Source organism: Lissotriton helveticus, chromosome 4_1 (assembly GCF_964261635.1).
Source record: "Lissotriton helveticus chromosome 4_1, aLisHel1.1, whole genome shotgun sequence".
In the NCBI taxonomy this organism is placed as follows: domain Eukaryota; kingdom Metazoa; phylum Chordata; class Amphibia; order Caudata; family Salamandridae; genus Lissotriton; species Lissotriton helveticus.
Window position 1 is genome coordinate 698012990 of NC_136063.1, and position 72089 is coordinate 698085078.

Sequence of the window (72089 nt, forward strand, 5' to 3'; positions counted from 1 at the left end):
TCTGAAACTGGGATGGTGCAATGAGCTAAAAAACGGTGTTGGATCTAGCCCTGATCTCTTGACTGGGTGAGAGTACTCTGCTTAATTCAGAGACTCTGTCCATCACCACCCCTTGTTGTAAATTATTTTGTCCACCCTAAGCGTGGAAGGGTATACTCAGATGTGAGTCCCTTGCTCATTGCACCATCAGGATTCAAGCAAGCCGGGCCGAAGACGCCTGAAATGGCAGAAACCGGTCCCCGGAAGCTTGTTTCCTTCCCAGTGTAAGAATTGGCTTTTGTAGTCTGGTCTGCCCTGTTCCCATGATGCACTGGGCCAGGGACAGACTAATTTGCATACAGCCAGGTTCTGAAACTGGGATGGTGCAATGAGCTAAAAAACGGTGTTGGATCTAGCCCTGATCTCTTGACTGGGTGAGAGTACTCTGCTTAATTCAGAGACTCTGTCCATCACCACCCCTTGTTGTAAATAATTTTGTCCACCCTAAGCGTGGAAGGGTATACTCAGATGTGAGTCCCTTGCTCATTGCACCATCAGGATTCAAGCAAGCCGGGCCGAAGACGCCTGAAATGGCAGAAACCGGTCCCCGGAAGCTTGTTTCCTTCCCAGTGTAAGAATTGGCTTTTGTAGTCTGGTCTGCCCTGTTCCCATGATGCACTGGGCCAGGGACAGACTCATTTGCATACAGCCAGGTTCTGAAACTGGGATGGTGCAATGAGCTAAAAAACGGTGTTGGATCTAGCCCTGATCTCTTGACTGGGTGAGAGTACTCTGCTTAATTCAGAGACTCTGTCCATCACCACCCCTTGTTGTAAATTATTTTGTCCACCCTAAGCGTGGAAGGGTATACTCAGATGTGAGTCCCTTGCTCATTGCACCATCAGGATTCAAGCAAGCCGGGCCGAAGACACCTGAAATGGCAGAAACCGGTCCCCGGAAGCTTGTTTCCTTCCCAGTGTAAGAATTGGCTTTTGTAGTCTGGTCTGCCCTGTTCCCATGATGCACTGGGCCAGGGACAGACTAATTTGCATACAGCCAGGTTCTGAAACTGGGATGGTGCAATGAGCTAAAAAACGGTGTTGGATCTAGCCCTGATCTCTTGACTGGGTGAGAGTACTCTGCTTAATTCAGAGACTCTGTCCATCACCACCCCTTGTTGTAAATTATTTTGTCCACCCTAAGCGTGGAAGGGTATACTCAGATGTGAGTCCCTTGCTCATTGCACCATCAGGATTCAAGCAAGCCGGGCCGAAGACGCCTGAAATGGCAGAAACCGGTCCCCGGAAGCTTGTTTCCTTCCCAGTGTAAGAATTGGCTTTTGTAGTCTGGTCTGCCCTGTTCCCATGATGCACTGGGCCAGGGACAGACTAATTTGCATACAGCCAGGTTCTGAAACTGGGATGGTGCAATGAGCTAAAAAACGGTGTTGGATCTAGCCCTGATCTCTTGACTGGGTGAGAGTACTCTGCTTAATTCAGAGACTCTGTCCATCACCACCCCTTGTTGTAAATTATTTTGTCCACCCTAAGCGTGGAAGGGTATACTCAGATGTGAGTCCCTTGCTCATTGCACCATCAGGATTCAAGCAAGCCGGGCCGAAGACGCCTGAAATGGCAGAAACCGGTCCCCGGAAGCTTGTTTCCTTCCCAGTGTAAGAATTGGCTTTTGTAGTCTGGTCTGCCCTGTTCCCATGATGCACTGGGCCAGGGACAGACTAATTTGCATACAGCCAGGTTCTGAAACTGGAATGGTGCAATGAGCTAAAAAACGGTGTTGGATCTAGCCCTGATCTCTTGACTGGGTGAGAGTACTCTGCTTAATTCAGAGACTCTGTCCATCACCACCCCTTGTTGTAAATTATTTTGTCCACCCTAAGCGTGGAAGGGTATACTCAGATGTGAGTCCCTTGCTCATTGCACCATCAGGATTCAAGCAAGCCGGGCCGAAGACGCCTGAAATGGCAGAAACCGGTCCCCGGAAGCTTGTTTCCTTCCCAGTGTAAGAATTGGCTTTTGTAGTCTGGTCTGCCCTGTTCCCATGATGCACTGGGCCAGGGACAGACTAATTTGCATACAGCCAGGTTCTGAAACTGGGATGGTGCAATGAGCTAAAAAACGGTGTTGGATCTAGCCCTGATCTCTTGACTGGGTGAGAGTACTCTGCTTAATTCAGAGACTCTGTCCATCACCACCCCTTGTTGTAAATTATTTTGTCCACCCTAAGCGTGGAAGGGTATACTCAGATGTGAGTCCCTTGCTCATTGCACCATCAGGATTCAAGCAAGCCGGGCCGAAGACGCCTGAAATGGCAGAAACCGGTCCCCGGAAGCTTGTTTCCTTCCCAGTGTAAGAATTGGCTTTTGTAGTCTGGTCTGCCCTGTTCCCATGATGCACTGGGCCAGGGACAGACTAATTTGCATACAGCCAGGTTCTGAAACTGGGATGGTGCAATGAGCTAAAAAACGGTGTTGGATCTAGCCCTGATCTCTTGACTGGGTGAGAGTACTCTGCTTAATTCAGAGACTCTGTCCATCACCACCCCTTGTTGTAAATTATTTTGTCCACCCTAAGCGTGGAAGGGTATACTCAGATGTGAGTCCCTTGCTCATTGCACCATCAGGATTCAAGCAAGCCGGGCCGAAGACGCCTGAAATGGCAGAAACCGGTCCCCGGAAGCTTGTTTCCTTCCCAGTGTAAGAATTGGCTTTTGTAGTCTGGTCTGCCCTGTTCCCATGATGCACTGGGCCAGGGACAGACTAATTTGCATACAGCCAGGTTCTGAAACTGGGATGGTGCAATGAGCTAAAAAACGGTGTTGGATCTAGCCCTGATCTCTTGACTGGGTGAGAGTACTCTGCTTAATTCAGAGACTCTGTCCATCACCACCCCTTGTTGTAAATTATTTTGTCCACCCTAAGCGTGGAAGGGTATACTCAGATGTGAGTCCCTTGCTCATTGCACCATCAGGATTCAAGCACGCCGGGCCGAAGACGCCTGAAATGGCAGAAACCGGTCCCCGGAAGCTTGTTTCCTTCCCAGTGTAAGAATTGGCTTTTGTAGTCTGGTCTGCCCTGTTCCCATGATGCACTGGGCCAGGGACAGACTAATTTGCATACAGCCAGGTTCTGAAACTGGGATGGTGCAATGAGCTAAAAAAACGGTGTTGGATCTAGCCCTGATCTCTTGACTGGGTGAGAGTACTCTGCTTAATTCAGAGACTCTGTCCATCACCACCCCTTGTTGTAAATTATTTTGTCCACCCTAAGCGTGGAAGGGTATACTCAGATGTGAGTCCCTTGCTCATTGCACCATCAGGATTCAAGCAAGCCGGGCCGAAGACGCCTGAAATGGCAGAAACCGGTCCCCGGAAGCTTGTTTCCTTCCCAGTGTAAGAATTGGCTTTTGTAGTCTGGTCTGCCCTGTTCCCATGATGCACTGGGCCAGGGACAGACTAATTTGCATACAGCCAGGTTCTGAAACTGGGATGGTGCAATGAGCTAAAAAACGGTGTTGGATCTAGCCCTGATCTCTTGACTGGGTGAGAGTACTCTGCTTAATTCAGAGACTCTGTCCATCACCACCCCTTGTTGTAAATTATTTTGTCCACCCTAAGCGTGGAAGGGTATACTCAGATGTGAGTCCCTTGCTCATTGCACCATCAGGATTCAAGCAAGCCGGGCTGAAGACGCCTGAAATGGCAGAAACCGGTCCCCGGAAGCTTGTTTCCTTCCCAGTGTAAGAATTGGCTTTTGTAGTCTGGTCTGCCCTGTTCCCATGATGCACTGGGCCAGGGACAGACTAATTTGCATACAGCCAGGTTCTGAAACTGGGATGGTGCAATGAGCTAAAAAACGGTGTTGGATCTAGCCCTGATCTCTTGACTGGGTGAGAGTACTCTGCTTAATTCAGAGACTCTGTCCATCACCACCCCTTGTTGTAAATTATTTTGTCCACCCTAAGCGTGGAAGGGTATACTCAGATGTGAGTCCCTTGCTCATTGCACCATCAGGATTCAAGCAAGCCGGGCCGAAGACGCCTGAAATGGCAGAAACCGGTCCCCGGAAGCTTGTTTCCTTCCCAGTGTAAGAATTGGCTTTTGTAGTCTGGTCTGCCCTGTTCCCATGATGCACTGGGCCAGGGACAGACTAATTTGCATACAGCCAGGTTCTGAAACTGGGATGGTGCAATGAGCTAAAAAACGGTGTTGGATCTAGCCCTGATCTCTTGACTGGGTGAGAGTACTCTGCTTAATTCAGAGACTCTGTCCATCACCACCCCTTGTTGTAAATTATTGCATTGTAAATGCAGCGCACCATGGGTGGCGGAGCTGTGGCGCACTGTGGCGCACATTAACTGGCGCATCCCTGGGGATGCGCCAGTTAACATAAATCTGCCCCATAGAATTTTGACTCAACATCAGGTATGGCACTGAGGGGATAGTTTGACTTTAGCACCTTCTTGTTGATTGGATCTAAATACAAATCCCACTACTACTTGGGAACAGCGCGATTAAGGAAGCTTTCATTAAATAGGGCATTTAAGTGTTGTGTCAAATAGACAGAATCACACTTGAATATAGCTGTGGGAAACCCACCCGGCAATGGAGCTTCATTAGCCCAACTGACTTTAATTTCGGTAGCAACCCTTCCGATCCTTATCCAAAATGGCCCGACCTTCTCTATTGGCAATGCATGATCTCTTAAAGCAGTGCTACTGGTAGCGTTGGTGGGAAAATCACTAGCCACAGCTGATTCATTGTAGGTTACATAAAAGTTGGAAACATGGGTGACCCTTTGTAAGTTGCTACTTTATTTCCCTCATTTTACTCAAGCTGATAACATCAAGCCTGTCAATATGTTCCCAGAAGTTTCTTGCATTCTGAGCATCACAGGCCTCACACAACTGCACCCATTGCCTTTCTGTCAGTGGCATATTCTCATAATGAAGCATAGAGTGTAGTGGTTTTTAATGCTTATTTCGTTAAACTTAGAACCTAAAAGGGCCTTACAAAGAGACCTCGAATTCATACAAAAGGGTAGTAAATGCTTGCACAACAAAGCAACAATAAACCTTATGTGAACCACGTTCATCAGAATGCAAAAGGTCAGTGAAGAAAAATGATAGTGGGTGAAGGGTAAATCTCTAAATGATGTATTAAACTTGTACCTATCCTATAGAAATAGGCTGCACAAAATCCAGTCACAATGGAGCAAAAGAGTGGAGGAAAAAAGCTGCATGATAGTTTATAGCTGTCTTTCACAGCACGAAAAAGATGTTGTCTGAAAGGTCCCCATCGAGTGCTGCCTTGGCACGTTACCAGAAACAGAGCAACTGCTAAGTCTTAACTTGAACAAGCATTAACAAAGCCAATAGGTCTGGTATTAGCAGTCAGCATTTTGGTTTTACCAATGCTTGTTTTCTTTTGTCACTTTTTTCCAAAAGTTTATTGTTAAGGAAATTGCTGGCCCTGGTCAATCTATACAAATTTGGCTAAAAGCAAAGATATGTTTTTGGTCACAAAAAGAGTACTTTGCCCTAGTAATCACTGGTAGTTAAGGAAACTACTTTGCATGTAGAAGTGGTAATCAATCACAGTGAAGTTAGCCAATGGCTGAAGGGGGTTGGCAATCTGCCTATTGCTGTATTAGGCCGAAGAAAAATGTGAATGACATAACAGACCAATGGATGAAGAAGGCTGGATGAAAGCCACTATAAGGAAGTATATTATACATATTGTTTCAGTAACATTAAAAGGTCTTGGCTAACACTAGATCTAAAAGGAAAACTGGCATTACAATGCGGCTGTTACCCCCATGCCATTACAATGGAAGCGTTACCATGCATGTGGTGTAACAACGCGTAGGCTTTACTACTAATTTTTTTTACAACGCATGTGCTTTTACCTTTTAATAATTTGTAAAAAAATAAAGGCAATCCCTGTCGTCGTTGTAAGGAAACAGAGACTCTTCCGCTTCCTCACAACGACGTGCACCACTCCTCAGACGACCACAGGAACCAGGTCCACAAGAAGAGAGAGAAACCACGAGGAGAGAGAGGTAAGGAGGAACGGGCCTGGAGTAGGGGATGCTATTTTAGGGTTAAAGGGGGTCGGGTCGTGTAGGGGTAGTGGTTTAGACCAGGGAAAGGATTGGGGGTTGGGGGGTCATGCAGAGGTAGTGTTTTAGGGTTTGGGGTAGGGAGAGGACTGTGGGTTGGGGGATCGTGCAGGTGCAGTGTTTTACGGTAGGGAGAGGATTGGGGGTCGGGGAGGTCATGCAGGATAGTGTTTTATGGTAGGGAGAGGACTGGGGGTTGGGGCAGGGTCGTGCAGGGGTAGGGGTTTAGGGTTTTGGGTAGGGAGAGGACTGGGGTCCTGCAGGGGTAGTGTTCTAGGGTTTAGAGTAGGGAAAGGATTGGTGATCGGGGGGTCGTGCAGGGGTAGTGATTTAGGGTTTAGGGTAGGGAAAGGATTGGGGGACAGGGTGTAATTCAGGGGTAGTGATTTAGGGTTTAGGGAAGTGCAAGGGCTGGGGACCAAGGGGTCGGGCAGGGGTAGGGGTTTAGAAAGGGCAGGGGCTGGGGATCAGGGTTTGGAAGCGTCGTGCAGGGGTAGTGATTTAGGGTTTAGGGTAGGGAGAGGACTGTGGGTCTTGGGGTCGTCCAGGTGCAGTGGTTTACAGTAGGGAGAGGATTGGGGTCAGGGAGGTCATGCAGGATAGTGTTTTATGGTAGGGAGAGGACTGGGGGTTGGGGGAGGGTCATGCAGGGGTAGCGGTTTAGGGTTTTGGGTAGGGTCGGGGTCGTGCAGGGGTAGTGTTTTAGGGTTTAGGGTAGGGAGAGTACTGGGGTCGTGCAGGGGTAGTGTTCTAGGGTTTAGAGCAGGGAAAGATTTGGTGATCAGGGGGTCGTGCATGGGTAGTGATTTAGGGTTTAGGGAAGTCCAAGGGCTGGGGGCCAAGGGGTCGTGCAGAGGTAGGGGTTTAGAAAGGGCAGGGGTTGGGGGCGTTGTGCAGGGGTTTTGATTTAGGGTTTAGGGTAGGGAAGGGCAGTGTTACTTACCTTACACACTTTTGCCACGTGTATGCCTTTACCATGCATGCCTTTCCATTGTCATTGCATGGGTGGCAAAGGCATATGCGTGGTATAAGAATGCGTTGTAATAGTAGGTCATTGTAAGCGTACTAGTGGAGTAATACCCGCATTGTAATGGCACGAGTGGTATTAGTATGCTTAGTAACGTCATACATTCAGCCTAAAAACATTAAATACAGATTCTAACAGGCTCTTCAACAAGACTGGCAAATAAATGTTTACAGAATGGAACAAAAATTACCTTTGAGTTTTGTTTTGTTTTTTGTTTTTTTATCTTTAGTGAAAAGGCCAACCTTGAGACAGTGAGTATGTACACTTTCATCAGGGAGGCCATGGTATCAGCGATTAGCGAGGACAGTGTCTCTCAGGAGTCCTTGACTGGGAGGAAAACAGTCTGATCAGGGATTTGTTTAAGAAAACCTGTGGGCCACATTTACTGGAACTGAACATCTTTGCCTTGCAGATTTGCACGTTCCAGCGAGACAGGCAATAAACAGTGCAGCAGGTGCGATGAGACCTGGGCCCGCGGGAGGGGTTCTTCTAAATGTCCTGCTTGCAATAGGCCCACGCAGCCTTTGCTGCGCCATTGGTCGTTTATTTTGGCGCTTTTCATTAATTTTAGTGGGGACATTTGATGTTCTGCGAATTTAAGCAGATAGTTATACAGAGAAGTAATAATAGGCAATCCAAAAATTAAATACATTATGGCAATTAAAAGGGGGGCAAATCACTGTTCCAATTCCTAAAGTCGCCTATATTTACACAGAAGGACTCTAAAATGTAAAAGTATCTCTGGAGTGAATGGAAACTGTAGTTCCTCCCTCATTGACTAGGAGTGATCAACCGCGGGGTGTTCCACAGAAGGAGAGAAAGTTACAGGCACAAAGTCGTGGATTGGTTAGACGGCTCTTCCCTTCTTGTGTTGGTCTACTACACGAAGACAGACCTGAAAGGTCCTTCTTTCAAATTAAATATTTGAAATAAAGTATGTAGAACAATACCAGTGACAGCCCTGAATGCTAACGAATAAGGTCATGCCATGTATTTAGTCAGAATCAGCAGTCGTTTGTGTGAGTAGCTCAGTCAGTCTAGGCAACTTTCTATGCATCAAAGAACTTGTAGTTAATGCCCTCTCATTATATAAAATCTCATTATAAGAATCCCGGCTACAAGCCCCAAAACGTAAATGAAAAGCCTTGATTGGAGTTACTCACAAGTTTACATTATAAACTTGTGAGCTCCATACTATACTATCTAGAGGAGCTTATGTCACTTACCAGACATTTCAAAATGTCCATGTCACGTTTGTACCACACTTTGTAGTCAAACCTGCTGTACAAATCTGTAGAACATAACCAACAACTGCTCGTGCAAAAACACGTGTGCTTTCACTACCATCCTTTTAAAGAGTGTATTCACTGTCACCATCCCTGAATGTATAAGACAAATAAGTAGGGTGTCCAGATGAGTCCATGTCTTGTGGACACAAGGTTTCCAGTTCTATATTTTTATTTAACATATCTGTGCATTCTGGGGCTTGTAGTCTTGGTTCATTTTAATTGAGCCGCTGGACCCATACGCCTAATAACAATGATAAGTACAGGCAAAGTACAGGAATAGAAAAGAGGTCCCCTGGTGACATCTGGTCATTTGGACATCCTACAAATAAGCATAATGGATGTTTACCAGCACTTTCACGTTTTCCAGTTCCATGAGTATGTAGCTGATCCAGTTCTGGTAATTTCCTCTGGATTGGGTAATTTGTGGTTATGATCATCCCACTATAAACTCAGAGCCACTAGAGTGCAAAGTAAAATCCTGGACTGAATAAGCTACTCACGCATGTGCATGGGGAACATGAGGGTTCTGGCAAAGTTCTGAAAAGTGCAGCAAAGTGGCCTTCATCTATACTTAAAAATCACAATTTTAAACGTGTCAGCCTCTGCTCTGCCCCTTCACAACAAAAACATCCAGAAAACAATCCAAAAACATCTCACTTCATTCGCGTACCTCGGGGAGAATGACCACAGAATTGTAAGGAAGCAAAAAGAGTGATCTGTACCCAGTCTCAGAGCCCCATTCTGGGCCGGCCGTTCAACAAGCTGCAGCTCTTAGTAGAGTCAATCTCAGATTATGAGATCTTCCAAATGTCCCTTTTGGAAGACCACATAGGGCATCTCTTCCTGGTTCCATGTATGAAGAGCTGCAGACCTGCCACACATATGATGCCGACATGTGCCACACGATATCTCTCTTCAAGTGAGGATTTGATATCACAAGGTAAATCAAAAGATGGGCTGAAAACCTCCCACGACATTGGAGGCAGGCTTGTGTTTTTTTGGGGGCGGGGAGGGTAGAGGTGCCTCGCCGCCGGTGAGCCACCCCCCTCCACTCACGTGGTGAAAAATGCCTGGAAGATGGCAGGTCTGGGGATGATCAGGTCTTTTCTTGGCATGTTAGTACTTGCAGTCCTGCTCATTCCATAATAAATTTAGGGGCAGATTTACAAGCCCCTGGTGTCATTTTTGCGCCGCCATTGCATCACTTTTTGTAATGCAGCGGCCACGTACAAAATGCGACCCACTTACAACATGATGCATCTAGGGAGATGCGTCATGTTGTAAAGCCCTGCGTCACATAGAATGTCAGGTAGAATGTATGCAGGGTGGGCGTTCCCATGTAAAAAAAGCCCTGTAGAACGGACGCAGTGAAATCTATAAGATTTCACTGCGCCACTTGTAGGACGCCACTGCATCAAAATCTTACGCCTGCTTTGAGCAGGCGTAAGGAGTGATGCAGCACAATGAGGATAGGCCTCAAAATGCATTGCTGGAGTTGCGTCGTGTTTGTGACAGGACTCCAGCAATACGTGACGCGCCGTATTGTAAATACGGCGCATCCATGGTGGGTCAAGGGTTTCTCAGGGTGGCGCAGGAAAAGTGACGTATCTCTACAGATTTGTCACTTTCTTGTAATTCTGCCCCTTATATTCCATTTTAAATTCGGCAGTGCAAGCATGAAAGATTCAAATGATCAGCCTATTGGGAAACCTGAGAAGTATTGCAAAGCCCCATGTTCCCGCTTGCTAGAAACACTATGCGAATCATCCCATCTGCAAACACTGCATTTAGTAATAATGTTTTTTGTATTATTCAGCCGAAACGCTTGCAAGACACTAAATAAAAGGATCGAACTTCCTTTGCCAGTACTGTTTAATCCCTCTCAATAACATGCAATCATCAGCTATAGAAACACTTTGCACCATAGGAAGCTGCGCAAAGGAGCTCGCGAGCGTTTAACCAGCTGCACAGCTGGAATCCTTGAGGAAGCGCGAGCAGGTGGTTCGAATTCTACTGACAGGTGTTATCTACTTCCTGTGTCAAGGACGGCCTCTCTGCAGCAGCAGCAGCCCGTCTCTCTCACACAAGCACTCGAACCAAAATATTTCTTTTTAAGGCAACTTCCCAGAGCCAAACAGATTTGTTTCTGTCATAATTGGTCACAGAATTCCCCGATGGGATGTTCGCCACGGCCTTAAGATCATTACACAATGTAGTCAGAAAGTGCTCGCACTTGCCCCGCACATTGTGCTGTGTTGAGTAACCAGGATTTGTTTTGGCTGCAGTAATCGGCCTTGCTTGCTCAATATCCTGAATCTTGGCAGTGGGGAGACACTCTGCATCCAAGTACACGAGAGTTGAGAGTTTAGGACGCAGAGACACTATTAAAAAGTTGCTATTTTCATCATTATTATCCACTTTAGCAAAACGATGGGTTTTACAGAAAGAAGTCAAAAACAGCACGGTTTGCTAACTGTTAAGCAACACCGTTCAAGTTGGAGCAATTATGGTCAAAATGTTAGTTCACCAGTTACAAACGGTTCTTAGTAGATTCGTGCAGGTCATGCGGGGTTTCCAGTGCTTAATTTGTAAATAAAAGAAGTGCAGGTGCTGAAACTTTTGCCAAGGCGGCCACAGCTCACTTCTTCCTCCGGTGAGCCCCACCTTCAACACTCTCACTGCCTCAGTCTCTATCTTCTAACCTTGATCTGTTGTCTGCCCCCTAAGTCTTTGCTCTAAGAGTCTATTTTCTAACCTCTCTAATTGTTTTCTATCATCTTTGTCTCACCTGGTGTGTTGCCTTATTCCCTGGGTTTCTGATTTGCCCTCTATTCATTCTAGCTCTGCCCTTTTTACTCTTCCCTTGTATCCATGCTCTGCTCTCTCTTCCCTCGATCTTGGCTCTTTACAATCACTCTTCTAGCAGTGATTAGCTGTGTCTCTGTTTTATCATTTGTCTGTGTTCCTCTGTCCTGTCCTCTACATCCTTTCATTCTATCTTCTTTCTTCTTATCTTCTTAATGCTCTCTTCTTCACATCATGGCTGCTTTCTCTTTGAATCTGATTTGATCTCCTTTTCTTCTACTTAGCTCCATCTTATCTCTCTCCTCTCCTGTTGTTTCTTTCTCCTCTTAACTCCTGCTCTCTCTCTCATCTATAACACTGCTGCTGCCTGTGACCCCTGTCTTCAGCCTGTACATGTCCCTGCTATTTTGAACTCTGCGTTTTCCTGTAGTCTTTCCTAAAGAAGGGGAAGATGACATGTGTTTTACTTTCTTACATACACCAAGTGCAAAAACAAAATGTACACCAAATGAAAATTCTTTTTTTGCATATATTAATCAGTGCAGTATAACTGGGTTATTTGCAGAACAGGTAGCTGCTCGAGCACAGCAGGTGATGTCACTACTAGTGCTGCCTGTAATTAGAAGGTTCAGGGAAGGCGACGGCATCCACTGCTCAGCTTGCTGTGACCCTACCTGCTACTGCACAGGCATTGTCCCGAGCCTTAATGCTGCCAATGCCGGTAAGTATGGCTGTTGTGCCTACTGGACTCACGCACGCTCAGCAATTACCATACAGGGGTGCAGCTCACAGATTCTACAGGTGACGCCATGGCGCACAAAAGTTGTGTTGGGCCACAGCCGCATCGAGCACGTTGAGGATAGCAGCAATGCAGGGCTGCAGGATATGCTACTCTGGCTACACAGCAAGTGGAAAGTCCACACTTACTTTCGTTTATTCTTCCTCAAGAGACCTCACTCCCAAGTTCCAAATGCGCTCTTGCAGCTCCCTTGCCTCAACTCCGTCTTGAGCCAGCCCCCACCTACAATTATCCAATGTGAGGCTTAGGCTCAGGCAGTGGCATGGTGCAGCAGACTCTGGGAATAGAATGCAAGGCATAGTTTGTCGATGACTTCTTGGATTTGTGACCGGCGAGATGACATCATCACTAACTTGGTGATACACAATCATGCCTGCCTGGACAGGCATATGCTGGCCTGTCTATGAACATTTACCAGCCAGAAACCATGCAATGTATGTTATTCTTCTTATTTTGAATTTGAACAATTAATATTGAGACCACCACCTGCAGGGTCAGAAATTGTAGCCCCGGCCCTGTGAAAGAAGTGCAGGTGCTGAGCACCTGAAAGCTCCTGCTCAAATTAGGCACTGGGGGTTTCAGACATCTTCAGAGATGCAATAGAGAAAGTACGATTTTGTTCCAGTTACCTTTGATTGTCTTCTATTGGCATCTATTTTTTATGTTGGTTGGACTCTTCATTTTTTAAAATAAAAAGTAGAATGTATTTATGTATTTAATGTCCAAAACCCTCCCCATATCCAGAACCACGACCCAGTGCATGCAATATGTAATTGACCTAATGGAATTATCAGAATGAGATTGAGGGTATGAATTACTTTAGTATGCACAAAAAATCCTCGTGTTTGTCTTCAGTGTTGACATAAAGATAGTTGTGAAGAAATGTAGATATGTATTTATGTGCTGTGATTTATTGCTGTGGCCTAACGTTCACACTAGTGTGGAATAAGGAATCTATACCCTTCCTAGACCTAACTATTTACCACTCAGACGGCAAGCTTCTCACAAGATTGTTCAGAAAACCTACCGAGAGAAACACCCTCTTAAGTTATAAAAGTAACCACCCTAGGGCCCTGAGGGATGCGTTACCCTATTCGCAATTTTTGAGGATCAGGAGAAACTGCTCCTGCAAAGAAGACTATTTTAGGGAATCCTCAATCCTCTCAAACAAATTAAAAGACAGAGGCTACCCAAAAAGGATAATAAAACAATCCTTGAAACGGGCTTGGTACTGCCCGAGGGAAGTCTTACTATCTCCAAAAGACAAGACCCAAAAAGAGATAATTGCATGTGTAACAACTTTCTCAACGATCTCTAATAAAGTCAGGAAGTCAGTCCTCAAACACTGGTCAACGCTAAATGTAGGCATCCTGAATATCCAAAAGCCATTATTTGCTTTCAAAAAGAGTAAAAATCTAAAAGATCACCTTGTACGAGCGGCAATACCACCCCCTATTCAGAATCCTACCATTGAATCACTGTGGGGCTTGCCCCCAATCACAGGTCATGCCAAGTGTGGTTGTTGTAACGTCTGCGACTTCACGGTGGAGGGCATAGATTTCACACACGATAGTATCACGTATGTGAGACGCTCATTTTCAAATTGTAACACACATAATGTGATTTACGCCATCAAATGCCCTTGTCCAAAACTGTATATAGGGCAGACCACGCAGAAAGCGAAGACCCGCATCTGCCAACATCGAAGCAGAATCAGGTGCCGAACAATCAATGCCCCATTGGTGGACCACTACAATGAAGCAGGCCACAATGAAAATGACATCAAGTGGACAATTTTGAAAGTTGTCAAGCCGCCACTGAGAGGCGGAAACCTTGCGCAAATGCTGAACAGAGAAGAGCTGAAAATCATGATCCATTTCAACACTATTCGTGATGGTCTAAACCGAGCTGAGGATTGGACCACACTATTATAAAAGGATCAGTCTGAAAGAATTTGAACATTTTAAAATGGAACTAAAAATTGTGCAAATAACACTGAGAGACTGGACCGTTTCCGCTTTTTTCCTTGAACATGCATATGTAAATTAACATTTTGTATATAATTGTAATTGTTCTACGTATGGTTTTAATGACAGTCACAGTCACACTAGCACTGCGCCGCTACTGTATTGTATTTTTTCACTGCGCCGCTGCACTTTATCACAGCACATCACCGTTGCGCCGTGACACTCAAACTACTCTTTATATTACCCTGGAAGAATTCTGTGGCAATGAACAAATACTAAAACCCCACTCCAAGATGGCGCCCATGCGCGCTTAGTCCTTTCTCCCTTTCCCATGGGTCACGCTTATCTGGCGTTTCCTCCCGTGCTCCACAGTGACTGTGATTCGGCAGAGCACCCAGGGTTACCGGACACCGAGGAGGAATCTTCCTCCCAAGGTAAGCCAAACAGCCCACAGAACCATGACGTTCCACTCGCCCTTGCACAATAGTAGACTAAAACGAAGTATCTTTTACAGACTCGTTTTCGAGCCATCATTGGACCACACGCGCCAACTATTCCCTCAAGGTAAGCCCGACGATCTGTAGCCAATACTTTAGAGCCACTTTACCCAACCCGTTATTGAACCCAGTCTTCTACCCTGCAGCCAAATCTTACCAATTGAAAACGAGGCGGACCGCACACGTTAACCTGTATTTACCAGGTAATAGCTGAAACCACGAACCACTTGCAATTAGTATAATTGAAATCCCTATTTACTGGTCAATCGTTATTTATTGGTCTCTCCTCTTTACCTTAGGTTATACCCTAAAGCAGTGTCCACTTTAATAACCTTATCCCTGAACCACTCCGACCCCTATGGGTAAGCGCCCTCCTGGCTAGGCACTGAATGAATGCGCACGAACGTGCATGGTACAAGAGGAGATACGAATGCCCGTGATTGCAGAACACACGCGTACTATGCATTTAAATCACTAGATATACTAAAAGCCTTTTGAGTATCTGCAGGTTGATAATTATTTAATTTTCCGAAGTCTCTTAAAGTAAAGCAATGAAAGAAGAGTGTTACTATTTTACGATTTTACTATTGTTTCAATACATATGTCACCCACCTCACTGTCCGCGTGAGTCAAGGCTATAGACATCACTTGCACGAAATTATCAGGCACGTTAAGTCGGTTCCGAATATAGTGCAGTGTCAGTTATATTAAGAGTCAAACACAGTGGGTAACCCCCCTCTCTCTCTTTTTTATCTTTTATTTTTTATTTTTATTTTTTATTTTTCATTATTCCTTATGTTTTCTCCCTAACAGGCGGTTGTGTGTTAAAATGTATATACCAGGCAAGCAAATGTATGGATTGTTAGTCCTGATGATGATCCCGTAATATTGAGCATAAGGGATCGAAACGTCGACTTGTTTAAAGTGTTTTCACAGCCTAACTATTCTGTTTGATTTATGCTGTGTCTAACACTCGTTTGGCACTACTTAAAAACCCTACTGAATTACAAGTGGCCAACTATGCTCTCTCTTGCCTAAAAACCCTTTCTGTTTGTTCACAAAAACGGTACAGGATTGTGCCTTTCCTATCCCACCATATATCTCATTGAAAAATAAAAAATACCCTGTCCGGCTGGACAGTGGCCAATATAGCTCCTATTGTGGACTATGTTTTATCTGTTAATCTGTATCTACATATTCTTCGGGACCACTGTTGTTTATAAAGTGATTTATTTAGAGCAAACCTATCTTTAAAACAAGGTAGTGCTTCACATGAAGGGATGAATACTACTTAAGAGGGAGAAAGAAAGCTCCTCAGAGTTTAAGTAGAAGGCGTAGAGAAGTACTTTAAAGAGGAGGAGGTAGGGAAGTAAGAAAGTATGGGGCAAAAGGCATGACCGTGGGGAGGGTGGTTAGCAGAACTCTCAAATTACCCAAAAGTAATTAGCAAAGGGAGTAGCTCACCCATTTTAGCTTTTTGCTTTCATTGTGTGACTTGGAGTCCCACATGGACTTTGGAAACTCCGGAATCCGGCATCTGTACAACTGAAGTGACCAGTCTTTCAGGCCTCAAAGAGACACCATGTTGCCTGGAGGATACGTCACGGAACAAGGACGAGGTGGTGCATTTTCATGTGAAATGCCCTTGTGCTCCCTTCAAAGGGCCTTCCTGTCTACATTTGATCACATTATACCATCACTTTCACAATGTGCTCATTTGTGCATTAACAGTGCTCCCAAGCTTCCCTTGCCCGCCAGTGATTAGCATATGCAAGCAAGTTTCTTGCTGTGGATTCCAAGACCTGTAGTCCTCATTTTTATAATGGGATAAACTAGAATGTAGGTCCCAGAATGCAAAGCAAAAAGTAGGCCTGGTGAGGTACTCATGCATATACTTAGTAAACTTGGGAGCTCTGCATTTATTCATTCATACACTCAAATGCTCATACAATCACCTGAAATGTTTTAAATGGTGTGAGAAAGTGCCATCTTTCTTGCCTTGGTATGCCCCCACTTTTTTCTGAACTGCTGATGTACTTTGACTGAGTGTGCCCTGGGTCCCTGCCAATTAAAGAAAAGCTATGCTGAAACAAAATACCCAATTGGCATCTCTGGCCCCTGTCAGCCCCTAGTAAATGGTACCCTAGGTACCCAGGGCATGGTGACCAGAGAAGACCCCTGAGGGCTGCAGCACTTATTGTGCCACCCTCAGGGGACCTGCACCATGGCTCCTGCACACTGCCTTTGCAGGCTGAGTGCCTAAGTTCAAAACTAAAGCAAGAGTCGACGTGGCACACATCCCTGTGTGCCATGACCACAGAACCCACTGCCCTGGCATACTTCAGTCACCCCTCTAGCTGGGTGCCCTATGCCAGAGGTGAGGGCCCAAGTACATGAGCCCTGTGCCCCTACAGTACCCAGGGCCATTCCTGGGCACTGTAAGTGCAGTGTTGCCATTTAAGAGTATATGGTGCTGGGAGGTTGTCATTCAAGAACTCCACAGCACCATAATGGCTTCACTGAAGACAGACAAGTTTGGTACCAAACTTCTCAGCACATTAAACCCGCACTGATGCCAGTGTGGGATTTAATGTAAAATGCACAAGAGGGCATCTTAGAGATACCCTCCAAAAACCCGAACCTACAATCCACGTCTGGGCTGAATGGCTGCAGAGGCTGCCACACAGCAGACATGTTGCTGGACCCCGGGGTGGAGAGCCCCTCGCTCTCCTGGGTCTGCAACAAAGCACATCCTGGGTGAAGTGCTATGTCTCCTCCCCCAGGTTGGACAGGGGGAAGCTTCAAAGGCATACCACCTCTGAGAGCTTCTCCAGACCATTTGCTGTACCCAGCAACCAGCCCCCCACCAGTCCTACCCCCACTCTGGCGGGAAGACTGGCGGGAAAAACTACGTCAGGAAGGGGGTGTGCCAACCTGTGCCAACTCCACCCCTTAGGTGGAGGAGGCGAGGTGAAGCACGACCCCGGGCTCTGGCCATCTTGTAGATGGGGAGCCCTGCCCAATCCCAGCTAGGCTCCAGCCCCCCTCCCACAGGAGAGGAGCAGGCTAGGGGGTGTACTCACCCCAGGACAGGGACCCATTGGTCCCTGCCCTTGCCCTACCTGTAACGCCCCTAAATTTAGTATTTAGGGGCTCCCTGAACCTTCCTTCCTCAGATCCCGATATCAAAAAGAAGAAAGAAGATCAAGAAGAAGAAGACCCGCCATGCAGCTGCTAACAACAGGACAGCAACAACTGACTTGGCCCCAGCCCTACCGGCCTGTTGATCCCGGAACCTGCTCGGCCTTAACCTGGCGACCTCTGCGGACAGTAACCTTGGGACAACCAGAGGACATGCCTGCCTTGACCCTCTCAATGATTGGGACTCCCATCAGCAGAGGCTCTGCTGCAACAACCCACCTGGTGCCCACCAGGAAGCTCCAGACCGGCCCACTCTGCACCAGCCGAACCCTGGCCGGGCCAACACGATCCAAGACCCCGAGGATGTCCCCCCGGTGACCTTGACCTGAAGTCCAGTGCCCAAATACCCTCCTCGACGAACCAGCCGGCACCTGCAGACTCAGAACCAGTGGCCCCCCCAACCGCGACCAGCCGAGGGTAAGCTTTTCCGACCCCCAAAGACATCCCTGCACCCGGCGCCCCACGGCCCCTGTGCCACTCTTTGGAGTACCTACCTGTGCTCCAACATCCTAACTTACCTCTCGAAGTGCTGGTCACCCCTGGAGAGTCACCGTCCGGAGCCTGCAGCCTTTGTTCCTTTTTCAAGATCCTCATTGGATAACATTGAGCGCCCGACTGCTCAAAAGCACCCTGCACCCAGCCCCCGAGTGCCGCTGGCTGTGACCTCTTTGCCCTATCCTACTTCCCCTCTTGCCCTGAGCAAGTGACCAGGAGCCCAGCTCCCAGAGCCGCATGGCCTGCTCTCCAGCAGGCACCAACCGAAGGCCCCCTTTCCCTCATTGGATAACATTGGGCCTTCCTACCTCTGCACCCGGCCGCCCCTGCGCCGCTGGGACTGAACTAACTGTACTCACCTGACCCTGGGGGACCCCTGAGTCTATGCCCAGAACCCTAACTTCACCAACCAAGTACTCACCTGGAAACCGGTAATTCACTTACCTGCCATTGGATAACATTGACCCATTTTTGACACGAAAATTTTCTAAGTGTGAAGTTTTGGAAACTGAAAATATTCCTATAAAATCAGCCAAAGTCCGAATCCGAAAATACTCACCTGTGATCAGGAGAGAAGCCAGTACTTACCTTTCAGCCCAGTACTGAACCACAAAAGTAATCCCTAGCGGGTTTACTAGTAACCTGTATTTTCTCCATAGGAACCCATGGTCTGCTTTTCTATGAAATTTCTTCTACGTGTCTACTTTTGAAAACTGCAAATATTCTTTAAAAATCATACGAAATACTGAAACGCAATTACCTACCTGTCTTGAGTTAAGCCCCCAGTGCTGGCCCTAGGAGACTAGTGCTGGGTAACAAAAGTAACGCAATCGTACTTTACCTGTAACCTGAATTTCCTCCCATTGAATAACATTGTGAGAATCACCTCGAAAAGTTTTTTTAAGTGTGAACTTTTAAAACAGCTTTATATTCAGGAAAAATCATCACTGTAACTAAAACGTTTTTGCTAATCTGGTTTCAGCGTAGACCCCAGGACTGAATCCAAGATCTACTCCTGGAACTACCAAAGTAATCCATAAAGTAATCAGCTGTACTTTCCTATGAAAACCGATTGAGCTCAATGCTAGAGTGTGCTTCAGAACTGTATTGCTTATTAGCTAACCTGTAATTATTGTATGTGCAAACTTATTGCTCCTCTGCAAAGTATTTACATGAGTGTACTCGTAACTTGAAAAGTATATTTTTATACATGTTGGTTCTAAAAATAAAACAACCATATCTTTGGATATACAAACAATTGGCCTGGAGTTCAGTCCTTGAGTGTGTGAAACCTTTTGCTGGCTGAGTGTGTACATCAAATGCTTTACACTGTCCTCTGGTACTGCCTTACTGCTCGACCAAGCTACCACTTTGGAGAGTAAGGTCAGCTCTGAATTTAACCTCTGTCATACCTCTGGGGTTGGTGGACTCTATACACACTGTACTTCCTTCTAGTCCAGTATATATAGAGCCACTTTCTCACAAATGGGTTTTGTGCCCCACTCTGCAGTAGCTCGTTGGATAGTGTCCTCCTCCTAAAGACCCACTACACTGAACTCTACTTCACAACCTCTACAGACCACTCACTCTTCTCTAACAGTCCAGGATAATGATATCCCAGGCCAGAATTGGCAGGGGTCTGAGCCATGCATCATTCTGTGAGCCCAGAATGCACCCAAATATGAATCATTGCCTTCGACAGGAGAAGGACTTAGGAGCACCATTAGAGCAACAAACTATGGTGAGGCTCGAGACTCTGGTAGCCTAGCCCAGGACATATTAAGCTAGGCAAGTTACAGGGTAAGGCCTTCAGCATCCTAAGGAGCATTACTCTTCGAACCAGGTTAAAAGCAGGTTCTTCCTAGCCCCTAGGTCTTCTTACCTGTGCCTGGAGGAAGGCCTGCCTCCCACTCCTGCACCTGAGGTCCCGCTTCACTCCGCTCCTTGCCGCTCTCCTTTTCTCAACCGCATTCTCTTCCTATTGCTCTTCAGGTCTGCTCTAGCCTGGTTGTGCCATTGTTGTGTGTCCCTTCGGTTGTGTGCCCCTTTCCACCCTTTTTTCACCTCTAATGTGGGCTCCTTTCTCCTTGTGCCTTTGTTTGTTGCTGACTTGTGTTTTGTGCCTCGTTTTATCTGTTATCTGTTTATTTCAACACTAGTCAGTGCATATTTCTCTTGTGCCTCTGTTTGCTGTTGCCTTGTGTTTATGCCTCGTTTTATCAATTTTTTGAGCCTCTAATCCGTGTTTTCTTCCCCCTGTTTGGTGCCTCCTCATCCCTTATATGACTCTGTTTCTGCTATTTGCCTCCTGCCAATACCTTTGGCTTGTTTGTGTGTGCTTATTTGTGCTATCTCTGCCCTTCTTTTTCCACCCTTTTTAAGTCGAGCCTAGTGCAGCGCCCATGCGCTGCTCTAGGAGATGACCTTTAGAAATTGGTCTGCTTTTTTACACACACTTGTCCATGTGGCGACATCCACCTTGTGGTAGCGAGCAAAGGCGCGCAGGGGCCATCTGTTTCAGGTGGTCATTTTTACTTTCCCTGGTTCTTGTGTCTCGGCCACACGGTCGCTTTCACTTTCTTACTTTAGGCCCGCTCTGTTCATTTTGTATTTCACTCTTTCTTGTTGTTTATGTGTTTTAAGCAACACCCTTAATTGAAATGACCAGGTCCCTTTGAGAGACCCCCAACAGTTTTTCTATCCCACTGCGTATGCGTTTGCATTTGCCTGTCTTGCGCTTGTGACCAGCTCTTTGCGCACGTTCATGCGCTTCCCGTCATCAGCTCAGTACCCTATTTCAGTTTTAACTAGGGTGGCTGGTTCATGAGGCCCCGGGCCTGCAGGTAACATTTTAATTAAAATCAGTGCTGCGGCCGCCCCAGCCTCATCTGAGTATTGCAGCCACATGCATTTCTATTGTCTTTTGTCCATTCCAGCATGTTTTTTCGAGGTCGCGCCAATGAGAGACCCCTCCAGTTTTTCTATCCCACTACGTTTGCATTTGCCTGTCTCGCGCTCGTGACCAGCTCTTCATGCACGTTCATGCGCTTCCCGTCATCAGCGCAGCACCCTATTTCACCTTTAACCATGGTGGCAGCTTCAGGAGATGTAAATCAATGTAAATAAGGGCATGGCTTGAAAACACGTAAGCTAAAAATCTGTATTTTGCATAGTGTGCCGCCCGACTTGTATTTTGCTGTTTCTGCCATCCAGATATATGATACAAGTAACATCCCACTACAAAAAGCCAGGACGATTGGCTTTGTGAATGTTTGTTAGTTGCATAACATAGAAAAGCAGCATCTTTGGCTATTATATAATATTTAAAAAGCTTCCACTGAAAGCCCTGGTTCAATTAAGTACAATCGCATCCCGATATTCATCTCCACTCTCAAATCCTGGTACTTACACATATTGAACTGTCGTATGAAGCTTGACAGATTGTTGTGCTTGAAGTACTTGGGAAGTATTCCTTTTGCAAAATGCTGTTCATCCAGAATGCGGAAGGCCTGGCAATTCTAGAAGCAACAATAATGCCTGTTGTAATGGACTGAGAGAGCAAAGCATTCAGTGACTTTGTGTTGTGCATTTCTCCTAAAAGCAGATAAAGATTGAAACAAATGCCCCAAAAAACTCAAATGCTGCTTTACTTGCGATTGCTGGTGTATCAAACAGTATGTAAATGACAGGGATTGGCGTTTCACTGCACGGTTTTGGCATGTACAAATCTCAAAGCCCTATAATGCAGTAAATTATCTTTGGAATCACAAGTAGTTCCCAGTCTTAATGTGCAAATAGTTTTGGAAACCTGCCATGTTCTGTCCTGTGTATGTTGGCTAGGACATCGAAATGCCTTTTGACATTGAGAACTGGTTATTTTATACTGGGGAGCATTTTACTAATGTGAACAAGCATTGGCATAGCCAATAGGTCTCGCCTTTGGGATCTTATAAGTGTTTAGCCATGCAACAGTTGATGTTGTTGCACCAAGGATATTTTGCTGGATAACTAAACACTTATATGGTCCCAAAGGCGAGACCTATAGACTATGCCAATACTTGTTCTCTCTCCCAGCACTCTTTTGCTTACCCACTCTCCCACCTCGGGCTTCCCACACATATGCCTCCCACTGCCCCTGCACTCCTCCTCCCAGGACCCGTTTAATGGCGGCTGCAACAGTAAAGAGGCTGGTGCATCACTGGAAGAGTCTGTGACTGGATCATTCCCATTGGTAGGAATCCTGGTTCTTCCAATAACCACTGCTACCCCGCTGCATTCCTCCGTGTTCTCAACTCCAGCCACATTTCACTGAATTGCTGCCGCACCACACAACACCAAGCAAACTTTCAGCTGTGCCTCATGTAAGTTCCCATGCAAGCACCCACATTCGACACCCATCTATCCCATTCCTACAACACCCAACCCCCCACTTGCACAAACTCACACAAACCAGCAACCAGCTCACACAGACCAACCACCTCCCACACAACATGCCACACTTGCAAGCATGTTCCTCAACATCCACTCATTCAGCAAACACCACAGCAATCTGGGACTGCTGCACGACAGCGCATCAGACCTACTCTTCCTCATGGAAGCATGGCTGAACCCTCCCTCTGTACCAGACATCACCACAACAGTTGTACTACTGAATTTTTACCCCCAGAATATCATTATATAAGAATAATGAGGACAAAATATTGAAAGGTAAGTGCATATGGGGAGTATAGATGTATTACTCCTAACTCCATATCTATGTAACTTAAAGATATATGTACCACATAGATACTTCATAGCACTCTTCATCATCAACTCCAGCACCTTAATAATCCTCGGAGACCTGATCTTTCAATTTGAAGACCACACCGACCCAAACCCAACAGCCGTACTAGAAAACCTCTGGAAGCTCTGCCTCACCCAGCACATCAAGAGACACAGTCTCCGCCCGATACCTACTGGACCCAATTTTCACCTTCTTAATCAATGTCACAGTTGACAAACCAGAATCATTGACCTGGACAGACCACACTCTCGTCAGCTTCAGCATCCCCATCCTGCTCCATCGTAGACCCACCAGCTGAAGTTTGAAAAACATCACAGAAGACAACTGAACTTTCGTCCTCTTCTCGCACTGGCACCAGTACACCAGCAGCTTGTGGAAAACTATCTAGAATATCAACAGTTACATCGCCACATGCTCCAACACTGTTGCTCCCCTCAAGGGCAACACAAGAACAAAATCACAGCCCAGCTGGTACTCAGAGGGTTAAACGGCACTGCAAGCAACTAGAGTGCAAGTGGAGAATGACATACGGATAAAAACATCTTCAAATCCGCCTTACGATGTTACCACCCGCAAATCCAGAACACCAAGTGTACAGATCTTGTAGACTGAGCTAACAGCTGCAAGGACATCTTCACCATCGTCAAAGATTTCACCATGCCTCCAGCAAATCACCCCTTCTCAGAACCTCAAAATCACCTCTATATACATCAACTTGGACCCTCAACCAGACCCTGCCACTTTCACAATTCAATGGCTGTCACCATCAACGAAAGTGTTACCACCATGAAGTCCATCCATTTGGAGGCCCCCGTCCTCACCATACCATCACCAAAGAACTCATACAAATCAGCAAAGCACTCACACTCACTCTCAACACCTCCTTTGACTCCTTAACCAGTTTCCTGGACACCTGGATACATACCACCATCATGTCCCTGCTCAAGAAACCCTCTGTTAACCCAACCATGTTTGCCAATTTCAGACCGATCTCTCCTACTAATACCAAGGTCTTAGAAAAGCTGAGCAACTGATGCCTCAGCAACCGCCTCAGCAACCACCAGCTTCTTGATACAACACATTCAGGAGTCAGGCCCAACCATAGTACAGAAACTGCACTTATCGCTGTCACACACGACATTCGCATGATCCTAGACAGAGGACACATGGCAGCCCTGATCCTCCTGGACCTCTTGGCAGCATTCGACACAGTCTCATATCCCATTTTCATCTGACACCTGCAGGAGATTGCCATCAAAAGAACCAACCTCTCCTAGATCTGCTCCTTTTCAACAGATAGAATTAAAGCCAACAGCCTGGCACCCTACACTTTGCAAACCCACAAACCCATATGTGGAATGCCTCAAGGTTTGTTCCTCAGACCCACCCTCTTCAATGCATACCTGATCCCTCTACCCAGCATCACCTGCATACACATCATCATCAACATCCTTTCCTACACTGATAGCACACAACTCATACTCTCCCTTTAAGGACAGGACCCATAGCGCCAGAAACAAGTTAATCGCCTGCATGATCGAAGTCCCTATTTGGATACAAGATAACTGTCTCACACTCAACACCGACAAGACAGAAGGAGCGATCATCTGCAATTGGGACTCCAAATGATGACTGTCTGAACTTGGATCCACACCAATCACCCTAGCCAGAAACCTTGGAAACATCATTGAAATCAAATTGGGCGTAAACGAAGAAATCAATGCTGTCTCTGCATCCTCATCCTGAAGATGCAAAAGAAGTTCTTCAAATGGCTCCCAAGCAACACCACAAATACTGTCACCCACGCTCTTGTGACCAGCTAATTGGACATCAGGTACACCCTCCACACTGTTATCACTGAGCATCCCACCAGAAGATTACAAACCATCCAGAACTTGGCAGCCACCCTCATCCTCAAACTCCCACATCTCATCAGACCACATCTCACAAAGTTCCACTGGCTCCCAATACACAAACATGCTCTGTTCAAACTTCTCACACACACAGGTTCCAGGCACTACACAACTTAGGCCCCTCCTATCTGAACAGTCCCATCTCCTTCCATCACCACCCAGACACCTCTGCTCTGCAGGACTCCCACTCTCATGCATTTCCTGCATACACAGAGCCAAATTTAGAGGATAGGCCTTCTAATATAGAGCTTCTAAAGTGTGGCACAACCTCCCACTTCACATCAGAGCATCGTTCTCCCTTCTTAAACTGCGCAAGAAGCTGAAGACCAAGCTTCTCAATTAACTCACTGCCCTAGGTATGGCATCCAGTCAGTGCCAGGATACCCTCACAGGTGATAGTGTGCTTTACAAATAGACATAACTTAACAGAACCATGATATCTTTACCCACCCAGAAGTCAGAGCATCCAGGGAAATTAAGTGAAGCATAAATATTAGAAGCATGACTAACTACCACATCTCCCTCTTCAGCCCCCCTATGCACATACATAGACATAATATTCCTCTGTATGGTAACAAGCCCAGAAAGGAAAGAATATCTTGATCCTGTATTCACTAGCTATTTGTATAGAATCAGGACTAGGGTCACAGAATGTCTGGGATCTGTATTCACTTTATTTTAAAGGTAACATGCCAAAGAGGTGAGAATTCTTGAGGGCCTGGAATTGCTGTATTTGTATGGTATCCTAAAATTAAAGTAAGATCCTTCAGGACACATTGGTAAATACAAGCAATACAGTGCAGCTAGCCTCATAGGGGCATATGTAGCAAGCCCTTTTCCCGTTCGCAAATGGGCAGATTATCAGAATAAATCTGGCAGCTTTAATCCTCCTTTCTCATATTGTCTTCTAAGTTTCTTCCAGGAAATGCGCACTCCTTTAGAGGCCCATATAAAGCTAGTAATTTTAGACTGGGTCTTTTTAAGCCACTCTTCCTTAAAAGCCCTCGGGATGTGTTGGAATAAAAAGGTAATTTTTGGAAGGATGGTCATTTTGATAATATTGACTCTCCCATAAATAGATAATGGCAGGTGTGACCGTCCCAGCAGCAGTTTCCCGATTTCCTTATTGATCTTATGAAAATTGGTTTGAGGGATTTGTTCTATATTCTGCACTATTCTAATGCCCAAATATCTAATTTCCTTTTTTACACATTCTACCTGTGTGTTAATGTTCCAAACCATTACAACCGGTTTACTCTGATTTATTTCATATCCTGAAATCTTCCCAAAACCGGCAGCTAACTCATACACCACTGGTAATGCCAAGTTCAGATTTGATGTATACACCACCAAATCATCGGTGTATTATCCCACTTTCTTTTTCCATCCTCTTGCTTGGAAGGGAATTATTTTATCGTGTTTCCTGATCAAGAGGCTCAATATAGAGATTAAAAAGTAGTGGGGATAATGGGCACCCCTGTCTAGTCCCTCTACAGATATTACATTTCTTAGATAGCCTTCCATTTATTAATATTTTTGCAGATGGGTTTTTATATAATTGCGTTATGGCCCTACAGAATTTTCCCCCTAAATTATATAACATCAAGACTTCCTACAAATAGCGTCAGTTAACGCGATCGAAAGCCTTGGTTGCATCAACAGTAATAACTGCTAATGGCTCTTTATCTACCGAAGCCAAATCAACAGCGCCTATAAGACTGTGTGTTAGATCTTTGATACTCCTTCCTCTCACAAACCCTTTTTGGTCCTCATGAAGGAGTGCTCCCACCACCCCATTTAACCTATCCACTAATATTTTTGAGTAGATCTTATAATTTGAATTTAAAATGGGCCTGTAAGAGTCACAAAAGTCTGGTGGTTTATCCGGTTTTAATATCAATGTGACAATGGCTTCATTCCATTAGGGAGGGATCTCTTCACCCTTTTCAAATATTGCAAAAAACAGTTTCCTTAAAGCCAGAGCTAGATATTCCTCTAGTTTTTTTTATATATTTCCATAGGGAGACCATCCGGGCCTGCTGCCTTACTCGATTTCCCTAATTTAAAGGCCTTTTTTATTTCTTACTCTGTTAACTCATCATTGATACCCCCCTTCTGGGACTCTGTTATTTTATGCGGGAGCTCCAGATCTAGCCATTCAGATATCTTAGCCCCTGTTGTACTTAGATCTTCTGTGTATACTCTCTCAAAATATTTTAGTATAGTATCCTCTATGCTATCCCCCACTTTTATTGGGCCACCTGCTATCTCATAGTTTAGCTCTTTTATAAAGCTTATCGCCTGATCGCTTTTTATCTTCCATGCAAGTGACTTGCCACATACCTCCCCATAGTTGAAGTGTGCCAGTTTACCGGCCTGTCATCTTTCTTGTAACCTCCTTTCTACAACTGCTAACAGATTAGTTTTATGGATCTGAATACAAGCTTGACCCTCCTCACATCCTATTTCGTTGTGTTGTATCTTATGCTCCAAGCTTTGTATCTTTTTTTCTAGATCATGAATTTCCACCTTTCTCTGTCTATTTTTATATGCCTGAACTGATGTAATTTTGACTCTTAAAAAGGCTTTATATGTGTCCCAGACTATTCCAATAGGGGCACTTCCCACGTTGTTATCAAAAAATTCCTGGGGTTCCAGACCTAGTCTTTCCATTATGGCATCATCCAATAATATGGTGCGATCCATAGTCCACCTCTGTTGTAGTCCCGTATTTGGTGGAAAGAAAGTCAAAGTTATAGCAGAGTGGTCTGACATATGCGCACCAACATGATTTACATCTCCAACTTGATACTTTATACTTTGATTCACTAGAAAAAAGTCTATTCTATACTGATGACCATTTTTTTGTTATTAAAAGTAAAAAATGTCAGCGACCCCTTCTTTTCTCTCCAAATATCGCACCACTCTAAGCTCTTAATTGATTTTATTATTAATGATCTCGACTTATTGTGTGTCATGCTTCTACTTTTAGTAGATCGATCTAAACTTCCATCTAAGACCACATTAAAATCCCCTGCCATTATGACTGAGTCGGGAAAATCTAATAATTCTGAGATTAGTTGACCAAACGGCTAAGGGTCATCAATGTTGGGCCCATAATACCCAACCACTGTGTATAACTGATTATGGCTTTTTATCTTCACGATTGCCCACCTGCCTGTCTTATCCACTCTACTTCTGATTACCTCAACCTGAGCGCTAGCTTTTATCAATATCGCCACCCCTATTATAGTGAGTTGCTGTTCCGTGCATATCAAGCTTTGCACCCATTTTCTTTTCTCAAACAACTCTCTCATCTCATTACCGGTTAAGTGCGTCTCTTGGAGCAAGATAATTTTAGCTGGTGCATCCTTTAAATACTGCAGGATCCTCTCCCACCTATGAGATCCTCTAAGGACATTTACATTTCATGACAGAAATTCTATACGAGGCTTCTGATTGCCTGTCATTTCTCTTTTATTCTCCCTAACTCCATTACATCCTGAGTTACAATATATATAGAGGACAAACTTTTTTAAAAAATGTTTCCCCATGCTCCCACACCCGTGCACTGAAAACAACCGATGATCCCCATCCCCTTCCCCTTGGGAAACCCTCCTCTTCTTCCTTAATGGCAATAAGCTTTGGGAGGCCCCCGTTCGGGAGATTTACTCTTGCTAAGGGCCATGCCCCATCTACTTATAGTGTACTTCTAAAAGGTTATCATTTTCCACGGATTATGCTTGGAGATATCAGAGCTGAAGTTTGTTTCCCCTTTCCGGTGTCTACCAGTATCTACCTTGAACCTGCTCCTGAGATTGATTCTAAAAACCTCTCCACATCCTCAACTCTGCAGAAATTCTGCATCTTATGTCATACATTACACGCAGACTGGCGGGGAATTTTAACTGCACTGTCGCTCCCATATTCTTAAATGGCTCTATCAATTTTCCTAGTTACCATTGTCTACTCGCCGCCAGTTGGGAAATGTCTGATCTGATCTCGAAATCATTGTCATCAACCCTCAAAAGTCTTAGTTTTAATGCTTTCAGAAGAATTTCCTCTTTCAAGTTGTAGATATGAAAATTCACCAACATTTTCCTTGATTTGCTTTTATTCGGATTCCTCATATAAGGGTCTCTATGTACCCTCTGTATGTCTTTCATTAATTCTTCTTCTGACCATTTCCCTTGCAATCCTTCTTTAAACAGATGCACCACAAAAGTTTTAATGTCCTCTCCCTCTGCTCCTTCTGGGACCTTTAATATCCGCAGATTGCACCTCCTTTGATTATTTTCTAATGATTACATTTTTTCTTTCAGTTGCCTCTCGTTCCCCCTAAGATCAGTATTTTCCCTTGTATAAGCCTTTGTTTGAACCGTTAGATGTTTCACTTACACTTCCAGCTGTGCAGCACTAGCAGTCACTTCATCGAGCTTCGTTCCCAAATTGTCACATACGGACCTAATCTCCCTCTGATTCTGCTCAGATATTTCAAATCTATTTTGTACTTCTGTCGTCAATAACTGAATCAACTCCACAACTGATTGTGTATTATCTTGAAATGCGGGCGATGTCAAAAGCTGAGACTGAGGTAGGAACTGAGGCTGAGGCTGCGACTGAGGCCGAGACAGAGAATGCAGCTGAGGGTGAAACCGAGGCAGAGGCTGCAGCGACGGGTGGAGTTGTATCTGAGATAGTGGTTGAAGTTGGTTTCCTGCTTGTATTTCAATACCCAAAGAGGGGGGGGTCAAATATATATATATATATCCATGGGGGTCACGGGTCGGAAGTCGCCGAACCTGTTGTGAAGCAGCAGCCAAGGGATCTATGGACATCTGCATCCCGGGGCCCATCCAGGGCTATGAAATGGCAGAACACGCACCAATACAGGGAAGAGACACGAACTACAAGTCTCACAAGGCAGTGCGTTCCAACTCACACGAGTTCGCTCATCTGAGGGCGGTTAAATAGTGGGAGTGTCAAAGCGTCTAACTCAAGTCGAGCCTCTGAAGACGAGCGTAGGCTCAGAAACGCGTCAGGCTTTTAATCGAGACATGAGAAGCTGCAGACTGGGGTGCGGAGATGTCTTTACCCGTTTGAAGCAAGGGCTGATGGATGAGTGCATCCTTAACCTGTGGGTAACTCGGAGCTTTCATTTGCACGCGGCAGCCCAGCCGCGAAGGGTGTACCCCCCCCCCCGCGGAAGATCCATGGGGGTCACGGGTCGGAAGTCGCCGAACCTGTTGTGAAGCAGCAGCCAAGGGATCTATGGACATCTGCATCCCGGGGCCCATCCAGGGCTATGAAATGGCAGAACACGCACCCATACAGGGAAGAGACACGAACTACAAGTCCCACAAGGCAGTGCGTTCCAACTCACACAAGTTCGCTCATCTGAGGGCGGTTAAATAGTGGGAGTGTCAAAGCGTCTAACTCAAGTCGAGCCTCTGAAGACGAGCGTAGGCTCAGAAACGCGTCAGGCTTTTAATCGAGACATGAGAAGCTGCAGACTGGGGTACGGAGATGTCTTTACCCGTTTGAAGCAAGGGCTGCTGGATGAGTGCATCCTTAACCTGTGGGTAACTCGGAGCTTTCATTTGCACGCGGCAGCCCAGCCGCGAAGGGTGCACCCCCCTGCGGAAGATCCATGGGGGTCACGGGTTGGAAGTCGCCGAACCTGTTGTGAAGCAGCAGCCAAGGGATCTATGGACATTTGCATCCCGGGGCCCATCCAGGGCTATGAAATGGCAGAACACGCACCCATACAGGGAAGAGACACGAACTACAAGTCCCACAAGGCAATGCGTTCCAACTCACACGAGTTCGCTCATCTGAGGGCGGTTAAATAGTGGGAGTGTCAAAGCGTCTAACTCAAGTCGAGCCTCTGAAGACGAGCGTAGGCTCAGAAACGCGTCAGGCTTTTAATCGAGACATGAGAAGCTGCAGACTGGGGTGCGGAGATGTCTTTACCCGTTTGAAGCAAGGGCTGCTGGATGAGTGCATCCTTAACCTGCGGGTAACTCGGAGCTTTCATATATATATATATATATATATATATATATATATATATATATATATATATATATATATATATATATATATATATATATTCACTGAAAAAACCATAGGTTAGAGACCATATATAGTTAGCTGGACATTTTATTGACATAAAACCAATGAAATTCCATATATAGTTAGTTGCACTAACTATATATCGCGCACCCGCAATCCACTGCTGATGAAGTCACATATTACATCATTCATGACATGGTCAGTGACATCACTGATGACATCACTGATGACATCTCAAATGACATCACTGATGACATCACTGATGACATCTCAACTGTGCCATTTTCCTGAAAATTTCAGCCAATTCCGTCCACAAACGCCAAAGTTATTAGACATAGAATTTTCAGAAATCCCATAGAGAAAAAATCCTAACTATATATACCCACTGGCTATCGCCAGTAGGTAATATACATATATAAACATATATAATCTGCATATCTATATAAATATAAATGCATGCATACATATACATATATGCATACATATGCATGTTATTTACATGAAAGTTTTAAAAACACTAATAAAAGCAAAGCTAAAAAGCCACCTCATTACAAACAGAATGGCTTTAACTTAAACGAGGGCGAGATCTATTGCATTTTCAATGCTTGTTTACTTTGGTTCTATCAAGAAGGCATTCAGATGTGTCACACATTTGCCATAAATTCTGAATGTTAGCACTCTAGTTGCTCATTAGATCACTGTAGTAAAGCTAGTGCTCACCAGGGAAGTCTGCTGCTAATCATGGTTTGCAGCCATTTTCCCGCATTTTTTATCCGCAGACTTTCAGTCCGCATACCATTATCCGGCAAGGTCATTGACCTCGCATACCATTATCCCGCATTTTTTCAAAACGCATGTGCATTTATCGCGCATGCCTTTACAAAGAATTACGTTTTAAAGGCATGTATGGTAAATGCATTTGCGTTGTGAAAACCACGATGACGAGAGAGGTAAGTGGGTTTGTGTTAATTTTTTCGTGGGTTAGTGATTGTGTAGTGTAGTGTAGTGTTGTGTAGTGTAGTGTTGTGTTAGTGTAGTGTAGAGTTGTGGTGGTTGTCTAGTGTAGGGTCATGCTGGGGGTAGTGTTTTAGGGTTTAGGGTTGTGTTGTAGTGTTTGCGTAGTGTAGGGTCATGCTGGGGGTAGTGTTTTAGGGTTTAGGGTAGTGTTGTAGTGTTTGCGTAGTGTAGGGTCATGCTGGGGGTAGTGTTTTAGGGTTTAGGGTTGTGTTGTAGTGTTTGCGTAGTGTAGGGTCATGCTGGGGCTAGTGTTTTAGGGTTTAGGGTAGTGTTGTAGTGTTTGCGTAGTGTAGGGTCATGCTGGGCGTAGTGTTTTAGGGTTTAGGATAGTGTTGTAGTGTTTGTGTAGTGTAGGGTCATGCTGGGGGTAGTGTTTTAGGGTTTTGGGTAGTGTTGTAGTGTTTGCGTAGTGTAGGGTCATGCTGGGGTGTAGTATTTTAGGGTTTAGGGTAGTGTTGTAGTGTTTGCGTAGTGTAGGGTCATGCTGGGGGTAGTGTTTTAGGGTTTTGGGTAGTGTTGTAGTGTTTGCGTAGTGTAGGGTCATGCTGGGGGTAGTGTTTTAGGGTTTTGGGTAGTGTTGTAGTGTTTGCGTAGTGTAGGGTCATGCTGGGGTGTAGTGTTTTAGGGTTTTGGGTAGTGTTGTAGTGTTTGCGTAGTGTAGGGTCATGCTGGGGTGTAGTGTTTTAGGGTTTTGGGTAGTGTTGTAGTGTTTGCGTAGTGTAGGGTCATGCTGGGGGTAGTGTTTTAGGGTTTTGGGTAGTGTTGTAGTGTTTGCGTAGTGTAGGGTCATGCTGGGGGTAGTGTTTTAGGGTTTAGTGTAGTGTTGTAGTGTTTGCGTAGTGTAGGGTCATGCTGGGGGTAGTGTTTTAGGGTTAGTGGAGAAGTGTGGCTCATTGGTTAGAGGAGGCAGACCGGGAAGCAGACGTCAGCCCGGGACCAGGGTTCAATTCCCGGCTCGGCGGGGTCTTGAGTCCTAAAATGTCCATGGACTCGACAATTCTCGCTCCGGTGCCTACTCGATTCATGGGTTCACACTCTGCGACTCTGGGCAATAGCTTGCTTAATCTCCACAACGGCCCCTCGCGGCGGGATGCCTGGCTTTCACCTTGCGGATACCCTGCCGGGGTTATCTCACAGGGGAATACCAGGACGGGTTCCCTAAGCAAGCGCTTAGAAACCGCTTGGTGATTTGCGCTATATAAATTCCTGTACATTTACATTTACATTTACATATAGGGTATTTATTTATTTATTTATTATAGAGTTTTGTATAGCGCGAACAAGACCCGTGGGTATCAGAGCGCTTAACATCGAGGTAGGTTACATATTAACAGTCCAATATCAGATTCTCAGATTCTAAAAACAAACAGATGTAAGGTAAAAGGCGCAGTGGCTATAAGGGGTGCCTAAATAAACCTTTTACAAACATATGTTGCATAGGAATGACTTAAACCATCTCCGCACATTACATCACAATTACATCGAGGTAGGTTACACATTGACAGTCATATATCCATTCTAACAACCAACAGATATAAGGTAGAAGAGGTTGTGGCTATAACGGATGCCTGAATAAATAAGTATATATCAGATACATGTGCAAATAGTAATAAAGGTGAGAGAGGCTTAGCTTATAGCACCGTCCATATCAGTAGCTAAGGTGAGGTAGAGGTTATATAGTTTGGCTCAGAGACCAGCAATTGGTTCACACAAGGCTGTGGTATTGATAAGGGTACAGCCGAGGCTAGTGAGTGGAGTCAGTTTCTTGATAAAGATAGTAATCATGAAGAGGGATCACTCTTCAGCTGATGTAGTAGATCATACTGGCGATCCGTCGGCTTCCCTATGCCAGGTATTTACTCATCATAAAGCTTTTCAATTCCCGTTTGAATGTTGCGATATTTTGGATCTTCCTAATGCTAGGAGGGAGTGAGTTCCAAACTCTGGGGGCAGCTCCAGTGAATGCTCGATCATATGTCTTTTTCTTTCGAAAAAAGGCCGGCCTCAGCAGTGTTTGTGTAGTGTAGGGTCATGCTGGGGGTAGTGTTTTAGGGTTTTGGGTAGTGTTGTAGTGTTTGCGTAGTGTAGGGTCATGCTGGGGGTAGTGTTTTAGGGTTTAGTGTAGTGTTGTAGTGTTTGCGTAGTGTAGGGTCATGCTGGGGGTAGTGTTTTAGGGTTTAGGGTAGTGTTGTAGTGTTTGTGTAGTGTAGGGTCATGCTGGGGGTAGTGTTTTAGGGTTTAGGGTAGTGTTGTAGTGTTTGCGAAGTGTAGGGTTATGCTGGGGGTAGTGTTTTAGGGTTTAGGATAGTGTTGTAGTGTTTGTGTAGTGTAGGGTCATGCTGGGGGTAGTGTTTTAGGGTTTAGGGTTGTGTTGTAGTGTTTGCGTAGTGTAGGGTCATGCTGGGGTGTAGTATTTTAGGGTTTAGGATAGTGTTGTAGTGTTTGCGTAGTGTAGGGTCATGCTGGGGGTAGTGTTTTAGGGTTTAGGGTTGTGCTGTAGTGTTTGCGTAGTGTAGGGTCATGCTGGGGCTAGTGTTTTAGGGTTTAGGGTAGTGTTGTAGTGTTTGCGTAGTGTAGGGTCATGCTGGGCGTAGTGTTTTAGGGTTTAGGATAGTGTTGTAGTGTTTGTGTAGTGTAGGGTCATGCTGGGGGTAGTGTTTTAGGGTTTTGGGTAGTGTTGTAGTGTTTGCGTAGTGTAGGGTCATGCTGGGGTGTAGTATTTTAGGGTTTAGGGTAGTGTTGTTGTGTTTGCGTAGTGTAGGGTCATGCTGGGGGTAGTGTTTTAGGGTTTTGGGTAGTGTTGTAGTGTTTGCGTAGTGTAGGGTCATGCTGGGGGTAGTGTTTTAGGGTTTTGGGTAGTGTTGTAGTGTTTGCGTAGTGTAGGGTCATGCTGGGGTGTAGTGTTTTAGGGTTTTGGGTAGTGTTGTAGTGTTTGCGTAGTGTAGGGTCATGCTGGGGTGTAGTGTTTTAGGGTTTTGGGTAGTGTTGTAGTGTTTGCGTAGTGTAGGGTCATGCTGGGGGTAGTGTTTTAGGGTTTTGGGTAGTGTTGTAGTGTTTGCGTAGTGTAGGGTCATGCTGGGGGTAGTGTTTTAGGGTTTAGTGTAGTGTTGTAGTGTTTGCGTAGTGTAGGGTCATGCTGGGGGTAGTGTTTTAGGGTTTAGGGTAGTGTTGTAGTGTTTGTGTAGTGTAGGGTCATGCTGGGGGTAGTGTTTTAGGGTTTTGGGTAGTGTTGTAGTGTTTGCGTAGTGTAGGGTCATGCTGGGGTGTAGTGTTTTAGGGTTTTGGGTAGTGTTGTAGTGTTTGCGTAGTGTAGGGTCATGCTGGGGTGTAGTGTTTTAGGGTTTTGGGTAGTGTTGTAGTGTTTGCGTAGTGTAGGGTCATGCTGGGGGTAGTGTTTTAGGGTTTTGGGTAGTGTTGTAGTGTTTGCGTAGTGTAGGGTCATGCTGGGGGTAGTGTTTTAGGGTTTAGTGTAGTGTTGTAGCGTTTGCGTACTGTAGGGTCATGCTGGGGGTAGTGTTTTAGGGTTTAGGGTAGTGTTGTAGTGTTTGTGTAGTGTAGGGTCATGCTGGGGGTAGTGTTTTAGGGTTTAGGGTAGTGTTGTAGTGTTTCCGAAGTGTAGGGTCATGCTGGGGGTAGTGTTTTAGGGTTTAGGATAGTGTTGTAGTGTTTGTGTAGTGTAGGGTCATGCTGGGGGTAGTGTTTTAGGGTTTTGGGTAGTGTTGTAGTGTTTGCGTAGTGTAGGGTCATGCTGGGGTGTAGTATTTTAGGGTTTAGGGTAGTGTTGTAGTGTTTGCGTAGTGTAGGGTCATGCTGGGGGTAGTGTTTTAGGGTTTAGTGTAGTGTTGTAGTGTTTGCGTAGTGTAGGGTCATGCTGGGGGTAGTGTTTTAGGGTTTAGGGTAGTGTTGTAGTGTTTGTGTAGTGTAGGGTCATGCTGGGGGTAGTGTTTTAGGGTTTTGGGTAGTGTTGTAGTGTTTGCGTAGTGTAGGGTCATGCTGGGGTGTAGTGTTTTAGGGTTTTGGGTAGTGTTGTAGTGTTTGCGTAGTGTAGGGTCATGCTGGGGTGTAGTGTTTTAGGGTTTTGGGTAGTGTTGTAGTGTTTGCGTAGTGTAGGGTCATGCTGGGGTAGTGTTTTAGGGTTTTGGGTAGTGTTGTAGTTTTTGCGTAGTGTAGGGTCATGCTGGGGGTAGTGTTTTAAGGTTTAGTGTAGTGTTGTAGTGTTTGCGTAGTGTAGGGTCATGCTGGGGGTAGTGTTTTAGGGTTTAGGGTAGTGTTGTAGTGTTTGCGAAGTGTAGGGTCATGCTGGGGTGTAGTGTTTTAGGGTTTTGGGTAGTGTTGTAGTGTTTGCGTAGTGTAGGGTCATGCTGGGGGTAGTGTTTTAGGGTTTTGGGTAGTGTTGTAGTGTTTGCGTAGTGTAGGGTCATGCTGGGGGTAGTGTTTTAGGGTTTAGTGTAGTGTTGTAGTGTTTGCGTAGTGTAGGGTCATGCTGGGGGTAGTGTTTTAGGGTTTAGGGTAGTGTTGTAGTGTTTGTGTAGTGTAGGGTCATGCTGGGGGTAGTGTTTTAGGGTTTAGGGTAGTGTTGTAGTGTTTGCGAAGTGTAGGGTCATGCTGGGGGTAGTGTTTTAGGGTTTAGGATAGTGTTGTAGTGTTTGTGTAGTGTAGGGTCATGCTGGGGGTAGTGTTTTAGGGTTTAGGGTTGTGTTGTAGTGTTTGCGTAGTGTAGGGTCATGCTGGGGTGTAGTATTTTAGGGTTTAGGATAGTGTTGTAGTGTTTGCGTAGTGTAGGGTCATGCTGGGGGTAGTGTTTTAGGGTTTAGGGTTGTGCTGTAGTGTTTGCGTAGTGTAGGTGGAGTTCTGGACTTTTTGGTTCCGTCCAGAGGTGTCAGGGACAACACCCGAAGACCCCGGAGTTCAACCTGTCTCGGTGCACAAACAAACAGAAACACGGGCTTCTCGATGGTGGCGTCAAAGACCAAAGGTTTATTACTGCAGGGACACAGAAGTCACAGAAACTACACATGGGCAGTATCTAGGAGCCTGTTCAATTTGTACAAAGAGGGTTACTCCTTAAATACTAAATATTCTGCTCGGGGCAAATTCTTTACATCTTACCACAGTTCTAAACATTCGTGTCTTGAACAATAAATATTTGGCGTTGCACAGGAATCGTCAACAGTATCTGATGTCAAAACATTACGAATGAGGGGTTCCCACTATTCCATCATAATCCCATGTCAATTTCTCATTCAAGACCCGGACCGCCTCATCGTAAATTTCGTTTCCTCCCCCTAATAAAGGCCCAGAAGGAAAGGAGCAGAGCCAGGTGCAGAAGATAGAAAGACAGGATAAGAGATGTTTGTGGGTCGTAAATGGGCACGGTTACCAGCTTCGGCCGCCTAATCATGATCAGGCCAACGAACACAAGAACCAGTATAGCAGGACTGGCCTCAGGCTGGGGAGGCAGTTCTTGCCGAGTCATGCTGCCACAGCGTTGCTGGCTTAAGGTGCACGTGTCCCTCGCAAGGTGAATCGCCGGCTAAAGCCTACGTGTCCTTAAATGAAAAGAGGTCATTGCGCGTCCATTGACTATGTGAGGGCAAGGAATACAAAATGGCTTCCGTGTTCTAAGATGGATGCCATGGGTAGAACAGAAATGTGTTTGTAACTGGAGTGCTCTTGCTCGTAGCATAGCGAAAACACCAGGATATACTAAATGGATCATTTGCGGTTCACTGATACCAAAATTATGTATTTACGACAATGTTACAAACACGAGTAAAATCGTCACGGAACCTCAGACCCTCCTTTTGCCCTTACATAGGCAATTACTCAGTCTATGTCAGAGTCAGAGTCTAATTCTATGCTCATTAGGTCAGTGACATGTTGTTGCACCATCATCTTGTCTCGTGCCGTTTCTCCTAATGCAGGTGGTTTTCTGAAACAGGTTGCAGCACAGAGACTACACAAAGCGGGACCACATTGGATAATAAGGCAGCACGAGAACAGAAATACTAGGATGACACCAATGACCATCAGAACCTTCCATCCCCACGCTGATACCAGAGTCCAAAACCACTCCATGAAGGACCAGTTTCCCTTGTCTACGTGTATGGAGTCGGAAATCTTGTGTAGCTTAGAGATCGCTTCATAGACTGTTGGAGCATTATTTGGAATAAAGACACAGCAGCTCGATTGGATCATTCTGCATACCCCACCTCGATCTGCAAGTATTACGTCTAGAACCATTCGGTTCTGCAACGTCATGAGACGATCCGCCTGAAGCTCAGCTGTTAAGTTACTAAGGGCACCAACAGTTTCTGTAATAGTAGATTCAACTACCCGTGTTAGTTGACGTAGATTTCTACTATTGGCCATAGGCCCCCAAAACGGAAGGAAACCTTTGAAGAAGTCTCCAGCTTCCTGACCAGCGGTATCTTCCTTGCTGAAGACACCTCTTGCTACTCTGGTCTTGTGATAATCTGAAGAAGCAGTGTATGTCGGAGGTAACAATCAAGCAATATAACATGAACCTGAGAAGTCAGCAGGCAGCCATGTATACGCTCTGTCTTGACAGATGAAGTAAGTACCCCTAGCAGTAAGGAAGGCAGGGGAGGAGTTAGACGGAAATACGTAAGTCTCAACGCACTCACTCCTCCCTAGCTGAGCTCTCAGATTTCTCCCATTTCCTTGCAAACAGACCTGACCTCGGTGAGGTACGACCCAAACTGAAGTGGAGCTTTTACGCTTGCTTTCTCCCAAACTAAGGCGATACTCTGTAGAGTTCCAACTCAAATACACCCGTAATTCATCTCTAGGGTAAGATGGAGTATTATTGACGTCTTTAATCATGTCAATAATTCCCTGGACTAAAGCTTTGTTGGCTGAGTTGTATTTAGTGGACCGTGGTGGACGCGGAGGATAGGTCTCAAGGGCATATGAAAAAATGGTCTGAAAAGCCTGAAATGGTCCATTGTAGCTAAAAGGCAAGACTAGATAGGGAATGCCTTTATCCATAGTGTGAGGTATCAAGCCACACACCCAGCAGTCTGTAGTATTAACTACCAGTTGGTGTTGATGCAAGAGCTGTACAAATGTATTGTTAATAAATTCTGAGCGTCGAGCTTGTTCGTGTTCAGGAAATGAGTGAAAAGAATGCATAGAAGAAACCGTAGAAGTAGTAGGATCAAGGGGAGGTACTGTAGTTACCGGCATGAAAATCAAATGCACACCAAAGATGATTCCACCCACCAACGTTATCAAAACGATTAAAAACGTAACTGCACATTGCATTAGAAAGCATTTGCTGTGAAGTATTCGGTACAGTCTATTTCTGCGAACATAAATTACATTCTTTCTTTGCAGCTCAGGAAGCTCCATCTTCTACGACCGTTCGCGACCACTGATGATGTGTACGTAGATGAAAATGCCTCTATCAGCCCTGGGAGTTCCCAGAACTAACAGAAAGATCGACCTTGTGTCTGACCCCCGCAGATTCAACTAGGCACACAGCCACGACCCTACGGCTACCCAGACGGCAAGGCAAAATTTAAAACAACAAAATAATAGCAAACTTCCTGGCTGGAGGCAATGTATAGAAAATTCAGATCTGAAAATAGGCAGTTTCCTGCTTTATTTGTCCATATTGCGAGGTCGCAAGTTGTATCTCAGTTTTGCAGGAGCTGTCTGATCTGGAAACAATGTATTTTCAGCTGACGTTGCAATGTTCACGTTCGCGGATGGCAAATGTTCAGGGTTCAAAAGAGCAGTTTCAGGAGGAGAGTCAGAGTTTGATGTATCAGTGATCAGTTCTGCATCACTGAAAGGGATGAACCTGGGTATTTGTTCTGCTTCAGAGGCACTGATTCCTTTCTTTACCCAGTTGTCGTAAGGAAGTGGCAGAGGCACACGTTTGACATGTGTCGTATGGATCCAGTTCTTCCTTCCGGCCACACGAATAGCAGTTCTCGTTGCTAGTAAGACTTGAAAAGGGCCAATGAATCTGGGCTGAAGATTTTTCGTTCTTGCAAAATTTCTAATGACCACCTGGTCACCCGGTTTCAGCTGATGGCCTGGACTCTCCGGTGGCTTTGGCAATGCATCGAAAACCTGTTGGTGAATAAGACTCAATTTAGCAGTCAAGTCGAAAAGGTAATCAATTAACATTGGGTATTCCAGCTGCTTGAATTCTTTTGGTCTAGGTACCCCCCAAACATTTGCAGGACGACCAAAAACTATTTCATATGGACTAAGCCCTACTCTAGAATGTACAGTTGCTCTTGTTGATAGCAAAGCCAAAGGCAATGCGTCTGGCCAGGACAAACCCGTGGATGCTTGTATTTTAGCAAGTTTCAGTTTAAGGGTGCCATTGTAACCCTCGACTAAACCCGCAGACTGGGGATGATTCGCACTATGAAACTTCTGTCTAATCCCTAGGCCGGCACACACACTCTGCATAACTTTCCCTACGAACTCACTTCCGTTATCTGACCATACAATCCGTGGCATTCCGTATCTGGGGAAGTATTCTTTAAGAAGAATTTTGGCAGTGGATAAGGCAGTATTGTCCTTTAGCGGGTATGCTTCGATCCATCTGGAGAAAGCACAAACTACCACTAGGACGTACTTTAGGTTATTACAACGATCCATGTGAATGAAGTCTAGCTGGATCACTTCAAAGGGGCAGGAAGGAGGAGCGAAATGACCTGCAGGTGTGGGGATTCCCTTGCCAGGATTATGCATCAAGCATACCATACAATTTCTCACCACTCTCTCTGCACACTTACTAATCCCATCATTCTTCCAGACCGGAGCCAACATCTTACAAATCCCTTTTGAACTGATGTGTGCTGTTCCATGTGCCATCGTCACTACTGCAAGCACATACGCATCAGGCAACATCCAACGCTGTTGTTCCGACAAGTCAATCCAACACCCACTCGAGTCCAATTTACCCGTGCTCTCTCTCCATGCAAGTTTTTCCTCCTCAGTCGCCTCTTTCTGAATTTCTTTCACGCTTTCCACTGTGTCTTCACACATTCCAGACTCAGAAATCCATCTTGCAGACGCTGCAACATACATTCTACTCATCATATTTCTAGCTGTCTGTTTTGCAGTCTCATCGGCAAAAGCATTCCCACGACCAACATCATCCGTGATTGCTTTATGAGCACTGCATTTCACAATCGCAACTTCAGTCGGCAAGGTTAGAGATTCCAACAAGTCATTAACTAGCTGGCCATGTTGAATCTTAGTCCCATGGGACGTAATGAAACCTCTCTCTTTCCACAAGCGGCCAAAACTATGGGCCACGCCGAACGCGTATTGACTATCTGTGAACACATTTACTCTCTTTCCCTTAGCTAAAACGCACGCTCTTGTCAGCGCGATCAATTCTGCAGCCTGGGCAGAATTCTGACTCACTCTTGCAGTCTCCACAATCGTACTCAAAGTCGTTACTGCATAAGCAGCAGTCACATCACCATTCTCTAATTTGAAGCAAGACCCATCAACATACAACGTTCCATCTGGATCTGATAACGGAGTGTCTTTTAAATCAATTCGTCCTTTTGTTTCTTCCTCAGTTTTAAAACAACAGTCGTGTGGTTCGGAATCACTCGACTCTTGGCTAGTCGGCAACAATGTTGCTGGATTCAATACATTGCATCTTTTGATCTGAATATGGCTCGCTAACAGTGTCAGTTCATAACCTGATAATCGAGCACTGGTAAGGTGCTGCGTCTTGGTTCGGTTCATGAGTGTATCCACCGCATGAGGAACCATAACCACTAGCATGTTGTTCATTACTAAACCAGCAGATTGTCGAATGGAAGCTGCAGCTGCGGCTGTAGCTCTCAAGCAACTAGGCAATGCTCTGGCTACCGGATCTAACGTTGATGAAAAATACGCACAAGGGCGTTGTTTATCACCAAATTTCTGCGTCAAAACACTCAATGCACAACCTTCTCTCTCGTGGACATAGAGCGTGAATGGCTTAGTGTAGTCGGGTGTACCCAATACAGGTGCTGAACACAGTGCATTTCGTAACTCAGAAAAACTCTGCTGACATTCAGCAGACCATGGTACCGGACTCGGAACACCTTTCCCAGTCAAGGCTACCAATGGTTTTGCCAAAAGAGAAAAATTTGGGATCCATTGCCTACAATATGAGGTAATACCTAAAAAGGCACGTACTTCTCTCTGCGTGCTAGGAACATTCATCTGTGTAATTGCCTTTATTCTCTCTGGGGTCAACTTCCTTCCCTCCTTTGACAAGAGATGACCTAGGTAGGTCACTTCTTGGCAGCAGTATTGCATTTTTGAAGGTGACACCTTGTGATTCAAATTTGACAAATGATGCAATAAAGAAATCGTAGCTGTTTTGCAAGTTTCCTTGTCATCAGCAGCCACTAGAAGATCATCAACATATTGTATTAAAGCAGAACCAGGAGGAAGTACGAAGGAATCTAACTGGCTTTTTAATGCTTGACTGTAAATGGATGGGCTTTCACAATAGCCTTGTGGAGCGCGTTTAAACCTGAAGCTTCGTCCTCCTAGAGAGAAACCGAAGATATCTCTGCTTTCTTCGGCTATCGGAATGCTGAAAAAGGCATTTTTCAAGTCGACAACCGAAAACCATGCTGCTGTAGCAGGAATCAACGTTAACAATGCAGTAATGTCTGGAACCACAGGAAACTGTGGAATCACAATTTTATTAACCTCTCTGAGATCAATTACAAACCTATATACTGGAGGTTTTGTAGGGTCAGTTCGTTTCAAAATAGGCAGTACAGGACTATTACAGACATTACCTCTAGTTTCTTCTATAACGTCTTTCTCAATCAGATCATGCACTATCAGTAGGAGCGCACGCTCACCTTCACTAGAGATTCTGTATTGTGGAATTCGTGGAAGTTTGACATTTGCTTTCAAAGTTACTACATAGGGTGGAATTTCCAATAGACCTACATCATTAGGACCAGTCGCCCAAAGAGTATCAGGGAGTGAACGCAGCTCTGGTGGGAGCGCATCCATCGACAAGTACATCGGAGAGATTATTCTTTTACCCAACGTAAGCTGTACTCCTTCTGGAGAACAGTATAATGTCGCATATAGGCGTTTTAACAAGTCTAAACCAAGCAGATTTTCGTTACAACCTGTCGTCAAAATCAGGGGTGCTTTCAATTGACAGGGTCCAACAGAAATAGACAAAGGACCACAAACAGGGTTATGAACAGGGGCGCCCGAAAAACCTACTGAAACGTTTGTTGAGCCAGACAAAGGTGCGCCAGGGAGTTTCGCATGTATGATAGAACTTTTTGCTGCACCAGTATCCAACAGAAACGGTTCGACTATACCTGATGTTGCTACTGCGACATAAGGCCCACTCTGATCTACTGGAACTGATACTACTCCCTCTCTTTGTCCATGGCTGTCCTAGTACTCACTTTGCTGACCTTCCTCACTAGCTTCATAATAGTCTTCAACATGATACTGTGGAGACCTATTCTGTTGGGCAGATTGTCCATTTCGCTGGTCGAAATAATTAGAAGGGCGATCACTCGTCTGCGGAGGCATAGCACCTCTTCCTCGACCTCTAGAATTTTGCATATAACCACCACGACCTCTCTGAGCAGCCGCAGTATTATTTTGCGTTCGAACAGGACACTCATTTTTGTAATGACCTTCCATTTTGCAATAAGCACATTGATTCCATTGGTATTGTGGCCTTTGAAAATTATAATCCATTCTTTGATATGGCCCTTGCTGTATATTAGTCTGATTCGTGCGAGGCGGATAAGCTTGCTGTAAAAGTACTTTAGTTTTGAAATCTTTCGTCTTTTTATCTGTTTTTTCCTTCTCTTCTTTATCCCTATTTTCATAGTACTGGGCAGTCGCAAGTATTTGCGCAGTCGTAGAGACAGCCCACGCACTTTCAGAATTCTTTAATTTACCACTAAGTTCTGGCAACAGATTGTGCACAAATTTATCAACAAATAATCTCTGGCCTCCTTCTGTGCTCATATCCTGACCACTATGATCCACGAAAGTCTCCTCGAATCTTGTGAAAAAGTCGGAGACGCTTTCGTCTTTCTTCTGTTTGCACGCGGACAATTTGTCCCAGTTAACGCGTAATGCTGGCATTAGAGTTTTCATTAAATCGATTATTCTACCAGGCAAATTAGCAATTAAGGGTTCAGGTTTAGAACCACCTATTTGTTGACCATCCGCTGCAATTATAGCTGCCCAATCACCACCTAGGGCAACTGGATGATTCTCTTTACGAATTTTAGCCCATATTGGTTGCGGTACTACATTACCAAATAGCAGATCTATGTCAGCTAGATTTAATACACAAGCGTCAACTGTCTGAGCCAACTCTTTGTAGTACCCTGCAGGATTTTTACGCGGATCTGGCAAGGCCTGTTTCACTGCTAATACTTCAGCTCGCTTCCATGGAATATGTATCCATACTCTCTGGAATTGGGCCGGAGCGGCTGCAATACCAAGGTTTACATTAGCTTGCACAGCTTCACGCCAAATTGGTGGAACCTCTCTCATTGGATATTGACGATTTTGTTTTGTCCTATGTTTTTCTGACTCCCTCGGAGAACGAAGGGATGGGTCATTCCTATAACTTAAAACCAGTTCCATCGCTTCTTTTATATTTTGTCCAACTATCATACCTGCAGCAAACTCTTTCTGAATATTAATTAATTCTTCTAGATTTGATTCAGAGTCATCCTCTTCTAATTCCTCACGTAGAAGGAAGCACATTTCATCAAACACATATCGTTGTGTCGGTTCGTTCCATTGCATAAATGTATCTAATACATCTTGTACATTATATCTTCCAACTTTCGAAATCCATCTAAGAGCAGTGGAATCTAATATCCCTCTTTCTTCAGTACTGGGAAGCTGACTACGTCTCTGCACAGAGTCAGAGGTAGGAGTCTTAATCAGAGTTTTATAGAAGGGAGATAAAATGTTAGAGACAGAATCAGTGATTCTTCGACGAACAGAAAGTGGAGTCATAATATTAGCAGAAGCAGTAAATAGAGTAGCAGTTGGAACAGATAGATTAGGAACAGTAGGAGTAGCGGGCAAAACAGCTTGTGAACGAGCAGGTGTGGGCGATACAGGCATAGGTAAAGAAGCCGGCGACCCTGGAAGAGGGGCTGTCAAAGGAACATGAATATTGACCACGGGAGGTACAGGAACTTGATTCAGGGGAGCGGGAACAGGGACACCAGGTTGTCCAGCAACCGGTAATTGAACATTCGGTATAGGTGGAGCCGTAGCACCCTGTGCATACGGTGGGGGTGATCGTAACAAGTAAGACAACAGGGGATCCTTTTCAGGGTCCTCTACTATCTTAGCCGTACTCGATGGCAAAGCAGGATAGCACTTGTCTATCGCTAAATTACGCTCTCTATTGGCCACCTCCATCGCTTTCTCAGACTCGTTGAGTTGCAGCTGCTTAGCAGACTGTTCTAAAGTCAACTCTTGCTCTTTTTGTTCTTTCTTCAACTTTTTAATTTCTCTCTGTTTAGATTCTTTTCGCCAATAACGGAAAGAATCAAACATTGCCGGCCGGGCTTTCTTCTTAAACAACCTTCTTTCTAGATTATCGAGAACTTCAGGTTCAAAACTACCATGTAGTGGCCAACTAAGGACACCATCTTTCTCTGTATAGTGGATCCATACCTCGTTATAAGAGATAGGGCCCACACCAAATTTGCAATATAGATCATAAAGGGGAGTTCCAATCGGAGGAACCAAACACGAGTCCTCTAACTGGGAATCACTGTTGCAACTAAAACAAGACAGCATACAATTTTTCCGACTTACCATTTTATAATCCGGAACACAGAACAGACAAAATACAAACAAAAGGGTGCGCACTTGAACCAAGAACTTAGGCCTACCAGAACTGATAAATGTATCGATACCTGAACTGAACAGAATGATTATCGTAACCAGAATAACCAGTGATAATCTTACAGAACTGAACTGAACTGAGAACTAAAAGGATTATCCAAACAGGAGCAACCCTCACAAAATACTTAACTGAGGCACTGAAGACGTCACCAAGGAGAAACCCGTCACGTCTCGCCGTACTGAGGACTGCACCTCGGGTCCAAGACAGGGCGACGGTCAAGGCAACGGACCACTGCAGCCGTCTGAACGGGAACCCTCGTGGAAGAGAACGTCGGGCCACTTTTGCGATATGCCGGGATCGATGAAGTGGGGCGCCTCCCTCTGAAATCTTCACACGAAGCTCCTCGAACTCTTCAGGCTTTTGGACCGGTACCGAATGACGTCGCCCCACGTTGGGCGCCAATTGGAGTTCTGGACTTTTTGGTTCCGTCCAGAGGTGTCAGGGACAACACCCGAAGACCCCGGAGTTCAACCTGTCTCGGTGCACAAACAAACAGAAACACGGGCTTCTCGATGGTGGCGTCAAAGACCAAAGGTTTATTACTGCAGGGACACAGAAGTCACAGAAACTACACATGGGCAGTATCTAGGAGCCTGTTCAATTTGTACAAAGAGGGTTACTCCTTAAATACTAAATATTCTGCTCGGGGCAAATTCTTTACATCTTACCACAGTTCTAAACATTCGTGTCTTGAACAATAAATATTTGGCGTTGCACAGGAATCGTCAACAGTATCTGATGTCAAAACATTACGAATGAGGGGTTCCCACTATTCCATCATAATCCCATGTCAATTTCTCATTCAAGACCCGGACCGCCTCATCGTAAATTTCGTTTCCTCCCCCTAATAAAGGCCCAGAAGGAAAGGAGCAGAGCCAGGTGCAGAAGATAGAAAGACAGGATAAGAGATGTTTGTGGGTCGTAAATGGGCACGGTTACCAGCTTCGGCCGCCTAATCATGATCAGGCCAACGAACACAAGAACCAGTATAGCAGGACTGGCCTCAGGCTGGGGAGGCAGTTCTTGCCGAGTCATGCTGCCACAGCGTTGCTGGCCTAAGGTGCACGTGTCCCTCGCAAGGTGAATCGCCGGCTAAAGCCTACGTGTCCTTAAATGAAAAGAGGTCATTGCGCGTCCATTGACTATGTGAGGGCAAGGAATACAAAATGGCTTCCGTGTTCTAAGATGGATGCCATGGGTAGAACAGAAATGTGTTTGTAACTGGAGTGCTCTTGCTCGTAGCATAGCGAAAACACCAGGATATACTAAATGGATCATTTGCGGTTCACTGATACCAAAATTATGTATTTACGACAATGTTACAAACACGAGTAAAATCGTCACGGAACCTCATAGGGTCATGCTGGGGCTAGTGTTTTAGGGTTTAGGGTAGTGTTGTAGTGTTTGCGTAGTGTAGGGTCATGCTGGGCGTAGTGTTTTAGGGTTTAGGATAGTGTTGTAGTGTTTGTGTAGTGTAGGGTCATGCTGGGGGTAGTGTTTTAGGGTTTTGGGTAGTGTTGTAGTGTTTGCGTAGTGTAGGGTCATGCTGGGGTGTAGTATTTTAGGGTTTAGGGTAGTGTTGTAGTGTTTGCGTAGTGTAGGGTCATGCTGGGGGTAGTGTTTTAGGGTTTTGGGTAGTGTTGTAGTGTTTGCGTAGTGTAGGGTCATGCTGGGGGTAGTGTTTTAGGGTTTTGGGTAGTGTTGTAGTGTTTGCGTAGTGTAGGGTCATGCTGGGGTGTAGTGTTTTAGGGTTTTGGGTAGTGTTGTAGTGTTTGCGTAGTGTAGGGTCATGCTGGGGTGTAGTGTTTTAGGGTTTTGGGTAGTGTTGTAGTGTTTGTGTAGTGTAGGGTCATGCTGGGGGTAGTGTTTTAGGGTTTTGGGTAGTGTTGTAGTGTTTGCGTAGTGTAGGGTCATGCTGGGGGTAGTGTTTTAGGGTTTAGTGTAGTGTTGTAGTGTTTGCGTAGTGTAGGGTCATGCTGGGGGTAGTGTTTTAGGGTTTAGGGTAGTGTTGTAGTGTTTGTGTAGTGTAGGGTCATGCTGGGGGTAGTGTTTTAGGGTTTTGGGTAGTGTTGTAGTGTTTGCGTAGTGTAGGGTCATGCTGGGGTGTAGTGTTTTAGGGTTTTGGGTAGTGTTGTAGTGTTTGCGTAGTGTAGGGTCATGCTGGGGTGTAGTGTTTTAGGGTTTTGGGTAGTGTTGTAGTGTTTGCGTAGTGTAGGGTCATGCTGGGGGTAGTGTTTTAGGGTTTTGGGTAGTGTTGTAGTGTTTGCGTAGTGTAGGGTCATGCTGGGGGTAGTGTTTTAGGGTTTAGTGTAGTGTTGTAGCGTTTGCGTACTGTAGGGTCATGCTGGGGGTAGTGTTTTAGGGTTTAGGGTAGTGTTGTAGTGTTTGTGTAGTGTAGGGTCATGCTGGGGGTAGTGTTTTAGGGTTTAGGGTAGTGTTGTAGTGTTTGCGAAGTGTAGGGTCATGCTGGGGGTAGTGTTTTAGGGTTTAGGATAGTGTTGTAGTGTTTGTGTAGTGTAGGGTAATGCTGGGGGTAGTGTTTTAGGGTTTTGGGTAGTGTTGTAGTGTTTGCGTAGTGTAGGGTCATGCTGGGGTGTAGTATTTTAGGGTTTAGGGTAGTGTTGTAGTGTTTGCGTAGTGTAGGGTCATGCTGGGGGTAGTGTTTTAGGGTTTAGTGTAGTGTTGTAGTGTTTGCGTAGTGTAGGGTCATGCTGGGCGTAGTGTTTTAGGGTTTAGGGTAGTGTTGTAGTGTTTGTGTAGTGTAGGGTCATGCTGGGGGTAGTGTTTTAGGGTTTTGGGTAGTGTTGTAGTGTTTGCGTAGTGTAGGGTCATGCTGGGGTGTAGTGTTTTAGGGTTTTGGGTAGTGTTGTAGTGTTTGCGTAGTGTAGGGTCATGCTGGGGTGTAGTGTTTTAGGGTTTAGGGTAGTGTTGTAGTGTTTGCGAAGTGTAGGGTCATGCTGGGGCTAGTGTTTTAGGGTTTAGGGTAGTGTTGTAGTGTTTGCGTAGTGTAGGGTCATGCTGGGCGTAGTGTTTTAGGGTTTAGGATAGTGTTGTAGTGTAGGGTCATGCTGGGGGTAGTGTTTTAGGGTTTTGGGTAGTGTTGTAGTGTTTGCGTAGTGAAGGGTCATGCTGGGGGGTAGTGTTTTAGGGTTTAGGGTAGTGTTGTAGTGTTTGCGTAGTGTAGGGTCATGCTGGGGGTAGTGTTTTAGGGTTTTGGGTAGTGTTGTAGTGTTTGCGTAGTGTAGGGTCATGCTGGGGTGTAGTGTTTTAGGGTTTTGGGTAGTGTTGTAGTGTTTGCGTAGTGTAGGGTCATGCTGGGGGTAGTGTTTTAGGGTTTTGGGTAGTGTTGTAGTGTTTGCGTAGTGTAGGGTCATGCTGGGGGTAGTGTTTTAGGGTTTAGTGTAGTGTTGTAGTGTTTGCGTAGTGTAGGGTCATGCTGGGGGTAGTGTTTTAGGGTTTAGGGTAGTGTTGTAGTGTTTGTGTAGTGTAGGGTCATGCTGGGGGTAGTGTTTTAGGGTTTAGGGTAGTGTTGTAGTGTTTGCAAAGTGTAGGGTCATGCTGGGGGTAGTGTTTTAGGGTTTAGGATAGTGTTGTAGTGTTTGTGTAGTGTAGGGTCATGCTGGGGGTAGTGTTTTAGGGTTTTGGGTAGTGTTGTAGTGTTTGCGTAGTGTAGGGTCATGCTGGGGTGTAGTATTTTAGGGTTTAGGGTAGTGTTGTAGTGTTTGCGTAGTGTAGGGTCATGCTGGGGGTAGTGTTTTAGGGTTTTGGGTAGTGTTGTAGTGTTTGCGTAGTGTAGGGTCATGCTGGGGGCTAGTGTTTTAGGGTTTTGGGTAGTGTTGTAGTGTTTGCGTAGTGTAGGGTCATGCTGGGGGTAGTGTTTTAGGGTTTTGGGTAGTGTTGTAGTGTTTGCGTAGTGTAGGGTCATGCTGGGGGTAGTGTTTTAGGGTTTAGGGTAGTGTTGTAGTGTTTGCGTAGTGTAGGGTCATGCTGGGGGCAGTGTTTTAGGGTTTAGGGTAGTGTTGTAGTGTTTGCGTAGTGTAGGGTCATGCTGGGGGTAGTGTTTTAGGGTTTAGGGTAGTGTTGTAGTGTTTGCGTAGTGTAGGGTCATGCTGGGGGTAGTGTTGTAGGGTTTAGGGTAGTGTTGTAGTGTTTGCGTAGTGTAGGGTCATGCTGGGGGTAGTGTTTTAGGGTAGTTTTGTAGTGTTTGCGTAGTGTAGGGTCATGCTGGGGGTAGTGTTTTAGGGTTTAGGGTAGTGTTGTAGTGTAGGGTCATGCTGGGGGTAGTGTTTTAGGGTTTTGGGTAGTGTTGTAGTGTTTGTGTAGTGTAGGGTCATGCTGGGGGTAGTGTTTTAGGGTTTAGGGTAGTGTTGTAGTGTTTGCGTAGTGTAGGGTCATGCTGGGGGTAGTGTTTTAGGGTTTAGGGTAGTGTTGTAGTGTTTGTGTAGTGTAGGGTCATGCTGGGGGTAGTGTTTTAGGGTTAAGGGTTGTGTTGTAGTGTTTGCGTAGTGTAGGGTCATGCTGGGGGTAGTGTTTTAGGGTTTAGGGTTGTGTTGTAGTGTTTGTGTAGTGTAGGGTCATGCTGGGGGTAGTGTTTTAGGGTTTAGGGTAGTGTTGTAGTGTTTGCGTAGTGTAGGGTCATGCTGAGGTGTAGTGTTTTAGGGTTTTGGGTAGTGTTGTAGTGTTTGCGTAGTGTAGGGTCATGCTGGGGGTAGTGTTTTAGGGTTTAGGGTAGTGTTGTAGTGTTTGTGTAGTGTAGGGCCATGCTGGGGGTAGTTTTTTAGGGTTTAGGGTAGTGTTGTACTGTTTGTGTAGTGTAGGGTCATGCTGGGGGTAGTGTTTTAGGGTTTAGGGTAGTTTAGTTGTTTAGTGTATGCTAAAGGCATATTCGTTCTAAAAGTTTTCGTTATTTTAATTTGCGGGCTAATAGTACATGCGCTCTAGTTGTTCTTTAGAACACTCTGGGCCAACCGCCCTATGGAAAATTGCATGGGAAAAACACGTTTTGGGACCCCCCTTTTTTTCTCGGCCCCCCCTTGACGAAACCCCCCCAAATGTTCAATTTTCCTGAAAATTTCAGCCAATTCTGTCCTCAAACGCCAAAGTTATTCGACATAGAATTTTCAAAAATCCCATAGGAAAAAACTCCTAACTATATATACCTACTGGCTATCGCCAGTAGGTAATATATATATATAGGAAAAAAATCCTAACTATATATACCTACTGGCTATCGCCAGTAGGTAATATATATATATATTACCTACTGGCGAGTAGGTAATATATATATATATTACCTACTGGCGATAGCCAGTAGGTATATATAGTTAGGATTTTTTTCCTATGGGATTTTTGAAAATTCTATGTCGAATAACTTTGGCGTTTGAGGACAGAATTGGCTGAAATTTTCAGGAATATGGAACATTTTGTTTCTGAGCAGCCCCTGAAAATTTGGGGGGGTTTCGTCAAGGGGGGGCCGAGAAAAAAGGGGGGTCCCAAAACGTGTTTTTCCCATGCAATTTTCCATAGGGCGGTTGGCCTCACTTTTAGCCTGAACGGCTGAATGGATTTACACCAAACTTGGCAAAATTGTAGGGACTGGTAGCCCGATGTGCCTTTGCTATGTCTCAAGATATAGGCTCCAGTGGTTTTTACGAAAATTAACTTTGAAAAATATATATTGGGCTACATTGGGCTATATATATGTTGGAGCCCAAATGTAGCCCAATGTAGCCCAATGTAGCCCAATGTAGCCCAATGTAGCCCAAAGATGGCCACCAGAGACAGAAAAAAACAAATGTAGCCCAAATATCAGCCAGATGTAGCCCAACTATAGCCCAATGACAGAATGTCCCAGAGTGTTCTAAAGAACAACTAGAGTGCTAACAGTCCTGCTTATTACAAAGGTATGGCACACCTGAAGCCATCTTGATTGGAATAAAGTGGTAACTCTTAAAACATTTAATTTAAAAAGGAACAAAATGAGGGGGTTCATTATGCCATAGAAAGTATGATTAGTGAATATATGACGAAATCCCGCATACCATCAGTCCGCAAAAAAAATAAATCCCGCATGTACTATTAGGCCGCAAATTAAAATAACGAAAACTTTTAGAACGAATATGCCTTTAGCATACACTAAACAACTAAACTACCCTAAACCCTAAAACACTACCCCCAGCATGACCCTACACTACACAAACTGTACAACACTACCCTAAACCCTAAAACACTACCCCCAGCATGACCCTACACTACACAAACACTACAACACTACCCTAAACCCTAAAACACTACCCCCAGCATGACCCTACACTACGCAAACACTACAACACTACCAAAAACCCTAAAACACTACACCTCAGCATGACCCTACACTACACAAACACTACAACACAACCCTAAACCCTAAAACACTACCCCCAGCATGACCCTACACTACGCAAACACTACAACACAACCCTAAACCCTAAAACACTACCCCCAGCATGACCCTACACTACGCAAACACTACAACACTACCCTAAACCCTAAAACACTACCCCCAGCATGACCCTACACTACGCAAACACTACAACACTACCCAAAACCCTAAAACACTACACCCCAGCATGACCCTACACTACGCAAACACTACAACACTACCCTAAACCCTAAAACACTACCCCCAGCATGACCCTACACTACGCAAACACTACAACACTACCCTAAACCCTAAAACACTACCCCCAGCATGACCCTACACTACGCAAACACTACAACACTACCCTAAACCCTAAAACACTACCCCCAGCATGACCCTACACTACGCAAACACTACAACACTACCCTAAGCCCTAAAACACTGCCCCCAGCATGACCCTACACTACGCAAACACTACAACACTACCCTAAACCCTACAACACTACCCCCAGCATGACCCTACACTACACAAACACCACAACACTACCCAAAACCCTAAAACACTACCCCCAGCATGACCCTACACTACGCAAACACTACAACACTACCCAAAACCCTAAAACACTACCCCCAGTATGACCCTACACTACGCAAACACTACAACACTACCCAACACCCTAAAACACTACCCCCAGCATGACCCTACACTACGCAAACACTACAACACTACCCTAAACCCTAAAATACTACAACCCAGCATGACCCTACACTACGCAAACACTACAACACTATCCTAAACCCTAAAACACTACCCCCAGCAAGACCCTACACTACGCAAACACTACAACACTACCCTAAACCCTAAAACACTACCCCCAGCATGACCCTACACTACACAAACACTACAACACTACCCTAAACCCTAAAACACTACCCCCAGCATGACCCTACACTACGCAAACACTACAACACTACCCAAAACCCTAAAACACTACCCCCAGCATGACCCTACACTACGCAAACACTACAACACTACCCTAAACCCTAAAACACTACCCCCAGCATGACCCTACACTACGCAAACACTACAACACTACCCAAAACCCTAAAACACTACCCCCAGCATGACCCTACACTACACAAACACTACAACACTATCCTAAACCCTAAAACACTACACCCAGCATGACCCTACACTACGCAAACACTACAACACTACCCTAAACCCTAAAACACTAGCCCCAGCATGACCCTACACTACGCAAACACTACAACACAACCCTAAACCCTAAAACACTACCCCCAGCATGACCCTACACTACGCAAACACTACAACACAACCCTAAACCCTAAAACACTACCCCCAGCATGACCCTACACTAAACAACCACCACAACTCTACACTACACTAACACAACACTACACTACACAACACTACACTACACTACACAATCACTAACCCACGAAAAAATTAACACAAACCCACTTACCTCTCTCGTCATCGTGGTTTTCACAACGCAAATGCATTTACCATGCATGCCTTTAAAACGTAATTCTTTGTAAAGGCATGCGCGATAAATGCACATGCGTTTTGAAAAAATGCGGGATAATGGTATGCGAGGTCAATGACCTTGCGGGATAATGGTATGCGGACTGAAAGTCTGCGGGATAAAAAATGCGGGAAAATGGCTGCAAACCATGATTAGCAGCAGACTTCCCTGGTGAGCACTAGCTTTACTACAGTGATCTAATGAGCAACTAGAGTGCTAACATTCAGAATTTATGGCAAATGTGTGACACATCTGAATGCCTTCTTGATAGAACCAAAGTAAACAAGCATTGAAAATGCAATAGATCTCGCCCTCGTTTAAGTTAAAGCCATTCTGTTTGTAATGAGGTGGCTTTTTAGCTTTGCTTTTATTAGTGTTTTTAAAACTTTCATGTAAATAACATGCATATGTATGCATATATGTATATGTATGCATGCATTTATATTTATATAGATATGCAGATTATATATGTTTATATATGTATATTACCTACTGGCGATAGCCAGTGGGTATATATAGTTAGGATTTTTTCTCTATGGGATTTCTGAAAATTCTATGTCTAATAACTTTGGCGTTTGTGGACGGAATTGGCTGAAATTTTCAGGAAAATGGCACAGTTTGTTTCTGAGCAGCCCCTAAAAATTTGGGGGGTTTCGTCAAGGGGGGGCCGAGAAAAAAGGGGGGTCCCAAAACGCGTTTTTCCCATTCATTTTTCCATAGGGCGGTTGGACTCACTTTTAGCTCGAACGGCTGAATAGATTTACATGAAACTTGGCAAAATTGTAGATATGGTTTGCCCGACGTGCCTTTGCTATGTCTCAATATATGTGCTCCAGTGGATTTTGAGAAATTAACGTTTAAAAAAATATATATATCTGTGACAGCGCTCCGGTTAGCGCCCCGGTTCGCGTACCTGACGCGTAACGGAACTTCGCGAAGCGAAGCTGATTGGCTCTCCGGTGTCTGTCAACATTCTAAACAGTCCGGAGCGGCCGCCATCTTGTCTCTCGGTACGATCGAGAGACAAGATGTGGTGAAAAATGAAGGGGGAAATGAAGGAAAGGGGGCAAGGTAGACCACTCCTGACCCCCTAGGATTGATGAGGGGGATATTAAAGTGCCCCGCGGGGCAAAAAATAAAAAATAAAATTTTGGGGGCGATTTTACGCCATAGAGGCGCGTCCCGGTACGCGAACCGGGCAGCTCACCGGGCAGCTCACCGGGCAGCTAACCGGGCAGCTAACCGGCAGCGTAGCTGTCAACATTGTAAACAGTCCGGAGCGGCCGCCATCTTGTCTCTTGGTAGGTTCGAGAGACAAGATGTGGTGAAAAAAGAAGGGGAAAATGAAGGAAAGGGGGCAAGGTAAACCCCTCCTGACCCCCTAGGATTGATGAGGGGGATATTAAAGTCCCCCGCGATTTTTCGCGGTAGAGGCGCTTCCCGGTACGCGAACCGGGCAGCTAACCGGCAGCGTAACGGGAGTCTGCCATCTTGTGTTTTTGGAGCGTCCGGTTCACGTACCGGGTAGCGTCCTGGTAAGCGTAACAAGGGGAAAACCAAGAGAAACAGTAAAAAAAAAATTAAGGGAATAGATTTCCAGCAAACTTGGCAAAATTGTAGGGACTGTTTGTTTGATGTGCCTTTGCAAGGCCTCAAGATATGTGCACGTGTGGATTTTGTCTAATTAAGGTTAAAAAAAATATATATATCTGTAAGCGTGCTCCGGCACGCTTACGTTACGGGTTTTGTTTGCGCTGCAGAGCCGATACGTCACGGTTATGCGACGCGTCATGAGGCGTCTCACGTGGCTACGTGATACGTCACGTAATAAAGAATATATTTTACAGCTATAGATATTAGCTTTTAAAAAACCAATGAAATTCACTGAAAAAACCATAGGTTATAGACCATATATAGTTAGGAATTTGCATTTACAAAACCTTGAAAATTCACTGAAAAAACCATAGGTTAGAGACCATATATAGTTAGCTGGACATTTTATTGACATAAAACCAATGAAATTCCATAAATAGTTAGTTGCACTAACTATATATCGCGCACCCGCAATCCACTGCTGATGATGTCACATATTACATCATTCATGACATGGTCAGTGACATCACTGATGACATCACTGATGACATCTCAAATGACATCACTGATGACATCATGACACACCAATACCAGTTACTACATACGCACTCACTGATTCCTACGTCTACACGCACATTCACTCATTCACCCATACAATCACTCATACATACAGTCACTCATTATTACAACACTATCATATGCACTCATACACCTATGCAGACACTCACACACTGCCACTCATCCATGGAGTTACTCACACACCTAGTCAGTCCTGTAAAGAATCAATCACACTTCCATTTCCTCATCTATACAGTTAAACACAGAACACCATACTTCAGAGACATCACTGATGACATCTCAAATGACATCACTGATGACATCTCAAATGACATCACTGATGACATCATGACACACCAATACCAGTTACTACATACGCACTCACTGATTCCTACGTCTACACACACATTCACTCATTCACCCATACAATCACTCATACATACAGTCACTCATTATTACAACACTATCATATGCACTCATACACCTAGTCAGTCCTGTGAAGAATCAATCACACTTCGATTTCCTCATCTATACAGTTAAACACAGAACACCATACTTTTCACACATATACTAACACATACTTACTCTCTTATACAATCACTGATACAAGTACACATTGATATGCACAGAGTCACACACCTCCCAGCCAGCCACACACACACTCAGTCTTCCATACATCCACTCATTCTTCAATATGTAAAACATATTTAAACTTTACAAAAACACACAGACACTAGAAGATGTCATCAGTGATGTCATTTGAGATGTCATCAGTGATGTCATCAGTGATGTCATTTGAGATGTCATCAGTGATGTCATCAGTGATGTCACTGACCATGTCATGAATGATGTAATATGTGACATCATCAGCAGTGGATTGCGGGTGCGCGATATATAGTTAGTGCAACTAACTATATATGGAATTTCATTGGTTTTATGTCAATAAAATGTCCAGCTAACTATATATGGTCTCTAACCTATGGTTTTTTCAGTGAATTTTCAAGGTTTTGTAAATGCAAATTCCTAACTATATATGGTCTATAACCTATGGTTTTTTCAGTGATATATATATATATATATATATATATATATATATATATATATATATATATATATATATATATATATATATATTATATATATATATATATATATATATATATATATATATATATATTACCTACTGGCGGTCGCCAGTAGGTATATATAGTTAGGATTTTTTCTCTATGGGTTTTTTGAAAATTCTATGTCTAATAACTTTGGCGTTTGTGGACGGAATTGGCTGAAATTTTCAGGAAAATGGCACATTTTGTTTCTGAGCAGCCCCTGAAAATTTGGGGGGGGTTCGTCAAGGGGGGGCCGAGAAAAAAGGGGGGTCCCAAAACGCGTTTTTCCCATGTTAATTTCCATAGGGCGGTTGGCCTCACTTTTAGCCCGAACGGCTGAATGGATTGTAGGGACTGGTAGCCCGATGTGCCTTTTGTAGGTCTCAATATATGTGCTCCAGTGGATTTTGAGAAATTAACGTTTAAAAAAAGATATATATCTGTAACAGCGGACCGGGCAGCGCTCTGGTTCGCGGACTTTTCGCGCAACGGAGCTTTGTGAAGCGAAGCTGATTGGTTCTCCGGCGTCTGTCAACATTCCAAACAGTCCGTAGCGGCCGCCATCTTGTCTCTCGGTAGGATCGAGAGACAAGAGGAGGCCAAAGTGAAGGGGCAAATGACCATAAGGGGGCATAGTACATTGTCGCTCACCCCCTAGGTTTGATGTGGAGGTTTTAAAAGGGCCCCGCGGGGCAAAAAAAAAAAAAAATAATAATAATCGAACAGCTGAATGGATTTGCACGAAACTTGGCAAAATTGTAGGGACTGGTAGCCCGATGTGCCTTTGCTAGATCTCAATATATGTGCTCCAGTGGATTTTGAGAAATTAACGTTCAAAAAAAGGTATATATCTGTAACAGCGCACCGCTTCGCGTACTTTTCACGTTACGGAGCTTTGCGAAGCGAAGCTGATTGGCTCTCCGGTGTCTGTAAACATTCCAAACAGTCCGTAGCGGCCGCCATCTTGTCTCTCGGTAGGATCGAACAGCTGAATGGATTTGCACGAAACTTGGCAAAATTGTAGGGACTGGTAGCCCGATGTGCCTTTGCTAGGTCTCAATATATGTGCTTCAGTGCATTTTGAGAAATTAACGTTCAGAAACAAGATATATATCTGTAACAGCGCTCCGCTTCGCGGAGATAAAATTATATGTGTATTACCTAACTGTTGCTAACACCAGTTAGCGACGGCTAGTAGAAGATAGCGACCATCTTGGGCCCCACTTTGCATGTGAGTGATATTTATCACTAATGACATGCAAAGTGGGCATGCCAAGATGTTAGCGACTGGAAACAGTCGCTAACATCGCTATCTCCTATTATCAACTTTTGGAAATATTCGAGATAAGGGCGAATATCTCTAAAAGCTACCACCTGCCCTGAGCAGTTCTTAGCCATGTTATCCAATGGGAGGTGGATAACATGGCTAAGAGCATTAGCTCGGTAATGCATGAATATCGCTGAGTTTTCAGCGATATTAATGCATTGCGGTCGTTTTTTATCGTATTTCCGATAAACCTTGATAATAGCAAGGTTTATCTGCGATAATTTCTGACGGTAAAAAAATCGTTGCTAAGCATCGTTAGGGATAAATATCGCTTAACTTTGGTAATATGCCCCAACGTCTGTTAACGTTCGATTCGAAGGAAATCAGGAAGTGTTGAAAAACATTGTCTGCGCCATCTTGTCTTTTTTCAAATGCCACACTTTTGTCGTGCACGGCAGCCATTTTAGATGCCTTGACCAGACCCACTCTGTGCACGCTGTCGATCCTTAGCATGGCTCCCCACCCTCGCAAGCATCTCCCCCAGGCAGTGGTCACCCCCGCTCTCTGTCTTATGCATGGGTAATAAACCTCCCCCATCTGCGCTGCTGTTCCCTGAGAATCACACCCTGTGCCCGCCCGACACCTCCCTTTCGCCCTATTCACTACCGCACCCTCTGACACTCCTTTTCCTCTGTGTCCGATTGTCCAGGCTGGTCCTAGGGTATCAGCTAGCCCTGCAGATGTAGTTTATGGCCACAGCTGTAAAGAATCACCCCTCTTCAAAGGAGTTATAGTAGATCAAGGCCCACACTCGATGAGATCCGTCACAGCAGAAGCGTTGCTATTATCTGAAAACCATCCTGTATTGTGATTGGGGAGGGGACCGAGCCTGAAGCGGAAGATTCCAGGGATGACTCTTTGTACATCAAAGTTTTTACAATTATGTGTCACATTAAAAATATATAGCACTCCGACAAAGTAGTAAGATTATAAAACTTTAATAATTTATAAATATATACAAGAAAACAAAAATAGTAATAACATATAAACATTTTTAGGGAAAAACAACGAAGTAGCGGTCGGCTGTGCGAATAGTCCCAACGCAGCACAACGTCCAGATTTCCGGCGTGGGGCGTCGCGGGGGGTGGGTCATCAGTAGCAAACTGTTGTGCGAATAGTTCCAAGGCAGCAGAACGCGCCGAAATCTAGATGACACGAAAGTGATGTCTAGTTAGTTGCCACCCAGCAAATAACGGCATGGGGCGTCGCGGGGGGTGGGTCATCAGTAGCAAACTGTTGCGCGAATAGTTCCAAGGCAGCAGAACGATGGCACCAAGGTGATGTCCAGTAAGTTGCCGCACTGGTTTTGGTATCCTACAATGCTGCTCCGAATAACGGCGTGGAGCGCCCCGGGGGAGGCGGCGTGAACGGGCCTCTCCAGGTGGAGTCTCGTCTGTTGTAGTGGGGCGCCCCTTTACCGTTTCAGTTGCCATTCCGTCCGTTTTTGGTCCACTGTGTCAAAAGCCGCAATTCAGCTGAGTTGCGCCCACTCTTGCGGTGCAGCGATAGGCGGCTGTCACAGGACTCTCAAAATGGCGGCAGGCTGTTTCCTTTTTGGGCCTGGTCCACTGAAATGGCCCTGGGACACCTTGGAAATCGGACGCTTGTCTGCTAGGTCTTGGACCTCATTCTCGAAAGCGTCCCCTCCGCCTTGAGAATTCATCAAAAGTTTTGGGGGCTCCGACTCCTGCAGGCTTCTGGTGGGGAGCGGCTGCCATGATTGCTCGCGGAATGACCACGACTGAGCTACGAGATGGTGGTGCTTTCATGCTGACGCCAGCTTCAGTCTGAAACATCCAGAAACAAGGTGGGGCTTTCATCGTTTGGGGAAAAAAAAAAGTTTTCATCCTATGAAAAGTGTTGTTTTTAGGTCACATGATCAAGCCTTCCATCATTAGGAAACCAAAAGTAAAATGAACCAATGAAAAGTTTTATAAACAAGTCACATGACCTGTTATGCGGCATAGGGTGTAAAATTAGGAGAAAATACGTTGGCACGTGAGGCGGCGTCAGTAGCGGACCGATGTGCGAATAGGCCGAAGGCAACACAACGCGCCAAGATCCGGATGGCACCGAGGTGGTGTCCAGCAAGTTGCAGCACTGGTGTGGCCATCCTACAATGCTGAAAGTCGGCGTGGGGCGCCCCGTTGGCTTGTGAGTTTGCGTCAGTAGCGGACCGATGTGCGAATAGGCCGAAGGCAGCACAACGCGCCAAGATCCGGATGGCACCGAGGTGGTGTCTAGTAAGTTGCCGCACTGGTGTGGCTATCCAACAATGCTGAAAGTCGGCGTGGGGCGCCCCGTTGGCCTGTGAGTTTGCGTCAGTAGCGGACCGATGTGCGAATAGGCCGAAGGCAGCACAACGCGCCAAGATCCGGATGGCACCGAGGTGGTGTCTAGTAAGTTGCCGCACTGGTGTGGCCATCCAACAATGCTGAAAGTCGGCGTGGGGCGCCCCGTTGGCCTGTGAGTTTGCGTCAGTAGCGGACCGATGTGCGAATAGGCCGAAGGCAGCACAACGCGCCAAGATCTGGATGGCACCGAGGTGGTGTCTAGTAAGTTGCCGCACTGGTGTGGCCATCCTACAATGCTGAAAGTCGGCGTGGGGCGCCCCGTTGGCCTGTGAGTTTGCGTCAGTAGCGGACCGATGTGCGAATAGGCCGAAGGCAGCACAACGTGCCAAGATCCGGATGGCACCGAGGTGGTGTCTAGTAAGTTGCCGCACTGGTGTGGCCATCCTACAATGCTGAAAGTCGGCGTGGGGCGCCCCGTTGGCCTGTGAGATGGCGTCAGTAGCGGACCGATGTGCGAATGGGGCCAAAGGCAGCGCAACAATATTTTCTGATTTGAAGACACCACAAGGCGCTGAGATGCCAAGATCCGGATGGCACCGAGGTGGTGTCTAGCAAGTTGTGGCACTGGTGTGGCCATCGTACAATGGTAAAAGTCGGCGTGGGGCGCCCTGTTGGCCTGTGAGATGGTGTCAGTAGCGGACTGATGTGTGAATGGGGCCAAAGGCAGCGCAACAATATTTTCTACTATATTTTCGGAGTAGAAGACACCACAAGGCGCTGAGATGCCAAGATCCGGATGGCACCGAGGTGATGTGTAAGTTGCGGACCGATGTGCGAATGGGGCCAAAGGCAGCTCAACAATATTTTCTGAAGAGAATACACCACAAGGCGCTGAGATGCCAAGATCCGGATGGCACCGAGGTGATGTCTAAGTTGCGGACCGATGTGCGAATGGGGCCAAAGGTAGCGTAACAAGATTTTCTGTATGGAAGATACCACTAGGCGTTGAGATGCCAAGATTCGGATGGCACCGAGGTGATGTCTAGCAAGTTGTGCCACTGGTGTGGCCATCGTACAATGGTAAAAGTCGGCGTGGGGCGCCCTATTGGCCTGTGAGATGGTGTCAGTAGCGGACTGATGTGCGAATGGGGCCAAAGGCAGCGCAACAATATTTTCTGACTGACACCACAAGGCGCTGAGATGCCAAGATCCGGATGGCATCGAGGTGATGTCTAAGTTGCGGACTGATGTGCGAATGGGGCCAAAGGCAGCGTAACAATATTTTCTGTATGGAAGATACCACTAGGCGTTGAGATGCCAAGATTCGGATGGCACCGAGGTGATGTCTAGCAAGTTGGTGTGGTCATCCTACAATGCTGAAACTCGGCGTGGGTCACCCCATTAGCCTGTGAGATGGCGTCAGTAGCGGACCGATGTGCGAATAGGCCGAAGGCAGCACAACGCGCCAAGATCCGGATGTCACCGTGGTGGTTTCATAGTTGAGAGGCACTTCATCTGCAGTGGGGCGCCGAGATCCGGATGGCACCGAGGTGATGTCTAGCAAGTTGCTGTACTGGTGTGGTCATCCTACAATGCTGAAATGTAGTGGGGCGCCCCTTTACCGTTTCAGTTGCCATTCAGCTGAGTTTCGGCCGCTCTTGATGCTACAGCGACAGGCGGCTGCAACAGGACTCTCAAAATGGCGGCCTGTTCTTTGGATTTGGGACTGGTCCACTAAAATGGCCCTGGGACACCTTAGAACTCGGACGCTCTATTTTTTTTTCCTTTCCTGTACATGCAAAAAAAGGTAAATGCCCGGTACGTTACACGCTTCATCTGCCACGATGTACTCTCCAGAGGAACCGAAAAAAAATATAGTTGTGGTAACTATACCATGCATCGTCATATGGAGAGGTGGCACCAATTAATTATAGTGCTGCATAAAAGAGAGATTTGGAGGAGAACCCCTGACCTGCTAGTACATTCATCAAAGAAGTGGCACTGAGAGCTTCAGAGGCAAGGGAAACGGTCCCAAATATTTAGAAGAACTTTGGAAAGATTAAAATGACATGTTTAGATTGTGGTAAATTAATTTCATGTGGGCAGATGAGTGTTACTCTAATAAATACAGCATATGAACATCATCATAGTCGATGGTTGGTAGAGACATTTTGACTATATCCTGGACCTGCCCGTCCTCGCCCAAAATGGCGCCGGAATAAATGGGACTCGTAACTCCTTGTTGTGTACTGGTTGCAGAACCTTGAAATCACGAGATACGTATGCAGTTTTGAAGCACATGGCGGGCGGGGACGAGAATTGATTGAATATTTCGACATCCCTATTGATATTAAGTTCTGATGTGTTATTGATTACTGTACTGTTGAAAATTCGAATTAACGTCACCCATGGTACTTGCCCGCAAATGTATATCTAGATAATTTTATTGTAACTGGCCCTGTCGTATTTTAATTATAAAATGTACGTCCACCGATTCCGTAACTGTTAGACACCTTAGTTTTTGCAACCTAATGGCCCGCCCGTTACGTTCCTCTACAGTGTAAATGTCTATTCATCATATACGATTACAGTTTGCTCCGTGGCAGGCCCACGTGGTTATAGGCTCGTATTTGTATAATGAAATTTTCACAATAAAGGTTTTTAAAAGAAAACATGGTAGTAGTGTATACATTGGTAAAGTTTTTAATAATAGTCACTGTTTTACAATCATTAAAAGGCAAGTGAAATAAAGCAGACCAATTACATGAAGGGTAAAAGGTATAATACGAGGGAACGCAGTAAAGATAAATGGTCAAGGGCTGTTGTGTTTTCTATTCCTGCAACATAAAGTGATCGATAAGAATCTCATATTCAGGCGTATCGGCGACTAAGACAGCAGGTCGACCCTCTTTTGCTCAACGGCTCCGTCATGGGATGAAGAAACGCTCTTTTTCTCGAAAAAAGAATATATTTTACTTGCAGGACAGTTGTAAAATTTCCGGGAAAGTACATTAGCCTGGAACATTATAACATATATTTAAGAGAAAATAATGTTCGGAAGTAATTAAAAGCGTAATTTTTAGGTGATATGACCAAGGCTTTCATCATTAGAATAAGAAAAGTAAAATGAACCAATGAAAAGTTTTATTAACAAGTCACATGACTTGTTATGCTTACGTTACGCGCTGCGGGCCCCGGATGACTTCCGGATGCGCTAACGCGGCGCGTCATATGACGCATTACGCGACAACGCAGGTCCAGAATATAGTCAAAATGTCTCCACCAACCAGCGGTCGAAACACAACCCCTTTCAGCAGGCTAAATAGTTCTGTTAAATGACAACAGAAGGGACAGGCAACAAGAACCATCAGTCAAAGAGGGGAGGGCTAGTTCTTCTCTACCGGGTTACATTGGGGCGCTACCGGAACTGATCGAATTGGTAGTCTACAGTGTTTCTGGATGTTTCAGACTGAAGCTGGGGTTAGCATGAGAGCACCACCATTTCGTAGCTCCGTCGTGGCCATTCCGCAACCAATCATGGCAGCCGCTCTTTATCGTTATTTTGGGCGGGGTGGGTGGCGGAGCCGAGCTGTTTTGCAGCCATCATTGTGTGGAGTTCAGTTCATCTCACTAGTTTCGTATTTGTCATGAGGGGTTGTTCCTAATGTTTCTATTTTAGCGAGGTCAAAAAGAGATCCCATTAGTGGCCTACTGATTTTGCTCGATTCCTTTTGTTTTTTTACACAATTTTTCGTTATCTGCAAAGACTAAACAGAGTATTGCGACTCTGTGTTTGTTTGTAAATAGAGAATGAACCAAAGAGAACCAATTCTAAAACAGTAAATGCTTGGATAACAATCAATCAAATGGAGAGAGAAGCAGGCACGACGTATTACAACGGGGGCAAAGGCCTGCGTTAACTACCTTTCACTATCTGCAAAGAGAGAGTACTCCTAATAGAAATGAGGGGGGGGCAGCATTCAAAGCAGATCAGTGTGCATAAACACGAAAATGTTTTTACTTACCACGTACTTGACATTCGACAGCTTATGATATTTGCTATTAAAAAACCATTGAAATTCACTGAAAAAACCATAGGTTATAGACCATATATAGTTAGGAATTAGCATTTACAAAACCTTGAAAATTCACTGAAAAAACCATAGGTTATAGACCATATATAGTTAGGAATTAGCATTTACAAAACCTTGAAAATTCACTGAAAAAACCATAGGTTATAGACCATATATCGTTAGGAATTAGCATTTACAAAACCTTATTTTACTCACACAAAACCATTGAAATTCCATATATAGTTAGTTGCACTAACTATATATCGCGCACCCGCAATCCACTGCTGATGATGTCACATATTACATCATTCATGACATGGTCAGTGACACTGAGGCCCCCATATATGCATATGCATATGCATTTATATATATGTATGTGTATATATATATACATATCCACTCCACTCCTTCAAAGAACGAGTAAGGCTACAGCTGGGGAACGTTTTGGAAGCGCTTTTATTTGGCTGCACGTACAACGGAAAATGCAATCTTTTCCTATGGCGGATGCATTTCGGCGTTCTTAGCCTCCTCAGCGCCAGGTGCATGTGCTTGTGTGGATAAGCGTAAGGGAGGAAGATATATCCTGCCACCTCCCCCACAGACCGCAACTCCTCCCACTATGATGACCTCATGTTGCATACACCTTTCTGTAGTCCGTTTAATGTTCAACGCCTACAAGGTCCAGCATGCCACAGCAATGCATAGTAGGTATCGCAGGAGTAAAGTGGGAAAAAATTATTACAGCGTCTGTGACGATAAAGCCATGCCCAAAAGTACATGTGCGCAGCTGCGCTGCCTCCAGTCCCCATACCGCTTTAACCAACGTAGTTCAGAAATCCTTTCTGGCGGGGGCAAGTCAGAAATCCGACTGGCCCGACGTGATGCATAATGTCATCCTCACCGTCGTACTTCTTTCTTCGCTGCGTGGTGGACTCTGTGAGTTCCGGTACCCCGGAGAAATCCAGTTTTTCCAGTAAGTACAGAGCCTCTTCAACAAAGCGGGAGCCTTAAAAGCGCATCACTGGAAACTGCGCTATAAATCCACTCCACTCCTTCAAAGAACGAGTAAGGCCACAGCTGGGGAACGTTTTGGAAGCGCTTTTATTTGGCTGCACGTACAACGGAAAATGCAATCTTTTCCTATGGCGGATGCATTTCGGCGTTCTTAGCCTCCTCAGCGCCAGGTGCATGTGCTTGTGTGGATAAGCGTAAGGGAGGAAGATATATCCTGCCACCTCCCCCACAGACCGCAACTCCTCCCACTATGATGACCTCATGTTGCATACACCTTTCTGTAGTCCGTTTAATGTTCAACGCCTACAAGGTCCAGCATGCCACAGCAATGCATAGTAGGTATCGCAGGAGTAAACACTCTCTACTACTCTCTACTACTCACTCTCTACTACTCACTCTCTACTACTCTCTACTACTCACTATTTACTACTCTCTACTACTCACTCTCTACTGCTCTCTACTACTCACTCTACCACTTACTTTCTACTACTCTCTACTACTCACTCTCTACTACTCACCCTCTACTACTCTCTACTACTCACTCTACTATTCACTCTACTACTCTCTACTACTCACTCTCTGCTACTCTCTCTACTGCTCTCTACTACTCTCTACTACTCACTCTCTACTCTCTATTACTCACTCTCTACTCTCTACCTCTCTACCTCTATCTACTTCTCTCTCTACTAGTCTCTACCTCTCTATCTCTACCTCTCTACCTCTACCTCTCTACCTCTACACCTCTACCTCTACACCTCTACCTCTCTACCTCTCTCTACACGCACACATGTACACACATATATATATATATATATATATATATATATATATATATATATTATATATATATATATATATATATATATATATATATATATATATATATATATATATATATATATGCATATATATGCATATGCATTTATATATATGTATGTGTATATATATACATATATAAACATATATAATCTGCATATCTATATAAATACAAATATAAATGCATGCATAAATATACATATATGCATACATATGCATGTTATTTACATAAAAGTTTGAAAAACACTAATAAAAGCAAAGCTAAAAAGCCACCTCATTACAAACAGAATGGCTTTAACTTAAACAAGGGCGAGATCTATTGCATTTTCAAGGCTTGTTTACTTTGGTTCCATCAATAAGGCATTCAGATGTGTCACACATTTGCCATAAATTCTGAATGTTAGCACTGTAGTTGCTCATTAGATCACTGTAGTAAAGCTACTGCTCACCAGGGAAGTCTGCGGCTGGTATTCAAAGTGCGTGTTTCAGTCTGCATGTCAGAATTATTTTAATGTAATAGAAGAGGATTTGAGAAGTCAAAATGTGCCCTAATTTTTCTTTCTTCAGCACTAATCATAATTTCTATGGCAAAATGAACCCCCTGATTTTGTTCCTTTGCAAATTAAATGGTTTAAGTGTTACCACTTTATTCCAATCAAGATGACTTCAGGTGTGCCATACTTTTGTCATAAGTAAGACTGTTAGCGCTCTAGTTGTTCTTTAGAACACTCTGGGACATTCTGTCATTCGGCTATACTTGGGCTACATCTGGGGGATATTTGTGCTACATTTGGGCTCTTTTGTCTCTGGTGGCCATCTTGGGAGACTTATTTGTTATAAAGTTTCCTAATTTCCTCAATTACTACAGTCTCCTCAGTAGGAAATACTTTCAGTTTTCTACTTTGATTCCATCAAGAAGGCATTCAGATGTGACACGCATTTGCCATAAATTCAGAATGTTAGCACTCTAGTTGCTTTTTAGATCACTGTAGTCAAGCTACTGCTCACCAGGGAAGTCTGCTGCTGGTATTGAAAGTGCATGTTTCAGTCTGCATGTCAGAATTTTTTAATGAAATAGAAGAGGATTTGAGAAGTCACTCAAAATGTGCCCTAATTTTTCTTTCTGAAGCACTAAACATACTTTCTATGGCAACATGAACCCCCTCATTTTGTTCCTTTTTAAATTAAATGTTTTCAGACTTACCACTTCATTCCAATCAAGATGGCTTCTGATGTGCCATACTTTTGTCATAAGTAAGACTGTTAGCGCTCTAGTTGTTCTTTAGAACACTCTGGGACATTCTGTCATTGGGCTATACTTGGGCTACATCTGGGTGATATTTGGGCTACATTTGGGCTCTTTTGTCTCTGGTGGCCATCTTGGGAGACTGCATGTCAGAATTGTTTAATGAAATAGAAGAGGATTTGAGAAGTCACTCAAAATGTGCCCTAATTGTTCTTTCTGCAGCACTAATCATACTTTCTATGGCAAAATATACCCCCTCATTTTGTTCCTTTTTAAATTAAATGTTTTAAGAGTTACCACTTTATTCCAATCAAGATGGCTTCAGGTGTGCCATACCTTTGTAATAAGTAGGCCTGTACCGCTCTAGTTGTTCTTTAGAACACTCTGGGAAGCTGCAGTAGAACACAAAGGAATCAACTGACAGTCTCTGTCCTTGTTGGATGTACATGTTTTACTGAGAATGTCAGACTTCATTATCACATGACTGAGAAAGATAATGTGAATTTACAGAAAATATGCTTTCAGTTTAGCTTATAGATCCCCTTCCAAACCACTGCGGGAAAAGCATGAGATAATAGTTTTCCTTCAAACATGATTCATGATATCCCAGCAGAAGGCTTTTTCACATGGTAATATCACCTTAGAACACACCACAATTCCTAAAATGAGTATGGTACCATCAACAAATGATGTATATTGTAACTAAAGTCCTAAAACCTTCAATTAACTGCAATGCTTTTTAATGAGGTGCTATCATGTATATTGGTACCAAGATGGCTGCCAACACTTCTTAGATGAAGTGCTGACAGCCAATCAGATCTCACGATGAGATGTGTGGTTAGGCTCCGCCCAGATATATATCTTTTTTTCTTTTGATTTTCTCAGGAACTACTGGAGGGATTTACACCATTTAACCAAAAGGGTGATCTGCGTACCAAACCCTACCATTTTCCCAAATTTGGTGTAATTCTGTTCGGCGGTTCAGGCTGTAGCCGTGTCTAATCGTCCTATGGAAATTAACATGGGGAAAGCACGTTTTGGGACCTCCCTTTTTTCTCGGCCCCCGCTTAACGAATCTTCCCAAGACTTTCAGGGAAGGAGTGGAGCGGAGCGGGCCATCTTCTTTGAGAAATTCGTGAAGATTCAACAACCGGCGCCAAAGTTATTCCTAATAGAATGTTGCGGAATTCCTATGGAAACTAGGTCCTAACTATAACTACCTACTGGCGACCGCCAGTAGGTAATATATATATATATATGTATATATATATGGTGTGTGTGTGTCACACCAGGATCCCAGCAGTGCAACCCTCCACTCCAGGAGAGCGGCGAAATACCAGGAAACAGACTCCGTAGGCAAGGCCTAATGTTTAGTGGTGTTTATTCATAGCATCAATGTCCATATATATATATATATATATATATATATATATATATATATATTACCTACTGGCGGTCGCCAGTAGGTATATATAGTTAGGATTTTTTCTCTATGGGATTTTTGAAAATTCTATGTCTAATAACTTTGGCGTTTGTGGACGGAATTGGCTGAAATTTTCTGGAAAATGGAACATTTTGTTTCTGAGCAGCCCCTGAAAATTTGGGGGGGTTTCGTCAAGCGGGGGCCGAGAAAAAAGGGGGGTCCCAAAACGTGTTTTTAACATTGAGTTTTCCATAGGGCGGTTGGCCTCACTTTTAGCCCGAACGGCTGAATGGATTTGCACGAAACTTGGCAAAATTGTAGGGACTGGTAGCCCGATGTGCCTTTTGTAGGTCTCAATATATGTGCTTCAGTGGATTTTGAGAAATTAACGTTCAAAAAAAGATATATATCTGTAACAGCGGACCGGGCAGCGCTCCGGTTCGCGGACTTTTCGCGCAACGGAGCTTTGTGAAGCGAAGCTGATTGGTTCTCCGGCGTCTGTAAACATTCCAAACAGTCCGTAGCGGCCGCCATCTTGTCTCTCGGTAGGATCGAGAGACAAGAGGAGGCCAAAGCGAAGGGGCAAATGACCATAAGGGGGCATAGTAGATCCTCGCTGACCCCCTAGGTTTGATGTGGAGGTTTTAAAAGGGCCCAGCGGGGCAAAAAAAATAAATAATAATAATCGAACGGCTGAATGGATTTGCACGAAACTTGGTAAAATATTAGGGACTGGTAGCCCGATGTGCCTTTGCTAGGTCTCAATATATGTGCTCCAGTGGATTTTGAGAAATTAACGTTCAAAAAAAGATATATATCTGTAACAGCGCTCCGCTTCGCGTAACAGAGGTTTGCGAAGCTGATTGGTCATTCTGTCACTGGGCTATAGTTGGGCTACATCTGGCTGATATTTGGGCTACATTTGTTTTTTTTGTCTCTGGCGGCCATCTTTGGGCTACATTGGGCTTCATTGGGCTTCATTGGGCTACATTGGGCTACATTTGGGCTCCAACATATATATAGGCCAATGTAGCCCAATATATATTTTTCAAAGTTAATTTTCGTAAAAACCACTGGAGCATATATCTTGAGACATAGCAAAGGCACATCGGGCTACCAGTCCCTACAATTTTGCCAAGTTTCGTGGAAATCCATTCAGCCGTTCGAGCTAAAAGTGAGTCCAACCGCCCTATGGAAATGAAGGAAATGAATGGGTAATTTGTAATTAGCAAATAGCTCATCGCAAACTAGGAATGGTAAAGAATCGCTATTTATTCCTTAAAGTTCGCTATTTAGGAAATGCAAAAAACTTTGATGATACATATGGCGGTTCATCTCTAACAAGATAAGAAGCATAGGGATAGATTTATGATGACTGGCGCATCACCAGGGATGTGTTAGTCATTCTGTGCCGCTGTTCCGTCACCTATGGTGTGCTGCATTTACAATGCGGCGCATCATGGGGCAAAAACAGCACAGATGCGTGATGTATCTGTGCCGTAAAGGTGGCGCATTGCTGGAGTTGTATTGCAAGTGTGATGAAGCTCCAGCAAGGGTCGGGGGTGCCCCTGTCGCAGGGTTTCTGTTCTCACACAGAACTGTGGACAGAGGATTGGAACCTCGGCGAATTAGGGTGCCCCAAAACTCACCTTAGTAATCAAAAACCCCTTAGCAAGCTAGGTACAGTGTCACATTGGATATAACAAACTCTCAATGTTTAGACAATCCAGAATATGAACTTATAGTACCTCAGGATACGTGGAACTCATGAACAGTCGGTCGTTATATATTTCTTAGAAACCAGAAAATGGAGTTAAGAAGAACACATGTGTATTTGAAATGTTTATTTACTAATGCCGTCTTCTCAGGCGTAGTATCTTAGATAATACAAGTACACATATTATCAGTAGCAAAATTACCAGCATAGTTACTAGTACATAAAAAGCGAATGGTGACAGTATGTTAACATGCTGTAAATGAATAAGAGTTAGCAACACTTATAAGCAGCCACGGGCCGTGGAGGGAGTTACGGTGGGGCAGGGAGGCGGGGAGGGGGAGGGGCAGGGTGGAGAGGGCTCCACCCTGCCCCTCCCCCTCCCCGCCTCCCTGCCCCACCGTAACTCCCTCCACGGCCCGCGGCTGCTTATATCTCACCCTCCCTAATACACATATTATATTATTTGCTAAGAAGGTCTGTTTGTGTTGGTTTAGGGCGTGCCCATAATTTAGTGTCTTAGATTTGAAGGAATCACATCAGCATACACCAGCTCTCTCTTCATGTGAACCGCATCAACTGTTGTGTATGTGTGTTCGGCAAAGCAATATAAAACCCGCCTCATGCCCAGAATTGGCAGAAGCTGCACTTATGTTATGAGTATGAAGTCGTGGAGATCAGACCTCATAACAATTCTGTATCGTGTTGTTCTTGAAACTTCAGCACTCGCTGTACAGATATAGTTTAACAAGCAAAGCAGATAGTAGAGCAATAACATATTATTCTCATGTAAACCACGATGAACTACTAGGTTGAAAGCTAAAGCAACAACTAAGTGTCGTGTGCAGAAGTTGCAAAAAAGGAAAAATGGCGTTTAAACCGGTAATGAGCCCATGCTAACTTAACACGGTGTAAAGATATCCAGGACCTAGATGACACCTCCCCATGATCCGGAAACGAACTGAATAAGATAATAGAAGTGCCATCTCATGAGAGCAGATTGCAACTTTATATGTGGACGGTCCGCAAGGTAAAACATTCAAAACTAGGAAAATT